Source organism: Odocoileus virginianus, unplaced genomic scaffold (assembly GCF_023699985.2).
Source record: "Odocoileus virginianus isolate 20LAN1187 ecotype Illinois unplaced genomic scaffold, Ovbor_1.2 Unplaced_Scaffold_2, whole genome shotgun sequence".
NCBI lineage: Eukaryota > Metazoa > Chordata > Mammalia > Artiodactyla > Cervidae > Odocoileus > Odocoileus virginianus.
This window is the reverse complement of record NW_027224264.1, coordinates 6,625,359-6,697,447: the sequence shown is the minus strand read 5'-3', so window position 1 is coordinate 6,697,447 and position 72,089 is coordinate 6,625,359. Positions and strand designations below refer to the sequence as shown.

General features: G+C 41.8%; 2 protein-coding genes across 3 annotated transcripts; one reads left to right on the top strand and one right to left on the bottom strand.

Annotated features, from left to right (window-relative positions):
• Window positions 1-23,534: 23,534 nt before the first annotated feature.
• On the bottom strand, window positions 23,535-24,152 carry LOC110134964 (histone H2A-Bbd type 2/3-like). The gene has a single exon (XM_020889740.2). It carries the CDS (start codon window positions 24,000-24,002, stop codon window positions 23,673-23,675), a length of 330 nt encoding a protein of 109 aa, XP_020745399.1. The 5' UTR covers window positions 24,003-24,152; the 3' UTR covers window positions 23,535-23,672.
• Window positions 24,153-47,233: 23,081 nt separating this feature from the next.
• Window positions 47,234-66,341, top strand: IGSF1 (immunoglobulin superfamily member 1). Of its 2 annotated transcripts, none has more exons than XM_020889731.2 (21): window positions 47,234-47,301; window positions 50,829-50,890; window positions 53,217-53,335; window positions 53,484-53,510; window positions 53,917-54,201; window positions 54,560-54,847; window positions 56,759-57,043; window positions 57,284-57,577; window positions 58,034-58,312; window positions 58,628-58,748; window positions 60,587-60,657; window positions 60,754-60,786; window positions 61,167-61,457; window positions 61,757-62,035; window positions 62,649-62,936; window positions 63,692-63,979; window positions 64,167-64,454; window positions 64,649-64,936; window positions 65,057-65,335; window positions 65,634-65,757; window positions 65,920-66,341. In XM_020889731.2, exons 3-21 carry the CDS (start codon window positions 53,266-53,268, stop codon window positions 66,053-66,055), a joined length of 4,014 nt encoding a protein of 1,337 aa, XP_020745390.1. In that variant the 5' UTR covers window positions 47,234-47,301; window positions 50,829-50,890; window positions 53,217-53,265; the 3' UTR covers window positions 66,056-66,341. The 2 variants fall into 2 exon arrangements, with proteins under 2 accessions (XP_020745390.1, XP_020745389.1); XM_020889730.2 differs by having other exon boundaries at window positions 60,739-60,786.
• The last annotated feature ends 5,748 nt before the right edge of the window (window positions 66,342-72,089 follow it).

The following is a 72,089-nucleotide window of genomic DNA, read 5'->3' as shown; positions in this document are numbered from 1 at the left end:
CTATTAGTCTATGAACCCATATTCCCATCAATATGCTGGCTTCCTCTGGATTTTTAAAACCATTAATTTTTAATGGCAAAGGAAAAGCAGTATGTACCAGGAATTTAAAGGCATTTCAGGAGTTAGCTTCATTGAATGGAAGGAGGGATGCTTCTAGAGTTAGGCTGCAGCAGGGTTTTCTTTTTAGTATGAATCTATTCCCTTAAAGATAGTTGCAAAGATGGTCACATTAGTCATTTCATAGCATAGGGGGCAGAGAGGAGGGTGTGTATGTGCTGAATTTAACGATTTCCCCTTTCCTTGTGGTGCACTTGTCCCTGGAGTTCCAGATAATCAGATTCAGAATCCATTTCTTCCCCCATGCTGCCATCGCTAGCCAGGGTTCTCTCCTCCCGCTTCACCTGAAATCCCTAGAGAGGGGCCACAGACCACCCTCTGAGGTTGACTAAGGACCACACGGGAGAGGGCTGGCTCTTGAAAAGGCCCTACGTGTGGCAGTCAGAGATCACTGTTGGACCAGATCTCAGATTTTATCCTTTGACGATAACAAGTGCTTGAAGGTGATGATTAACGACAGCTCAGTATCTGCACCACTGATGTGGATGCAGATGAGGAATATACAAGAGCTGACAAACTCAGAAAAGAAACGAAGAATTTGATTTAACTGTGCGGAAGTAATTCTAATTACAGGCATTTATGCAAACTGTTTACAATTTATGCCTAATTGCCACCCAGCACAATAACAATTATGCATATCATTAAATATGTGTCTGATTAGTTTTGTTGTAAATTTTGATTATAACAGCAAACCCTATATGTGTATGCTCCGTCTTCATAATTTGTTGCTCAGATTGCTCACATCTTAGGAAAAAATGAGACAGAACATTGGCTTGGGGGCCAAGAGTGGGGAGGTGGCAGAGGCAGCTGCCTGGGGTTGAATATTTACTATGGGTAGCGCACAAAGTGGGTAATCAACAAATGCATAAATCCCTGCAGCTTAACTTCACCAGAAGCCTGCAGGCAGCTCCACAATCTTTTATTCATTTATTGTTGATTCTTTGGGTTTATTCATGCCTACGTCATGTCCCAAACCTTTCCTGGTCTTCTTGGCCTCTCAGCTTACTGCCTCCTCTCACTTGCTCAGTGCTATGAATGGTCTCATCCTGGCCTTACACAGCAACACTGGTGGATGACCCTTCCATTCTGCCTCCCAAATTTCTCTCATGTTGCAATTCCATTTTCTCATGGGTCTCTGGCTTCTGTCAAAATAGGTGTGTCCTTTCATCTGTGCTCTGGCCCCTTACCCTCCCACCTCCTCAAAGACTGATTTCTGGTCCCAGCATTTCACTATGTCTTAAATTTCTTTCCTTGCTTTTGGCCATGCACATAGTAGGCATTTAGTGAAGCTTTTGAAATTTCCTTCAGACACACATGGAATACAATGGGACACACACACACACACACACACAAAACTGTCCTTGCTATTCCCCAGTTTCTACCATTTTCTCCCCTTCATCCACTTTAACCTTGTACTTTCTGTACGTCTTACTCAGCCAACTAAGTTAGAGCTTCATTGAAAGAAAGAGGTTTCTGTTATTTTTTACTCAAAAAATGCTGAAAGATACCCACTCATGGGCACTCACAGGCTGTTTCCTGTAGGGGGACGGGGATGTCCAGCACTTTCTTCCCCAGCCTGCTCTTGGATAACCTGAGTAGGATAACAGAAAGCATGTGTCTTTGGTATCAGACAGACTTGAGTTCTACTCTAGATTCTGCCACTCGGTAACTAAGAAAACTTAGACTACTGCCTTCATCTCTCTGAGGTCCAATCACTTCATCTGAAAAATAGAAATAATAGTAGTACCTACCTTACAAGATTGTTGTGAGGATAAAACGACAAGCTGATGAAAAAGGCCTGATGTAGACTAGTAATGAGTCTTCTCAAGCAGAAACTTTCTGCTTCCGTGGCTCACTCACACCAATGATTGGTACCTCCCACTTTGGTAATAATATGAATTTCAACAACCTCAAGCCTTTCTTATTATCTGTATTCATCTTTTATTCTTAGCACTAGATCAGTAGTTCTCGTTCCTATAAGACATAATACTCCCTCCTAATAACAAATATTTTGTGACTCCCCCTTCACTATCCTGAAATGAAGTTCATAGATGATATAACCTACCTATGTACATAATTTCAAAAAATCAATATAGCGACCTAACTGAAATATAAATGAGAAATCCATGGAAAGTAATTTACAACAAAATGATATTTATTTCAATATAAAAATGCAAGGGCATGACTATATCAAACAACATAATGAAATACATGATTGTACCAACTCAAAATGAATAAGTTTATATTAACGAAAAATGAAAGAGTTGGTAGTCATTATATGTACAAGAAAAGAAAACATAAAAAAACAGATATAGGAAAATAGGATAAAAACTATTGTTGAGATAAGACAAGATTCAGATAATTATAAACAATTTTTCTCAACTATGCTATTTAGTCTTTACCAGAATATTTGAAAACTGTGTAGGATACAGGATAACTCTTCTTTATATGGGATTATTCCATCTATTTCAGAACAACTAGCATCACTGGCCTCTATCCACTAAATGTCAGATCTCCCAACCATTGTGATAACCAAAATGCCTCTACAAATTCCCAAACATATTCTAATAGATGGAATCCTTTAGTTAAAAACCCATGCTCTAGAGAATGGCCAGTAAAGAAAAAGAAAAATTTGGCAATTTTTGCTTTCCAAGAATGTGGGAATCTCCATGGGTTGGAATTCCTGGTCTTTGCAAAGTTTCTGGTGACCCTCTTGGGACTCTGAGACACATTGTTGAGAAACTGATAGTGATATCAACCAGTTAACTACAGTTTTTGCTCCCTTATGTGCTTCTCTAGGCTCACTTTATCATCTTGAATACCTTTGACAAATTTAGCACTGTCTCACTGATACTGCCCATTTTTTTTGTCCTGTGAAGTAATTTTTTTTCTCAAGACAGGCCAACTAGCCTACACATAACAGTAGTTTGCTAATAACCAAATGTTGTTTAAGGGCCATAATGTCTTTGCCTGTCATCTAAGTTTCTGCCACTTTCAAGCCCCTTCACCTTCGGTCACCCAGACACTCAAACCTTTGATATCCAGATAGTTAACCTTTGATCACTCATATGGTTTCTTAATTCATCTTGACCATTTTTAGATGCTAATTTATAATTTTAATCTGTTCTTGTATTAATATGTCTAAAACTTACTCTGTTTTATTAGATTGTACTGAGCATTATTATTTCTTGATGTTCTATGGATACTGTTCAATTGAAATTGTTAATTTAATAACAATGTTTTCTACCAAAAATTTTATTATAAAAATCTTCATAGTTTTCTGAATAAAGTTGAAAATATATTTCTGTCCTAGGATCAAATGCAGGATGCCATGGTTTATTTACTTGTCATGGTTCCTTAGCTCCCTCCAATCTATAACAGTTTCTCATCTTTCCTTGTTTTTCATAACCTTGTCACTTTTGAAGACAATTGGTCAATTATTTTGTACAAGGTCTCTCAATTTGGCTTTGTCTGATGCTTTCTTGAGAATACATTGGGGTAATATGTTAAGGGGAAGAATATCACAGAGGCAGTGTCCTTCTTAGCACATCAAAGGATACAGGATACGATATATCCACAGAATTTACCAGTGGTGATGCTAACCTTGGCCACTGGTCAAAGTGATGTCTTCTGGGTTTTAGACTGTGAAGGTACTCATCGCAGTAACATAAATACTCACTCAGTTTCAATTCATAGTATTTCTAATATAAACAAGTCACTAAGTCTCACCCATATTTAAGTGGAGGATAATTAAACTCTGTCTCCTAGAGGGAGGAATACCAAATAACTTAGGAATGTTTCTTAACCACAGGAAGTTATAATATTTGAGAGAGATGCAAATATCCCATTTCTCCTTAAAGTTTTGTTCACTAATTTTGGCGTTTATCAGTGAATTTTGCCTAAAAGCATTGTGCTACTCTAAGGTGATTTTCTTTTTCCTGCATTCCTTCTATGTTTATTAATTGGAATTCTTCTGTAAGAAAGGGTTGCCCTTTCCTCCCCCACTATTCAATTATGTATTTATACCAGTATGGGCTCTCTTATTCTTTAAGTTAAAATACAATACTAATATTATTTAGTTTGTTGCTCAAATTTCAGTCACTGGGAACTCTTTCAAGTTGGGTCCTGTATCCCTTTGACATGGCCCTAAAGTGTTTTTTGGCACTACAATATACTCCAGGGTCACCTTGTATTTTCCGTGCCCCAGTCCTAGAATCATCCATTTCTTCAAAGAGACTTGGTTACTTTTATTGAAGGATGGTGTTTAGAACACTATCTATGCCTAAGTGTGCTTGTTGTTAGTGGGATATTATTGCTTCTAGTGGACAGGGCTAGGAAATCTAAGCATATACACCCATATCTATATTTTATTCTGTATCTATGTATATATGAACATAAACATGAGTTTGCACCAATATTCAACACTATGGGGTTCATTTTATTATTACTCCTCTGTGGTGGGCAGAATAATGCCACCCCCCCTCCAAAAATGGACACATTCTAATCCCTGAAGCCTGTGAATATGTTTCCTTATACAACATAGGAATATTAGATTGCATATGGAATGTAGATTTCTAATCAACTGATCTTAAAACACAAATATCATTCTGGGTTATCTGGGTGGTCCCAATGTAAACAGGAGTCCTTAAAAGTGGAAGAGAGGCCAAAGTGGGAGTTAGAAACAGATGTGACTATGCAAGAAAGACAGAGAGAGATGCAACATTGCTAGATTCGAATATTGAGGAAAGGCTCCATGAGCCAAGGAATGTGAGTGGCCTCAAGAAGCAGGAAAAGGCAAGGGAATAGACTATCCCCTATAGTCACCAGACTCCTTCATTTTAGCCTATTGAGAGTCAGGTCAGGATGCCAGTTTATCAAACAGTAATATGATGTGAAGAACCGAATCATTGGAAAAGACCCTGATGCTGGGAAATATTGAGGGCAGGAGGCGAAGGGGACGACAGAAGAGGAGATGGTTGAATGGTATTACCAACACTATGGACATGAGCTTGAGCAAGCTCTGGGAGATGGTGAAGGACAGGGAAGCCTGGCGCGCTGCAGTCCATGGGGTCGCAAAGAGTCAGACATGACTTAGCGACTGAACAACAACAACATTAAGTTTGTGGCAATTTGTTGTAGCAGTGATAAAAAAGACAAATTACTTTCAGCGCTTATTTGTAACTTCTTTCTTTGGTAGAGAAATCTGACTGTCATTATCTATAATCCACTTGCTAATTTTTTTCTGCCCTAGTATAGTTGAAATGTAGGTTCAGAGTTACAGATTCATACCCTCGTAAGAAATATATGTACCAATAAGAATACAGTGTAAATCCATGGCTAATTCATTTCAATGTATGACAAAAACCACTGCAATGATGTAAAGTAATTAGCCTCCAACTAATAAAAATAAATGGAAAAAAAAAGAATACAATGTGTACAGGTCCATTTTTTATTATCTTTAAACAGTATCTAGATAAACCAGTTTTGTAAAATAAGTCAGTTCCTTTTCTCTCAACTTCTCTTTAGTTAAGTTGTACCACATTTGTAATAAAGTTATATTCATTTGCCATAGCCTTCATTCTATCGTGGTTTCCCCAGACATGCTGGTTGATTTTCTTTAAAATCTGCATAAAATAAGACACTCTCCATGGGGTGCAGTTATATGGGTTTTAACAAATACATAATCATGCATCCACAATTATAGTACCACACAAAATTTTTCTATCACCCTGAAAATATTTCTATTACCTTGCATGGCCTCTTCGCAGTCAACTCTTCACCCTCTCCCAGCTCTAGAGACCACAGATCTCTTTTCTGTCCCTATACCTTTTCCAGACTATCATATAAATGGATTCACATACTGTGTAGCTCTTGTGGTCGTGTGGCTTTCACCTAGCAAAATGTATTTAAGATTGATCTGTGCTGTGCTGTGCTAAGTTGCTTCAACTGTGTCCGACTCTGCTGCCCTAAGGACTGTAGCCCACCAGGCTCCCCTGTCCATGGGATTCTCCAGGCAAGAAAACTGGAGTGAGTTGCCATGTCCTTCTCCAGGGGATCTTCCCGACCCAGGGATCGAATTCCTATCTCTTACCTTTCCCATTTTGGCAGGCAGATTCTTTACCACTCATGACACCTGGGAAGCCCTAAGATTCATCTATGTTGTACTTTTTGAATGCTGAGTAATATTCCATGCTACCCTAGTTTATCTATTCATTTTTTGGAAAGACATCTACATTGTTTCCAATATAGGGAAATAATAAATAAGACACTTTAAAACTTCATGTACATGTTTTTATGTGAATATGTTTTCAATTTACTTGGGTAAATATTGAAGAGAGATTATGGATCATATGGTGTGTTTATGTTTGACTTCATAAGAAACTGAAAAACTGTCCCAATAGAATGTACAACTTTTGTCCATTTCTGTTTCTTGTCCACTCATTATTGAGTTGTGGAATTTTTTTAATATAACCTGTTAGATATGTATATAACAAATACTATATAAGCACATATACACATTTATATTTACTATATATAATATTTTCTCCCAGTTCATTACTTTTTCACTCTTAAAAATTCTTTTTTTTTTTTTTTTTTTTTTTTTTATTTTTTTTTTTATTTTTTTTATTTTTTTTAATTTTTATTAGTTGGAGGCTAATTACTTTACATCATTACAGTAGTTTTTGTTATACATTGATATGAATTAGCCATGGATTTACATGTATTCCCCATCCCAGTCCCCCCTCCCACTTCCCTCTCCACCCGATCCCTCTGGGTCTTCCCAGTGCACCAGGCCCGAGCACTTGTCTCATGTACCCAACCTGAGCTGGTTATCCGTTTCACCCTAGATAATACACATGTTTCAATGCTGTTCTCCTGAAACATCCCACCCTCGCCTTCTCCCAGAGTCCACAAGTCTGTTCCATACATCTGAGTCTCTTTTTCTGTTTTGCATATAGGGTTATCGTTACCATCTTTCTAAAGTCCATATATATGTGTTAGTATACTGTAATGGTCTTTATCTTTCTGGCTTACTTCGCTCTGTATAATGGGCTCCAGTTTCATCCATCTCATTAGAAGTGATTCAAATGAATTCTTTTTAATGGCTGAGTAATATTCCATGGTGTATATGTACCACAGCTTCCTCATCCATTCGTCTGCTGATGGGCATCTGGGTTGCTTCCATGTCCTGGCTATTATAAACAGTGCTGCGATGAACATTGGGGTGCATGTGGCTCTTTCAGATCTGGTTTCCTTGGTGTGTATGCCCAGATAAACTCAAAATGGATTAAAGATCTAAATGTAAGACCAGAAACTATCAAACTCCTAGAGGAGAACATAGGCAAAACACTCTCCGACATAAATCACAGCAGGATCCTCTATGACCCACATCCCAGAATTTCAGAAATAAAAGCAAAAATAAACAAATGGGACCTAATGAAACTTAAAAGCTTTTGCACAACAAAGGAAACTATAAGCAAGGTGAAAAGACAGCCCTCAGATTGGGAGAAAATAATAGCAAATGAAGCAACAGACAAAGGATTAATCTCAAAAATATACAAGCAACTCCTCCAGCTCAACTCCAGAGAAATAAATGACCCAATCAAAAAATGGGCCAAAGAACTCAACAGACATTTCTCCAAGGAAGACATACAGATGGCTAACAAACACATGAAAAGATGCTCAACATCACTCATTATCAGAGAAATGCAAATCAAAACCACAATGAGGTACCATTATACGCCAGTCAGGATGGCTGCTATCCAAAAGTCTACAAGCAATAAATGCTGGAGAGGGTGTGGAGAAAAGGGAACCCTCTTACACTGTTGGTGGGAATGCAAATTAGTACAGCCACTATGGAAAACAGTGTGGAGATTTCTTAAAAAGCTGGAAATAGAACTGCCATATGACCCAGCAATCCCACTTCTGGGCATACACACCAAGGAAACCAGATCTTAAAAATTCTTTTGATGAGCAGCAACTTAATATTTTGATAGAATCTATATTGTCAGTTTTCTATTGTTATTGTTTTCTGTGACCTGTATAAGAAATTCTTGCCTATGTAGAGTAAGTCCTCTACACATGAACAAGTTCCATTCTGAGAGTGTGTTCATAAGTCCAATTTGTTCAAAGTCCAACAAAGTTAGCCTAGGTACCCAACTAACACAACTGACATTATAGGACTGTAATGTAATTGGTTTCTAATAATTTTTATATAAATAATATGTTACATAAAAAACAAACAGAAAGTAAAGAAATCATTTTCAGTACAATACCTTAAAAAGCACAGTAGTACAGTACAATAGCTGGTATACAGGGGCTGGCATGCACATTCATATCTTTGAAAGTTTGCAAATTGAAGCTTCATATGTAGGGGACTTGTACTTTGTAACAAAAATATTTTCTTATATTTTCTTCTCAAAGCTGTATGGTTTTACCTTAACAATTAGACCTATGATCTATCTAGAAATGACATTTGCATACGTTATGACAAGAAGTTTGTTTTTACACTTGGAATTTTTGTATGTGCTGTCACCAAATTTGAGATTTCTTTTTTATTTTGTTCCTACATGGATATCTAGCTATCCGAGCAGCATTTGTTAAAAAGCAACACAAAACAAAAGTACTTCCTTTCCCCACTGTATTGGCTGGTCATATTTGTCAAAAATCCCATGGCCATATAAGTTTGGGTCTTTTTCTGTATGCTCTGTTCTATTTGGAAGATTTATCTGTCATCCCTAAGATGGGTGTCACACTGTCTTGATTAATTCAGTTCAGTTCAGTGGCTAAGTCGTGTCCAACTCTTTGCGACCCCATGAACCACAGCACACCAGGCCTCCCTGTCCATCACCAACTCCCAGAGTTTACCCAAACCCATGTCCATTGAGTTGGTGATGCCATCCAACCATCTCATCCTCTGTCATCCCCTTCTCCTCCTGCCCTCAATCTTTCCCAGCATCAGGGTCTTTTCAAATGAGTCAGCTCTTTGCATCAGGTGGCCAAAGTATTGGAGTTTCAGCTTCAACATCAGTCCTTCCAATGAACACCCAGGACTGATCTCCTTTAGGTTGGATCTCCTTGCAGTCCAAGGGACTTTCAAGAGTCTTCTCCAACACCACAGTTCAAAAGCATCAATTCTTCAGTGCTCAGCTTTCTTTATAGTCCAACTCTCACATACATACATGACTACTGGAAAAATCATAGCTTTGACTAGATGGACCTTTGTCAGTGAAGTAATGTCTCTGCTTTTTAATATGCTGTCTAGGTTGGTCATATCTTTTCTTCCAAAGAGCAAGCATCTTTTAATTTCATGGCTGCAGTCACCATATGCAGTGATTTTGGAGCCCAAGAAAATAAAGTCTGTCACTGTTTCCATTGTTTTCCCATCTATTTGCCATGAAGTGATGGGACTGGATGCCATGATCTTTGTTTTTTGAATGTTGAGTTTTAAGTCAGCTTTTTCACTCTCCTTTTTCACTTTCAATCAAGAGGCTCTTTAGTTCCTCTTCATTTTCTGCCATAAGGGTGGTGTCATCTGCATATCTGAGGTTATTGATATTTCTCCCAGCAATCTTGATTCCAGCTTGTGCTTCATCCAGCCCGGCATTTTGCATGATGTACTCTGCATATAAATTAAATAAGCAGGGTGACAATATACAGCCTTGACATACTCCTTTCCCAATTTGGAACCAGTCCATTCCATGTCCGGTTCTAACTGTTGCTTCTTGACCTGCATACAGATTTCTCAGGAGGCAGGTAAGGTGGTCTGATATTCCCATCTCTTTAAGAATTTTCCATAGTTTGTTGTGATCCACATAGTCAAAGGCTTTAGCATAGTCAATAAAGCAGAAGTAGATGCTTTTCTGGAATTCTCTTGCTTGCCTTTTGCTTCTCTTCTTTTCTTAGCTATTTGTAAGGCCTCCTCAGACAACCATTTTGTCTATTTGCGTTTCTTTTTTCCTGGAGGTGGTTTTGATCATAGCCTTCTGTACAATGTCACAAAACTCTGTCCATAGTTCTTGATGCATTCTATCAGATCTAATCCATTGAATCTATTTATCACTTCCACTGTATAATCGTAACAGATTTGATTTAGGTCATACCTGAGTGGTCTAGTGTTTTCCCTACTTTTTTCAATTTAAATCTGAGTTTGGCAATAAGGAGTTCATGATCTGAGCCACAGTCAACTCCTGTTCTTGTTTTTGCTGACTGTTTAGAGCTTCTCCATCTTTGGCTGCAAAGAATATAATCAATCTGATTTCGGTGTTGACCATCTGGTGATGTCCATGTGTAGAGTCATCTCTTGTGTTGTTGGAAAAGGGTGTTTTCTATGACCAGTGAGTTCATTTGGCAAGTCTCTGTTAGCCTTTGCCCTGCTTCTTTGTTGTGACCTTTTAAATCTTCAGTAAGTTTCATCACCTTAATGACTATTATGTTTGATGTTAATAGAGTTGTGCCAACATTTTGTGGTTTGCATTTTCCTGTTATCTGTTTAACCATTCTATTGATTTCTACATTTCTGTATTGGCATTTTTTCATTTTATTCTTTAAAAATATTTTTTTTGATAGGGGGATAATTGCTTTACAATGCTGGGTTAGTTTTTTTTTTTCCATTTATTTTTATTAGTTGGAGGCTAATTACTTTACATCATTGCAGTGGTTTTTGTCATACATTGAAATGAATTAGCCATGGATTTACATGTATTCCTCATCCCAGTCCCCCCTCCCACCTCCCTCTCCACCCGATCCCTCTGGGTCTTCCCAGTGCACCAGGCCCGAGCACTTTTCTCATGCACCCAACCTGGGCTGGTGATCTGTTTCACCCTAGATAATATAGATGTTTCGATGCTGTTCTCTTGAAACATCCCACCCTCGCCTTCTCCCAGAGTCCACAAGTCTGTTCTATACATCTGGGTCTCTTTTTCTGTTTTGCATATAGGGTTATCGTTACCATCTTTCTAAATTCCATAAAGACCATTACAGTATACAATGCTGGGTTAGTTTTTGCTGTACAACAAGGTGAGTCAATTATACGCTTGCACAAACCCCCTCCCTCTCGGACCTCCCTCCCACCCCACCCCATCCCATCCCTCCAGGTCATCACAGAGCACCAGACTGGGCTCCCTGTGTCATATAGCAGCTTCCCACTAGCTATTTCACTCATTGTCATGTATATATGTCAGTGCTACTCAATTCATCTCACCCTCTCCTTCTCCCCTCCCTGTGTCCACAAGTCTGTTCTCTACATCTGCGTCTCTATTTCTGCCCTGCAAATAGGTTTATTGGTGTCATTTTTCTAGATTCCATGTATATATGTTAACATATGATATTTTGTTTACTCTTCTGACTTACTTCACTCTGTATGACAGACTCTAGGTCCATCCACATCTCTACAAATGACCCAATTTCATTCCTTTTTATGGCTGAGTAATATTCCACTGCATATATGTACCACATCTTCTTTATTCATTCATCTGTCTCACCAAATAGGGAATTTCAGTAAAGAGAAATTATAAAAAAAATAAGCTTTATATAAATTCTGGAGCTGAAAAATATAACTAAAATGAAAAGTTTACTAGAGAGTTCAAAATATACTTGAGCTGGTAGAAGAAAGAATTAGTGAAACTAAAAATAGATCAATTTTTTAAAAATTGAAAAAAAAAACAAAAAAAATAAATCAGTTGAAATAGGAAGGACAGGTTCTCTAAAGAAAGCAAGTTGAGAGAGGAATGATAAAATAGGTGTAGGTATAGATTAGTTCAGATTAAGGAAGATGAGGGAGTTTTTGTCAGATGGATTCTGTTCTTTTTTGATAGTAGAGATAAGGATGAATAGGTGGGGCACAGGGCAGTTTTAGAGAAGTGATTTTATATATATAATGGTAGACATATAACATTATATATGCATCAAAATCCATAGAACTGTACATCATAAAGAGTGAATCCTAATAAAAACTATGGACTTTAGTTAATAATAATATACCAACATGATTCATCAATTGTAACAAATGTATTACACAAATGCAAAATGTTAATAATAGGAGAAATTGAGTGTGAATGGCATGGAGGGAGGAGAGAGGGGAGGTATGTGGGAAGTCTCTACTTTCTGACAATTACTCTATAAACTAAAAGTTTTTTCTAAAAACTTTAGAAGACTTTAGTCTATTAGAAATAATAAAATATAAAGGAAAATATGGGTGCTGCTAATCTAAAACTTTTCCTGTTTAGGAATAATAGCAATAGAAATTTTCAAAAACTAAAAGAACTTGTCCATTTGACTATAAAAAAATGAAAGTGAATTATATTATGGTGGGAAATAAGTCTATAATTATTATTATTATTAGGATTCAAAAGCAGGAGCCATAAGGAAAAGAGTTCTAGATTTGAGTAAATATAAAATTAAGCCTATGGATATCAAAAATTGCTACAATTAATGTTAAGAGGCAAACTACAAAAACTATTTGCAATAATCCTAACAAAGAGCTAATAGTACAATGTATAAGAGCTCCTTGAAATCCATAACAAAATCATTTACTTCTTCCAATTAGACAAAATATAGTAATATAAAATTGACAGAAAGACAAGTGCTCAGGCCTGGTGCACTGGGAAGACCCAGAGGGAGCGGGTAGAGAGGGAGGTGGGAGGGGGGATCGGGATGGGGAACACATGTAACTCCATGGCTGATTCATGTCAATGTATGGCAAAACCCACCACAATATTGTAAAGTAATTAGCCTCCAACTAATAAAAATAAATGAAAAAAAAAAGATAAATAAAGTTGACAGAATAAGAAACACAAATGTCTAATAAATGTGTCAAAATGTTAAACATTACTGGAAATCAAAGTCATACAAAATTAAACATTGATGAGTAACATTTTCTTGTTAAATTGGTAACAAAGAAGGTGCAATACCCCATGTTGGTTTAACCAACATGAAATTATGAAATTATGAGCACTTTGATACACTAGTTGTGTGTATTATTGATATACCTTCGAAAGGGACTTTGATAGTAGTATTTACTTAGAGTTTTAACAAGTTTAGATCCTACAGAATATAATGCCATTAAAAAAATTTAGAAAAATACTTGAAAGATCTACAACAAAAAGGTGACAACATTCCTAAGTGGTGGTATTGTTGGTGGGTTTTTCCATTTTCTGTATTTTCTAACTTTCCTCATAATATACCTCACCTTTATAGTAAAAACAGGCAAAGAAAAATCTTAATCCACCTCTCAGTGGGCAAGTAAGGCTATCTGGTCATTTCATGAAAAGATCATGATATTGTGAACATAAAATTGCCCTAAAAAATAAAGTTCTTTAAAAAAAAACAGAAGATAAAAAAGATAATATTGTATATATAGTGTTATCTGCTTTTTCCCAAGTAAACTCTCATCAGCAATTTCCCCTGTCATAGTAAATAATTTTTAAACATCCAAAAAGACAGCTAGTGATAGGTAAAGGTCATAAAAAGATAAATTCATCTTTCTGAATTGATAATAAGGGGAGAAATAGCTATAGCTAAAGCAACATTGTTATTTTAAGAGGGTAAAAGTCATAGCATTAAATACAAGGAGATAAAGATTGTTACATGATAAGAACTAGCTTATCATCTCAACCAGTACAGAGTTCCCAAGGGAATTTTTTTTCACTGGATGTGTCTCTCTGGTGCACTATGTTGCATTTAATATGGAACTGGTGTGAAATAAGCAACTTGTCTGAAAGTAGGGATAGGAACTGTAAGATTTTATTCTCTGTTGGTAGTTTGATAGGGATTGCATTGAATCTATAGATTACTTTGGGTAGTATTTTTCACAGAACTAAAACAAATAATTTCACAATTTGTATGGAAATACAAAAAACCTCGAATAGCCAAAGTAATCCTGAGAAAGAAGAATGGAACTGGAGGAATCAATCTGCCTGACTTCAGACTCTACTACAAAGCCACAGTCATCAAGACAGTATGGTACTGGCACAAAGACAGAAATTATAGATCAATGGAACAGAATAGAAAGCCCAGAGATAAATCCACGAACCTATGGTCACCTTATCTTCGACAAAGGAGGCAAGGATATACAATGGAAAAAAGATAACCTCTTTAACAAGTGGTGCTGGGAAAACTGGTCAACCACCTGTAAAAGAATGAAACTAGAACACTTTCTAACACCATACACAAAAATAAACTCAAAATGGATTAAAGATCTAAATGTAAGACCAGAAACTATCAAACTCCTAGAGGAGAACATAGGCAAAACACTCTCTGACATAAATCACAGCAGGATCCTCTATGACCCACATCCCAGAATTTCAGAAATAAAAGCAAAAATAAACAAATGGGACCTAATGAAACTTAAAAGCTTTTGCACAACAAAGGAAACTATAAGCAAGGTGAAAAGACAGCCCTCAGATTGGGAGAAAATAATAGCAAATGAAGCAACAGACAAAGGATTAATCTCAAAAATATACAAGCAACTCCTCCAGCTCAACTCCAGAGAAATAAATGACCCAATCAAAAAATGGGCCAAAGAACTCAACAGACATTTCTCCAAGGAAGACATACAGATGGCTAACAAACACATGAAAAGATGCTCAACATCACTCATTATCAGAGAAATGCAAATCAAAACCACAATGAGGTACCATTATACGCCAGTCAGGATGGCTGCTATCCAAAAGTCTACAAGCAATAAATGCTGGAGAGGGTGTGGAGAAAAGGGAACCCTCTTACACTGTTGGTGGGAATGCAAATTAGTACAGCCACTATGGAAAACAGTGTGGAGATTTCTTAAAAAGCTGGAAATAGAACTGCCATATGACCCAGCAATCCCACTTCTGGGCATACACACCAAGGAAACCAGGTCTGAAAGAGACACGTGCACCCCAATGTTCATCGCAGCACTGTTTATAATAGCCAGGACATGGAAGCAACCCAGATGCCCATCAGCAGATGAATGGATGAGGAAGCTGTGGGACATATACACCATGGAATATTACTCAGCCATTAAAAAGAATTCATTTGAATCAGTTCTAATGAGATGGATGAAACTGGAGCCCATTATACAGAGCGAAGTAAGCCAGAAAGATAAAGACCATTACAGTATACTAACACATATATATGGACTTTAGAAAGATGGTAACGATAACCCTATATGCAAAACAGAAAAAGAGACTCAGATGTATAGAACAGACTTGTGGACTCTGGGAGAAGGCGAGGGTGGGATGTTTCAAGAGAACAGCATTGAAACATGTATATTATCTAGGGTGAAACAGATAACCAGCCCAGGTTGGGTACATGAGACAAGTGCTCAGGCCTAGTGCACTGGGAAGACCCAGAGGGATCGGGTGGAGAGGGAGGTGGGAGGGGGGACTGGGATGGGGAATACATGTAAATCCATGGCTAATTCATTTCAATGTATAACAAAAACTACTGTAATGATGTAATTAGCCTCCAACTAATAAAAAAAAAAAAAAAAAAAAAAAAAAAGGAAGATTTTATTCTCTGTATTTTCAACTTTTACAATGGAAAATGCATATACAACTACTATCTTTTGCTTGAAGCTTAGGAAAAACGTACTAAACCAGGCTTGGGCTTCATATTTATAAGGATTAAATGAATACAAAAGCGCAGCGCAATTCTTATTCAATGTCTTGGTCTGCTCAGGCTTCTGTAACAAAATACCATAAACTAGTTGGCTTAAACAACAGAAATTTATTTTCTAACAGCTCTGAAGACGAGAAATTTCAGATCAAGGTGCCAGTTTAGGAGGTTTCTGGTGCAAACTCTCTTCCTATATTGTAGACATCTGCCTTCTCACTGTATGTCCTTAAAAGGGAGAAAGAGAGAGAGACAGCGAGAGACAGAGACAAGAGAGGGAGGGAGGGGGAGAGAGAAAGAGAGAGAGACCCTTTTGTTGCCTTCTGTTATAAGGGCACTAACCCCATCATGAAGACCCTACGATCATGACATTTGGCAACTTATTTTCCAAAGGTCTCATCTCCAAATACTATCACATTGAGGTTTTGTTGGTGGGGTGGGGACACAATTCAGTTCATAGCATTCAGGAATACAAAAATCACCAGAAGACTAAAGAACTGGTTTGTCATTTGGCATTTATTCTTTGTTTGTTTTAGTATTTCTCATTTCAACCCCATTATAGGTTATGGATCACTGATGTATTGTTTTCTTCACAGGCATCCCGGAGAAAATAGCCCTGTATTTCCTGTGAGGTGTCTCCAGAGGCCTCATCTTTCTCTTATGCTTCTTTATGTTCAAAATGATCTTTGTCCAAGACATGAAATAAGTTTTCGGGTGTATAAATTCCAATTTGAGCAAGAAAAAGTTACAGGACCAAGAAGAAGAAAACCACAATGATGACTATTCTTCTGGCTCCTCTTTCCATCACTTTACTCAAACTTATCCATCATGGAACTGGAATTCCAGTAGAGCTATTTCAAATCCTAAAATAGAATGGTGTTAAAGTGCTGTACTCAATACACCAGCAAATTTGGAAAACTCAGCAGTGGCCACAAGACTGGAAAAGATCACTTTTCATTCCAATCCCGAAGAAGGCAATGCCAAAGAATGTTCAAACTACCACACAACTGCACTCATCTCACAAGCTAGCAAAGTAATGCTCAAAATTCTCCAAGCCAGGCTTTAATGAACCATGAACTTCCAAATGTTCAAGCTGGATTTAAGAAGGACAGAGGAACCAGAGATCAATTTGCCAACATCTGTTGGATCACAGGAAAAGCAAGAGAGTTCCAGAAAAGCATCTACTTCTGCTTTATTGACTATGTCAACGCTTTTGACTGTGTGGGTCACAAAAATCTGTGGAAAATTCTTAGAGATGGCAATATCAGACCACCTTACCTGCCTCCTGAGAAATCTGTATGCAGGTCAAGAAACAACAGTTAGAACTGGACATGGAACAATGAGACTGGTTCCAAATCAGGAAAGGAGTACGTCAAGGCTGTATATTGTCACCCTGCTTATTTAACTTATATGCAGAGTATATCATGCGAAATGCCAGGCTGGATGAAGCACAAGCTGGAATCAAGATTGCCAGGAGAAATATCAACCTCAGATATGCAGATGATACCACTCTAATGGCAGAAAGTGAAGAGGAACTAAAGAGCCTCTTGATGAAAGTGAAAGAAGAAAGTGAAAAAGTTGGCTTAAAACTCAACATTCAGAAAACTAAGATCATGGCATCCGGTCCCATCACTTTATGGCAAATAGATGGGGAAACAATGGAAACAGTGACAGACTTTATTTTTTTGAGCTCCAAAAATCACTGCAGATGGTGACTGCAGCCATGAAATTAAAAAATGCTTGCTCCTTGGAAGGAAAGCTATGACAAACCTAGACAGCATATTAAAAAGCAGAGACATTACTTTGCTGACAAAGTCAAAGCTATGGTTTTTCCAGTAGTCATGTATGGATGTGAAGAGTTGGACCATAAAGAAAGCTGACCACTGAAGAAATGATGTTTTTGAATTGTGATGTTGGAGAAGACTCTTGAGAGTCCCTTGGACTGCAAGGAGATCCAACCAGTCCATCCTAAAGGAAATCAGTCCTGAATATTCATTGGAAGGACTGATGCTGAAACTGAAACTCCAATACTTTGGCCACCTGATGCAAAGAACTGACTCATTGGAAAAGACCCTGATGCTGGGAAAGATTAAAGGCAGGAGGAGAAGAGGATGATAGAGGATGAGATGGTTGGATGGCATAACTGACTTGATGGACATGAGTTTGAGCAGACTCTGGGAGTTGGTGATGGACAGGGAAGCCTGGCGTGCTGCATTCCATGGGGTCACAAAGAGCTGGACACTACTGAGCTACTGAACTGAAATGATCCATCCTCAAATAGAACGTTTTGCCCTAAACTGACTGCAGCTTTAGAGCATGCAGCTTAGGAAAGAAACCAAGAAAGATGAAATCTGGATAGCCAAAGAACCTAGTCTTTATGCCATTTACAAAATCAAATTTGCCACAAAATAAAATGAAACAGGATGTGCTATTTACATAGTTTCCAGGTATAAAGACAGATGACTGTATATTTTAAAAACAGAAAATACTGAGTAATATGGATGGGGAAGTATTATTGTTAATATATTAGTTTTCAAATGTCTGATTTAGACCATGGGTTTTCAGTTTACAGTAAGACCCCAGAAAATATGTTGCTGTTCAGTCACTCAGTTGAGTCTTCACTCTTTGTGATCCCATGGACTGCAGAATGTCAGGCTTCCCTGTTCTTCAGTATCTCCCAGAATTTTCTTAAACTCATGTCCATTGAGTTAATCATGGCATTCAATCATCTCATCCTCTATCTCTTCCTTCTTCTCCTTCCCTAAATCTTTCCCAGCATCAGGGTCTTTTCCAATGAGTCAGCTCTTCACATCAGGTGGCCAAAGTATTGGAGCTTCAGCTTTCAGCATCAGTCCTTCCAATGAATATTCAGGGTTGATTTCCTTTAGGATTGACTGGTTTGATCTCCTTGCTGTCCAAGGGATTCTCAAGAGTCTTTTCCAGCACCACAGTTAAAAGCATCAATTCCTCCATGCTCAGCCTTCTTTATGGTTCAACTCTCACATCCATACATGACTACTGGAAAAACCATAGCTTTGACTATACAGGACTTTTGTTGGCAAAGTGATGTCTCTACTTTTTAATACACTGTCTAGGTTTGTCATAGCTTTTCTTCCAAGGAGCAAGTGTCTTTTAATTTCATGGCTGCAGTCACTGTCCACAGTGATTTTGGAGCCCAAGAAAATAAAATCTGTCACTGTTTCCACTTTTTCCCTTTCTATTTGCCATGAAGTGATGGGACCAGATGCCATGATCTTTGTTTTTTTAATGTTGAGTTTTAAGCCAGCCTTTTCACTCTTCTCTTTCACCTTCATCAAGAGGCTCTTTATTTCCTCTTTGCTTTCTGCCATTAAATTGGTTTCATCTGAATATCTGAAGTTATTGATATTTCTCCTGACAATCTTGATTCCAACTTGTTTCATCCAGCCTGGCATTTCACGTGATATAATGGCAATCCACTCCAGTATTCTTGCCTGGAGAATCCCATGGACAGAGGAGCCTGGCGGGCTACAGTCCATGGGGTCACAAAGAGTTGGACACAACTGAAGCGACTTAGCATACATGCACGCACTCTGCATATATGTTAAATAAGCAGGGTGACAATATACAGCCTTGACATATTCCTTTCCCAATTTGGAACCAGTCCATTGTTCCATGTCCAGTTCTAACTGTTGCTTCTTGTCCTGCATACAGGTTTCTCAGGAGGCAGGTAAGGTGGTCTGGTATTCCCATCTCTTGAAGAATTTTCCAGTTTTTTTGTGATTGACACAAAGTCTTTAGCATAGTCAATGAAGTAAAAGTAGATTTCTTTTGGAATTCCCTTGTGTGTTTTTTTTTTTAATGATCCAGTGGATGTTGGCAATTTGATCTCTGGTTCCTCTGCTTTTCTAAATCCAGCTTGTACATCTGGAAGTTCTCAGTTCACGTACTGCTGAAACCTAGCTTGAAGGATTTTGAGCATAATCTTGCTAGCATGTGAAATGAGTGCAATTGTATGGTAATTTGAACATTCTTTGGCATTGCCCTTCTTTGGGATTGGAATGAAAACTGACCTTTTCCAATCCTGTGGCCACTGCTGAGTTTTCCAGATTTTCTGGCGCAGAACTTTAACAGCATCATCCTTTAGGATTTTAAATAGTTCAGCTGGAATTCCATCACCTCCACTAGCTTTGTTTGTAGTAATGCTTCCTAAGGCCCACTTGACTTCACACTCCAGGATGTCTGGCTCTAGGTGAGTGATCACACCATCATGGTTATCTGGGTCATTAAGACCTTTTTTGTATAGTTTTGTGTATTCTTGCCATCTCTTCTTAATATCTTCTGCTTCTGTTAGGTCCATACAGTTTCTGTCCTTTATTGTGCTCATATTTGCATGAAATGTTCCCTTGGTATCTCTAATTTCCCATTCTATTGTTTTCCTCTATTTCTTTGTAGTTCTTTTAAACTATCCTCATTTTATCAGATTCTCTTTTTCTCTTCAGCTAGATGATTTCCACTACTATGCCTTCCAGCTCACAGATCTGTTCCTCTGTATCATCTACATTTTTGCTGATTCCTTCGACAGTATTTTAACATTCCAGTTATGGAACTTTTCATCTTTATTTCGTTCTGCTTTATAGTTTGTAACTCTTTGTTAAAATTCTCTCTATGTTCATCAATTATTCTCCCAAATTCATTGAGCATCTTTATGATCATTACCTTGAACTCTTTACTGGGTAGATTTTTTATGTCCAGTTTGTTTAGCTCTTTTTCTGATATTTTGTCTTGTTCTTCATATGGAGCAAATTTATCTTTTCTTCAATTTGCCAGCTTTCTATGTTTTTTTCTATGTATTAAGTAGGTCAGTTACATTTTCTGATTTTGGAGAAGTGGTCTCATGTAGGAGACACCTTACGGACCACAGCAGTGCACTACTGGTCATCAGAGCTGTGTGGTATAGAGGTGTCCCCTATGTGTACTTCATGGACCCTTCTGTTGTGGCAAGGCAGATGACTGTGGACATAACTGTAGGCTGGGCTGGCCTGGGTTTCGTTGCAGCAAGGCTGTGTTGTCTTCAGTGGCTGCTAGCCCACTGATCAGTGGACCACATCTTGGGAAGATGGGAACAGAGCATACAGGGTTCCAGTGCCTTTCAAAAGAAGCTTCACTGAAAGTACTTACATGTATGATTCCATTATTTGAAATTCTAAAACAAGTAAAACCAATATGTGGTGAAAAACATAAAAACAGTGGCTGCCCCTAGGGCATGAGGATGAGACTATTTGTGAAGAGAGCCTGAGGAACCTTTTCATATGAATCAGTCAGCCAACTCCTGAGGATATACCCTAGAGAAATGAAAATTTATGCTCATATTAAAAACTTATCCATGAATGTTCATATCTGCTTTATTCAAAATTGCCAAAAACCTGGAAACAACCAAAATGTCCTACAATAGACCAAGGGTTAAACAAACTGTGGTACATCCACACAATGGAATACTACTCAACAATAGAACATAACTGCTGATACACACAACAATCTCAATGAACCTCAAAAGCAGTATGTTTAGTGACAGCAGCCAACCTCAAAAGCTGACAGACTTAATGAATCCACTTACAAGACATATGCGAAAAGTAGGTTTTTTTGAGATGGAGAACAGAGCAGTGGTTGTCAAGGATTAGGTCTGAAGAAAGAGTTTGACAACTATTGAGAGTTTAGAGTGAAGTCGCTCAGTCGTGTCTGACTCTTTGCTACCCTGTGGACTGTAGCCCACCAGGCTCTCTGCCCATGGGATTCTCCAGGCAAGAATACTGCAGTGGGTTGCCATTTCCTTCTGGAGAAGGAGAGTTTAAAGTACTCTATAATATTGTGTTCTTTTTGTGTAGCTAAGGGGCCTGCAGGGACCTTGGGTGGACACAAATCTATCCTCAAGTACATGCCCTGGATGACAGTCAGCAGAATCATAAGAAAGAGTAACTGATATGACTTCCCCAAAGGCCCGGGTGATTTAACAATCTCTTCCACCTCCCAGCTCCTTCCTCTTATGGGTCCCTTAGATAGAACTCCCACAGAGCTTACCAAAACTTTGCTGTTTTTTTTTTTTTTTCCGATTTTGAATTGACTAGTTTGGCCTTATCCAGGGAACCCTAGAAGCACTTAACCTATGGGACCTAATAAAAGCTATAAATCCCGGATCCTGCTGCCTTCCCTCTGACTATACCCTGCTCTGACCTCCTGTGCTGCCTTCCAGGAATGCTTTGTACCTCCTCCAGGTCTTATGAGTAATAAACTTCTTCATTTCACTTTCCCTTGTGGTCTTTCTTGAATTTTGGCTCACCATCCAACTCCTCACCCAGGGCTCTATTTAACAAACATTATTTTAACAAAAAGCAAGCACTGAAACAGGGACCACAGTACCAGATCAGGGACTTTCTGAGTTGATGGAGCTGTTCCATGTCCTGAATGTGGTGGTGGATGCACACACGTATACATGTGCTAAATTCATAGAACAGGGCTCCAAAAGAGGTTGTTTCATTGCATAATGTTAGAAAATAAAATGATATAACACAGTGCCATGGACTGCATACAGAACTACCCTTACTACTTAGTAAATTCTTATTTTAGCACAACTATACTTTTATATGGGCTTCCCTGGTGATTCAGTGGTAAAGAATCCTGCCAATGCAAGAGAAGCAGGTTCAATCCCTGGGTAGGGAAGGAAATGGCAACCTGCTCCAGTATTCTTGCCTGGGAAATTTCATGGACAGAGGAGACTGGCAGGCTACAGTCCATGGGGTTGCAAAGAGATGTGACTTAGCAACTAAACAGCATGTTTTTGCATATTTTTAAAATATGTTTTATGCTGTATATTATATATCCATCATATATGTTTCCAATTCTTCTAACCATTATTCTGAAATGGTGGGCAGGTATTTTGTTCTCATTATTTAAAATGAAGAAATAAAAGGTCAGTAAAAGGCTAGCACCATATCAGGGAAGCAGCAGTAGGTATAAAGTTTCTTACTAATCAAATCCAAACTACCTAAGGCATAAAGAAATAGCATTAGTTTTAAAACGTGGGTCTCAGACATGGTTACTACTCCAACTTTCTAGGCTGAAGGTCCATTTCCACGGTGATATGCAAATGAAGTCGCAGGAGGCGGAGCCTGGCCCCGCAAATGTCTTATATGCAAATTGAGGGTGGTGGCATGGCCCGCCGTTGCTAGGTGACCTTTTTTATGCAGGTTGCCAAGCAGGGCATCTCCTGGCATCTCTAAAGAAACATGACGAAAAAGTTAACTCGACCCCACGTGACCCTGATTCTGACCTTGCATAAGTGCTGGTTGTGTCCTGCCCATCCCAATCCCCATCCCACCACAGTCTTACTGTCTAGGCCCCCGCCCCCATGGGAATTCATGTTACGCACACTGTCCACCTACCCCTGCATCCCAAGCCATGGCTTTGTCCGTCACCTTGCCGTTTTCGCCCTATTACAACACCGCCCTCACGGGCCTGAGCGTCACCACCAGGACCCCGGTCCCTCTGCGGACTTGGCCTGGCTCCCACTTGCTCAGAGCCAATGGGGGAGCCTTCCATTCCCTTGCCTCCCCCAAGAACCCACTCCACCCCCACCTCTGCTGTAGCCAGCCTCTCCCACCCAGGGCCACACCATGCACTATCACCATGAGCGACTTCTCCTTTTTGCCTGCCATCCCCGACTCCACCCACACCCACAACACTCCCCCTCAGCTCCAACCAGACCCCCGACCCCCATCCCTCCAACAAAGGGTGTCCCACCACCACCTTCCAGACCAAGTGACTGAAGCACACACAAGGATATCCTGAAACTCTTTATTGATTTGACATTACTGGGCCCAAGGCACTGGCCTGTGCAATCGGTCAGTGAGCAGGCCTGGCACCGGACAGCCGGAGGCCTGTCTGGGGGCCAGGGACTGGGCACTGGGTACCCAGGTGTAGTTGGACACCTAGTGTGGACCCGGGGCCTCCAGGGAGATGGTTGTCATCCGAAAAAGGCTGCTGAGCAGAGCATTGTTGTGGATCGCCATGTCCACCATCTTGGGGGTGATGTACCTCTGACCACTATTCTGGGCCTCGTTGCCTGCCAGCTCCAGGACCTTGGACGTCAGGTCCTGAATGATCGCTGCTAGGAAGACTGGTGCAGACGAGCTGAGGCGCTGGGCGTAGCGGCCTTTGAGCAGGAGGTGCTCCATGTGGCTCACGGAGAAGGACAGCTCAGCTCGGGCGGTGCTGGAGCGGTGACGAGATGACCTTTCACGGCCCCTTTTCTTCGGCATGCTGGCTGTTGAGCCCGCTTTCTCCGAGGCCTCGCTCTGCAGTGCGGTGGGAAGAGGTGCGGTGGGATAAGGTGCGATGAGATGAGGTGCTGTGAGATGAGATGCGGTGAGATGAACCAGTTAGTTCCAACGTCTCAAGACAACTGCTACTCTCAGATCTCTACTCCGTATCCTAGAAACCACGGGCCGGCACCTCATTGGTCAGGACGCATGCTCTGTGACACGTAGACCCAATGAGGTCATTGTTTCTCACGCTCCCCACCCAGCCCCCCAACCCCCACAGGCCTGAGCCTGCAAAGAAATGACGCTGGCAGGATCCGATCCTTCTCACCCTGCCCACTGGACCCTCTCTGTCAAAACTCTCCCTTGCCACTTCACAGAACCTTTCTACAGAAAAGGCAGCAGACCACCCAGTGGCACCGAGTATACACTGGCGGTGCTGGGCCACCATCATGACTGTATCTAGTTCCAAAATGTTGGCACCACTGCAAAGAGAAACCCCTGTACCTGGCCAGGCAATCACTCCCCACTGCACCCTCCTGCAGTTTCCCCTAACCCACCCCACCTCATAGTCCTCAGGCAACCACTCATCAGCTTCCTGTCCACAGCCCTTTGCCTATTCTGGAGACTTCCTAGAGATGGAGGCATACAATAAATATGTGGCCTTCTGTCACTGAGCATAGGGTTCATGCACATATGAATGAATCAGTAGCATGAATCAGTACTTCTTTCCTTTTCCTGGTTGAATAGTATTCCACTGTATGGCTAGACTACACATGTTTTGTATCCACTAGGCAGTGAATGGACATTTGGGTGACTTCTCCTTTGTGCATACTGGGAATAGCGCTATGATGGACATTCCTGTACAGGTTTCTCTTTTCCACTCTTTGGGATTTATGTCTATGAATAGATTTATGGGTTTATTTCCATACTGTTAATTCTATTTCACTGATCTATGTGACTATCCTTATGCTAGTACTACACAGTTTTGTTAACTGTAGCTTTGGAGTAAGTTTTGAAATCCAGAAGTAGGTGTCTGTCATGCCTCGGTACACTTTACTGAAATATATATTGTTAGTCTGTTTCCCAGCCTTCCTAAAAGGGACCTAGAGGTTTTTAGTCAGTGTGATTTTGAATTAGGAGAATACCTTTTGGTGACTATTGGACACTGACTCTGATCTCACACTAAATCCAAGATGGCCAAGTGTCACTATGGTCTATCAGTCATAGTAGGAGCTTATGGCGGTCAAGGGATCAGTGAAATTTCAGCTCAGGCTCATCTCCATTGGGGCCGGTGTGTACCCAAACCAATCCCATGCTTATCTACACAGTTCTGGAATGCTAAATTAGGATAGACATATTCAGCAACTGGCAGACTCCAACAACACATCCGTTCCCTGACCTGAAGAGTGAGGGCTATTTTGGTAGGGATGGCCAAATGGAAGCAATTAGAGTTGTCTCTATCTAGAAATATAGTAAACCAAAAGCCTTGCACATACCTGAGTGGGATTTCAGAGATTTGCAGCACCATCAAGGGCTACAAACATGCAGGAGTGACGATTTACTCCATACTCCCATTAAAGTAGCCTATTTGGCCTGTGCAGAAGACAGATGGTCTTGGAGAATGACAGTGTATTTGCATTAGCTTGACCAGGTGGTGATTTCAATTTCAGGTGCTGTACCAATGTAGTTTCATTGCTTGAGCAAATTGCTACTTGCCCCCTTCATGGATCACAGCCTTGTTGTGGTGAAGGGGCTTGCATAACTCAGTGAAGCTATGAGCCATGCTATGCAGGGCCACTGAAGACAGATGGGTCATAGTGGAGAGTTCTGACAAATTGTGGTCCATTGGAGGAAGAAAATGGCAACACACTCTAGTATTCTTGCCTCTAGAACTCCATGGGCAATAGGAAAAGGTAAAAAGATATGATGCCAGAAAATGAGCTCCCCAGGTTGGAATTTGTCCAATATGTTACTGGTGAAGAGTGGAGGGCAATTACTAATAGCTCCAGAAAGAATGAAGTGGCTGGGCTAAAGCAGAAATGACGCTCAGTTGTGGATGTGTCTGGTGGAAAGTTAAGTCTGATACTGTAAAGAACAATATTGCATAGGAACTAGGAAAGTTAGGTCCTTGAATCAAGTAAACCGGACGTGGTCAAGCAGGAGACGGCAAGAGTGAACATCCACATCTTAGGTATCAATGAACAAAGTGAATAATGGGAATGGGCCAATTTAACTCAAATGACCATTATATCTACTACTGTGGGCAAGAATCCCTTAGAAGAAATGGAATAGCCATCATAGTCAACCAAAGAGTCTGAAATGCAGTACTTGGGTGCAATCTCAAAAATGACAGAATGATCTCAGTTCGTTTCCAAGGCAAACCATTCAATATCACAGTAATCCAAGTCTATGCCCCAACCACTGATGCTGAAGAAGCTGAAGTTGACTGGTTCTATGAAGACCTACAACACCTTCTAGAACTAACACCAAAAAAAGATGTCCTTTTCATCATAGGGGATTGGAATGCAAAAGTAGGAAGTCAAGAGATACCCAGAATAACAGGCAAATTTGACCTTGAAGTACAAAATGAAGCAGGGCAAAGGCTAAGAGAGTTTTGTCAAGAGAACATACTGGTCACAGCAAACACCCTCTTCCAACAACACAAGAGATGACTCTACACACAGACATCATCAGATGATCAATACCAAAATCAGACTGATAATATTTTTTGCAGACAAAGATGCAAAAGCTCTATATAGTCAGTAAAAACAAGACCTGGAGCTGACAGGACTCAGATCAGGAATTCCTTATTGCAAAATTCAGGCATAAATTGAAGAATGTGCTGAAAACCAATAGGCCATTCAGGTATAACCTAAATCAAATCCCTTATGATTATACAGTGGAGGTGACGAATAGAATCAAGGGATTAGATCTGGTAGACAGGGTGCCTGAATAACTATGGATAGATGTTCATAACACTGTACAGTAGGCATTAATCAAAACTATCCCCCCAAAATAGAAATGCAGGAAGGCAAAGTGATTGTCTTTGGAGGTTTTACAAGGCGAAAGAGGTTTACCAACAGCTGAGAAAAGAAGAGAAGCAAAAGGCAAAGGAGAAAGGGAAAGATATACCCAACTGAATGCAGAGTTCCAGAGAATAACAAGGAGAAATAAGGAAGACTTATTAAATGAACAATGCAAATAGAGGATAGCAACAGATTGTGTGGATCACAGTAAACTGTGGAAAATTCTTAAAGAGATGGGAATACCAGACCACCTTACCTATCTCCTGAGAAACCTGTATGCAGGTCAAGAAGCAACAGTTAGAACTGGACATGAAACAATGTCCAAATTGTTCAATTTGTTCCATTGTTCCATTTGAACAATTGTTCATTGTCCAATTTGTTCCAAACTGGGAAAGAAGTATACTGTCATCCTGCTTATCTAATTTATATGCAGAGTATATCATGCAAAATGCCGGGCTGGATGAATCACAAGCTGGAATCAAGATTGCCAGGAAAAATATCAACAACCTCAGATATGCAGATGATACCACTATTAGAGTGGCAGAAAGCAAAGAGAAACTAAAGAGCCTCTTGATGAGAGTGAAGGAAGAGAGTGAAAAAGCTGGCTTAAAACTCAACATTCAAAAAACTGAGATCATGGCATCTGGTCCCATCACTTCATGGCAAATAGAAGGGGAAAATGTGGAAGCAGTGACAGATTTTGGGGCTCCAAAATCACTGCGGATGGTGACAGGAGTCATGAAATTTAAAGATGCTTGTTCTTTGGAAGAAAAGCTGTGAGAAACCTAGACAGTGTGTTGAAAAGCAGAGAAATTACTCTGCTGACAAAGGTCCATATATTCAAGACTATGGTCTTTCCAGTGGTCACATACAGTTGTGAGATCTGGACCATAAAGTCAGCAGCACACCAAAGAATTGCCTTCGAACGGTGGTACTGGAGACAACTCCTGAAAGTCCCTTGGACAGCAAGGAGATCAAACCAGTCAATCTTAAGGGAAATCAACCCTGAATACTCATTGGAAGGACTGATGCTGAAGCTGAAAGCTCCAGTATTTTGGTCATCTGATGTGAACAGCTGACTCATTGGAAAAGTCCCTGATGCTGGGAAAGATTGAGGGCAGAAGGAGAAGAGGGCATCAGAGGATGAGATGGCTGGATGGCATCACCGATGCAATGGACATGAACTTGGGCAAACTTTGGGAGATGGTGAGGGACAGGGAGGCCTGGTGTGCTGCAGTCCATGGGGTTGCAAAGAGTCAGACATGACTGGGAAGAGGGAACAACAACAGTGGTAATTCTATGTTTCTCTTATTGAGTAACCACCCACTTCACTGATTTCCACAGTGGTCTTCCATTTTTGCAATCCCAACAGTGTATGAGGGTCCCAATTTCTCCACATCTTCACCAACACTTGTTATTTTTGTTTGTTTTGCTTGTAATAACCATCTGAGTGGGTGTGAAGTGGTATCTCATGGTGATTTTTATTTGCATTTCTCTAATGTCTAAAGATGTTGAGCATCTTTTCTTGTGCTTCTTAGACATTTGCACATCTGATTTGGAGGAATGTCTATTCAAGTCCTTTGGCTGTTGTTTAATTAGGTTGCTTGTCTTTTTGTTGTTGACTGGTAAGTGTTCTTTATGCATTCTGGAAAATAGACCCTTATCAGATATATGATTTGCAAATGTTTCTCCCATCCTGTGGGTTGTTCTTTCAATTTCTTTTATCTTTAAGTCAGACAGAAAGGAGAAATATCTATGACATCTCTTATATGTGGAATCTAAAAAGAAATGATACAAATGAACTTACAAAACAGAAAGAGACTCACAGACTTAGAAAATGAACTTATGGTTGCCAGGGGGAAGGGATAGTTAGGGACTTTGGGAACATCATGTACACACTGCTATATTTAAAATGGATAACCAACAAGGACCTACTATATAGCACAGGGAACTCTGCTCAATGTTATGTGGCAGCCTGGATGGGAGGGGAGTTTGGGGGAGAATGGATACATGTATATATATGGCTGAGTCCCTTCTGTGTCTCACCTGAAACTATCACAACATTGTTAATTGGCTATACTCCAATATAAAATAAAAAGTTTAAAGTTTGAGTAAAAAAAAGTTCTTAAAGATTTTTCTATTTTTCATATCCTCTCCTGATTTTCCCTCCTTTTTTCCCGTTTTTCTGTATCTACATTGTCAGAATATATAGAGACATTACATACTACACACTATCTACTTTATAACCATAATTTAGCCTTGATTCTTAATCATAATTTTTTCTTTCTTTTGAATTGGAGAATAATTGCTTTACAATGTTGTGTTGGTGTCTGCCATACATCAACATGAATCAGCCATAGGTACACATATGTCCCCTCCTTCTTGAACTTCCTTCCTCCTCCCAATCCATCCCACCCTCTAGGTTGTCACAGAGCACCAGATTTGAGCTCCCTGTGTCATACAGCAAATTTCCACTGGCTATCTATTTTACATATGGTAATGTATATGTTTCCATGCTACTCTCTCAATTCATCCCACCCTCTCTTTCCCCCGCCACGTCCACATGTCTGTTCTCTATGCGTCTTCATTTGTTGTTCAGTCGCTCAGTCGTGTCTGACTCTTTGGGACCCCATGGACTGCAGCACGCCAGGCTTCCCTGTCCTTCACCATTCCCCGAAGTTTTTTCAAAGTTAAGTCCATAGAGTTGGTAATGCCATTCAACCATCTCATCCTCTATCATCCCCTTCTCCTCCTGCCTTCAATCTTTCCCAGCATCAGGGTCTTTTCCAATGAGTCGGCTCTTTGCATCAGGTGGCCAAAGTATTGGAGCTTCAGCTTCAGCATCAGTCCTTTCAGTGAATATTCAGGGTTGATTTCCTTTAGGATTGACTGGTTTGATCTCCTTGCAGTCCAAGGGACTCTCAAGAGTCTTCTCCAGCACCACAGTTCAAAGGCATCAGTTCTTCAGCACTCAGCCTTTTTATTGTCCAGCTCTCACATCCATACATGACTACCGGAAAACCATAGGTTTGACTAGACAGACCTTTGTTGCCAAAGTAATGTCTCTGCATTTTAATACACTGTCTAGTTTTGCCATAGCTTTTCTTCCAAGGAGCAAGCATCTTTTAATTTCATGGCTGCAGTCACCATCCACAGTGATTTTGGAGCCCAAGAAAATAAAGTCTGTCACTGTTTTCATTTTTCCCCATCTATTTGCCATGAAGTGATGGGACCGGATGCCATGATCTTAGTTTTTTGAATGAAAACACGGGGATCCTCTGTCACCGTGGCAGGCCACTGCCGACTCATGCTTCCGCAGGAGGCCCTCAAACACTCAAGGGCAGGTCTGGCTCAGTCTCTTGTGGGTGTCACTGCTCGTTTCCCTGGGTCCTGGTGCGTCTCCATTGCTGCCCTGCAAATAGGCTCATCAGTACCATCTTTCTAGATTCCATGTGTGCTGAGTAGCTTCACTCATGTCCAACTCCTGCGGCCCCATGGACTGTGACCCACGAGGCTCCTCTGTTCATGGGATTTCCCAGGCAAGATTCCTGGAGTGGGTTGCCTTTCCTTCTCCGTATATCCTTATTAACCACAGATTTAAAAGATGGTGTCAGTTTGGGTTATATTTATAGGAATAGAATATCCAAAATGAGGGATATGATAATCTTACTGTTCTCTGTCCTTTCACAATGATGCCTGGAATTCTTTACTAAGTTTTGGGTACCAGAATTCAAGAAGACATAAATAAACCAGCACACACTTAGCTAAGCAACTAGGATGGGTGGGGAAGGCAAACCTATATCATATAGAGTGTTTGAAGAAACTGATCAGAGTGGCTTAGAGAACAGAAAACTGAAAGGGCTATAATCTCCACTCTTTGACATGTGAGTGAACAATACATTAATTAACCACTTTACTTTTTGGAGACATAATTAGTTTGATTATATAAGGAAGAACATTCAAATAGAGTTCTCTGAAGATGGAATTGGTATATGCTATTTCTTTTGAGAAACTATCCTTGACCACTCTGTTCCTAAATTTCGGTTTTTTCCTTTCCCCTGTAGTACTAATACCTTGTATTTCCCACTACCATACATAACCTTTTCCATACTGCATTGTAATGGCCAGCTCTGTGAAGACAGAGACTTTAGCAGCCTTATAATGTGTCTAATTATTAAAGCTGGGCACACAGGAGGCACTCAATAAATGGGTGGACAAATGAGGGTAAGGCATACCAGAACATAGAGGTAAATATGGAAAAGCAAAGGCAAATAGATTGAAATAAGCATGGTACTTATATGCCAGGAGATGAAGCAGGGAAGGCAAGTTGTATGAAGTGCGAAGAACTGCCTGATAGTAGTCAAGAGTATATATAAATATAAACAAATAAGTAAATATATATATATGTAAAATCAACCTTCCCAGGTGGCACAATCATAAAGAATCCACTCGCAGTGCAGGAGACACAGGAGACAAGGGTTCAATCCCTGGGTGGGGAAGATCCCCTGGAGAAGGAAATGGCAACCCACTCCAGTATTCTTGTCTGAGAAATCCCATGGACAGAGGAGTCTGGAGGGCTTCAGTCTTTGGGGTTGAGCGGCTGAGCATGCATACATACTCTAAGTTGCTAAGGCAGGGTGGAATCAGATTACAAAAGATCTTGAATGCCAGAGTGAAGAACTTCAACTTAATGAATAAGGCACTAAGAAATCATGTGAACAAACACCTTTAAATCTCTGCTTTAGACCCATAAATATCTGTTTTCTACATACTGATCCTCATGAAGATTAAGGACCACTTATTATTTGATTTTAGGTGAATTTTTTTTTGTTTTTACCAGCAATTTTTTAGGTATAATTTAGAATTCACCAATTGTAAGCAGACAGTTCTATGAGTTGTGACAAGTGAACATAGACATGCAAACACCACTACAATCAAAATAAATAGCATTTCTTTCACCCCCAAAAGGTCCCTCATTCTGCTTTGCAGAAATCTTATACTTCCGATCCTCGTCCCTGGCAACCACTGATTTATTCTACTTTACTATAGTTTGCCTTTTCTAGAATTCCATATAAATGGAATCATACAATATACAGCCTTTTATGTATGGCTTCTTTCACTTAGCATAATATGTCTTCAAGATTCATCTATGTTAGCTAGAAATATCAACAACCTCAGATATGCAGATGATACCACCCTTATGGCAGAAAGTGAAGAGGAACTAAAGAGCCTCTTGATGAAGGTGAAAGAGGAGAGTGAAAAAGCTGGCTTAAAACTCAACATTCAAAAAATGAAGATCATGGCATCTGGTCCCATCACTTTATGGCAAATAGATGGGGAAAAATGGAAACAGTGACAGATTTTATTTTCTTGGGCTCCAAAATCACTGTGGATGGTGACTGCAGCCATGAAATTAAAAGACGTTTGCTCCTTGGAAGAAAAGCTATGACAAACCTAGACAGTGTATTAAAAAGCAGAGACATCACTTTGCCGACAAAGGTCTGTATAGTCAAAGCTATGGTTTTTCCAGTAGTCATGTACAGATGTGAGAGTTGGACCATAAAGAAGGCTGAGCACCAAAAAATTGATGCTTTGATGCTGGAGAAGACTCTTGAGAGTCCCTTGGACAGCAAGGAGATCAAACTAGTCAATCCTAAAGGAAATCAACCCTGAATATTCACTGGAAGGACTGATGCTGAAGCTCCAATACTTTGGCCACCTGATGAACAGCCAACTCATTGAAATGAGTTGAAATAGACCCTGATGCTAGGAAAGATTGAGGTCAGGAGGAAAGGGGGATGACAGGGGATGAGTTGGTTGGATGGCATCACCAACTCAATGGACATGAGTTTGAGCAAACTCTGGGAGACAGTGAAGGACAGGGAAGCCTGGCATGCTACAGTCCATGGGGTCACAAAGAGTCAGACACAACTTAGTGACTGAACAACAACAACAAATATTTGCTACATCTATCAATAGTCTGTACCCTTTTCTTGCTGAGTAGTATTCTGTAATTCATAGGCAGTGTAATTTATTTATCCATTCACCAGATGATGGGCATTTGGAATGTTTATAGTTTGAGGCTACTATAAATAAGTTTGCTGTGACCATTCAAGTAGCAATGGTGATGTGCTTGTCGAGCCCTTCAACTCAGACCAAAGGCGTCTAGCAAGAGTTGAATAGCCCTAGAAGTGACGATTGGACTAAGAATCCATCAGGACTTACATTTATCTCTCCCTCCACTTGATCTAATTCATCCATTTAAGGGTATACATTCATATCAGGGTATTGTCATTGGTGACTCCAAGTTGAAACTCATTGATTTCTCACTTCTCTTCTGAAGACTTTTGTGCATACAGATATATTGTAGCCATTCAAATATTTGCATCTTCTCTCTCTCCCTCCTGTTTTCTCTATTTCCCCTCTATTTCTGTGCCTCTTTGCCCTTTTATTTCTCTTTTCTCATTTTCCTCCTCTTTCTGTCTTTTCTATCCTTCCCTTTCCTTATTATCTTCTACCTTTTGTTTCCCTTCCATTTCCTCTCTCCTTCCCTGTCATCTTCTAACATAGCAATTTATACTTGCAAAATGTTTAAACCAAGGAAGTAGCCAATTTGCATGAGCTGTTACACACCATAAGCATTTTGTGCACTGTCAATTCATTTTATTTACTTGTTTTAACTATGAGGATACGAAGCACTCAGTCCCATTCCTATTACGTGAGATCACATCAGTCAATTACGCCTAATTTCCTATAGTGATTCTGAGAATTTCAGCTGGATAGAGCTTTTATGTTTTGCTTTAAAGTACGCAGTTGTTGATTCCTATGCCACATACCAACACCAGCCCTTCCTGCCCCCCATTAAAACTCCTATGTTTTGACAAATTGGAGTCATTAGTATTTCAGCCCTCTGAAATAGGTTTAATCATTCAGGCGGTGATGTTCTACGTTCAAACTTTTGTATTAACAAACTCTCTCTTTCTTCTTCTTGTTAAATAAGAACCTGATATTTAAGCATCCTAGATTAGTGTTACAAGAGCACTTTCAGCCCACCCATGAGGATCTGTGCTCAGATTCTCATGTCCAATGCCAGAAAGCATTAAGGAGAATAAAGAAGTTCATTTTATAGCTTTATTAGAATTGCTCCTTTTATACCTAGGCCTTTTTTTGTCTACAAGACTTTGGCTTAAGAATCTGTGCTGGTTAACTCAGATTCTCTTTCCTTTCCCAGGGTCATGAAGGCTTTTCTAAAAATGAAATGTGGAGGAGGTGGGGCTTACTGTGGTCCAGTCCTGCTAGCTATGAGTGGGAAAGCACAAGAGTAAGGGGGAAGTGAAAAGGGGTTGCAGAGAAGTGCAGTGTCTAGGATATGCAGGGAAATTATACACATGTCATAGAACCAAATTGGAGCATCATCCACTTGGGATACAGCTTTAGGGAGGACGTATAAGTGAATGAAAGTGGAAGGAAGAGACAAGGGACAAAAGAGAGGGGGAAAGAGTGGGAGGAGGAGATGATGTCGAAGGAGGATTCAAAGACAACTACCTTCTGTTCCTCCTCATTTCTAGGCTAAGGTAGGCCAGGCCTACTCAGCATTCCCTCTTCTGCATGGTTTTCAGACTTCAGCATCTTCCTCTCGCCCTTTTAGATGCATTTTAGTTTGTGGCTGCTATCCAAATGTTGTTCCCATCCTGCTATTTTCACTGAACATTTCAAGTACAGGTCTGCCAAGCACAGAGCTGGGCTGTGCTATCACTCCCTTGTTTCTGACTCTATCTTTCTATTAATGCAGATGAAGATGAATTTAGTTTTTGGTGCAACCACAACACACAACTGAATAATATTGAGTTTACAGTCCCTGAAAACTCCTAGATTTTTTTTATGTGTGTTGCTACTTAGCCACATCTCATCCTTTGCTTGTACATCTGGGGGGTTTTAGACTCAAATGCAGAATTGCACATTCACATTTGTGAATATTTAAAAATTATTTTTGAAGCATGTACTATTAAGCTTATTTCAGAGTTATTTTGAAAATAACTCTCATCAATTCTGCAGTCAAGTAAATGTCCTATTTTGTTTTGTTTTCATTCTGGCAATTAATTTTCAGAATGAAGGCACAGGTAATTAGACATTCTAGGGCATTTAAATTTTCAAAATTCATCTTTTAAATGTAAATGTTCTCAAATTTAACCTGTTGACAAATAGCAGGTTTAAATTCTTCATTTTGCTGTCTGTTTCAGCAAGGTGGAAAAAAAGTGGTATATGCCTAGTCTGTCCCCAGCCTCCTAAAGTGGTGCAATGCTGCAAAAACAAGCACAGTCCCTCGTTGCTGGGCAATGGACAGCGTCACAAATCAAACTCCCTTCATTTTTGCATCTACTTGTCTAGCTTAATGTTGAGACAGTCACAAACAAGGTATTTGTTATATAAATGTGATTGTTAACATATTTCAGGAATATTTTAGATCTTACTTCGTGTTTATGTGTACTTAATGTGTTTTTAACCTTGGAAGAGATACACACTATTTAGAGCCAAAATTTAAATTACATTAAAAGAACTCAATATAACCTTATTACCTTGTGATAAACATGACTTTTAGAAAAGCCTTTCTGTTTATATTCTCCATTTGAATGACTTCCAGCAGATGACATTAAGTTATAAGGTGATGGATTTATAAAATCATAGAATGTTCTTCTCATTTGAAAGGAAATTCAGGTTGTTGTTACTTTTTTTTTTTTGCTAATCTCCTAGGGAACACAAATTCAAAGAAAACTCTCTCAGTCTGGGATGCCTTATTAATATATTTCCATTTCTGCTCAGTTCATGTCTAGTTCTTTAGTGTATCTGCTAACAATACTATTCAAGAACATCTTTCAAAAGTATCACAAGCTGTTATGACCATTATCAGTTATAATAGCTACATTATATATGGCATGTCAACATTCGGCCCAAAGATACCATTGCCTCTGAACAGATTATTTTTCCTGCAATTAGGTGCTGTATACTAAGCTAGCTAAAAAAATAAGAATTGGCCCCATGTACCAAGGCTCTATTTAGCAGAACTGTCTTGAAGGAAAATGAACAAAATGAACAAAATGGATCTATGAGCACTTTGTAGGAAAGGAGCAATACATAGATAGATATTATAATAAAAATAATAACACTCATCAGATCCGACCTAAGGGAAACTGAACAGCAAAAGTAAAGGCAATTTCACAACCCTTATATAACCATCTTCTTCTTTGTTGTTGTTGTTGTTTTCTTTGGTTTCCATGGTGAACTGTATTTGCATGAAAGGCTTACTACTAGGATTAACTGCCCCCGTTAGTCCAACTTCACCTCACTCTCCAAAAGCACCTTACCAATTTTCCATTTAACCAAATATCCAGAAAAACTCAACTAAACTGCTAATTAGTTCAGAAAAAATGGTCAAAATAAACACTGACTTGACTATCTCAAGACAATTTGGAAGAAGTTGAACAGAAGTTGGCCTTTGAAATGATACTGTAGGTAATATGGCCAACTGTGCAAACTAGAAATGAGTTTTTTCTGGTACAGTTAGCAACTTTAAGAAGAATAAGTTGGCAGTGCCAAAACAAGGAAACTTGACAGAAATAAGTGCTGTTAGAAGAGTGGAAATCTGATGCTTCTCGTGATTATTTTTCTTTATTATATTTAAAATTGTAATATTTCATATTTATGAATCATAAACTAAATATATGAACTATAGATGATGCACACTATATATATCTAGTATACAGTAATTGTGCATTATTTATAGTTCATATATGTGTGTGTATATATATATTTTCTCTGGCTTTTTTGCTTTACCTAGTTGAACATGTGTTTTTCCCCTAATTTTAATATAAATTTAGACTAAGATAAATGTTGCAAGGATAGTAAAAAAATTTCAGCTCCAAAATTCTCAGATTCCCTAAATTTTGACTATATTTGTTTCCTCTCTCTCTCTTTCTCTGAACAATTTAAGAGTAAGTTGAAAAAAATTTTTTTTGTAAGTTGAAAATTTAATATCCACATCACTCATGAGTGCACTTCCCTGATAGCTCAGTTGGTAATGAATCCACCTGCAATGCAGGAGACCCCGGTTCAATTCCTGGGTCAGGAAGATACACTAGAGACAGGAAAGGTTACCCACTCCAGTATTCTTGGACTTCTCTTGTGAAGAATCCCCCTGCGATGCAAGATCCCCTGGAGAAGGGAAAGGCCACCCACTCCAGTATTCTGTCCATGGGGTGGCAAAGAGTTAGACATGACTGAGCAACTTTCACTTTTCACTCTTAAATATTTAAGTGTGTATTTCTTAACAACAAGGAGTACTGCTTATTTTTTAAATATACCCTAAAATATTACTCAACCTTTTAAAAGTTCCTTTTGTAATCACAAATTTTTTTCATAGTAGAAAATACAAGGATGAAGAAAAAAGAACATCACCAATAATTCTCCACAACATAAAGAAATGACCAGCATGAACATTTTGTCTGGTCTTTGAGGTGTTGTCTATGTAACTTTTATGGTCTATCACTGATGCTGTGTTCAGTTGCTTCAGTCATGTCCAACTCTTTGTGACCCTATAGACTAGCCCGCCAGGCTCCTCTGTCCATGGGATTTCCCAGGCAAGAATACTGGACTGGGTTGCTATTTCCTTCCCCAGGGGATCTTCCCAACCTAGGGATAGAACCCAGGTTCTATCTATCTATGTCTCCTGCATTGGCAGGTGGATTCTTTACCCACTGAGTCATATCACTCATATTATAAGTTAAAAAATCATAATATTTCTTAAATGCTTTATCAAAGTTATTCTTAAAAATCCAGTACATTGACCCTCATCTTTTTCAGAGAAACAATACTGACATTTCTCCTGAAAATTCCAAGGCAGTTTTGCCTCTCTTTCTCCCCCAAACAGTTTGCAGATTCATTGGTTCTTATCTTCACAATATCTCTCTTCTTTCCTCTTTCAGTTTTCATTCACCTATTTATTCAAAATTTCTAACTACTTTCTATGCAAATTTGGGACCTAGATTCAAACTGTAGCTCCCCCTCTGACTAACTTGTGTGATCTTAAACAGGTTGCTTAGCCGCTCTGGGCCTCACTTTTCTTGTGTGTAAAACAGGGATACTAATACTGATACACAGTAGTCCCCTCTTATCTGTGGTTTTGATTTCTTCCACTTCCATTACCCAAGGTCAACTGTGGTCCGAAAATATTAAATGGAAAATTCCAGAGATAAACAATTCATAAGTTTTAAATTACATACCATTCTGAAGTAGTGTGGTGACTCTCAGGCTGTCCAAACCCGTCCCATCCAGGATCCCCAAGCATCGACATCGTCTGCTCCTGACAACCAACCATTGACATCATCACAGCCAGATGATCCATGATCTCCTGAAGCAGATGATCCTCCTTCTGAGAAACATCACACAGCCTCCATCATTCACCTCACTCCATCTCATCAAGTAGGCATTTTATCACAACAAGGTATTTTTGAGAGAGAGAGAGAGAGAGAGCACACTCACACAACTTTTATTACAGTTGTTGTTGTTTAGTCACTAAATTGTGTCTGACTCTTTGCAACTCCATGGACTATAGCCCACCAGGCTCCTCTGTCCATGGGATTTCCCAGGCAAGAATATCAGAGTGGGTTGCCATTTCTTTCTCCAGGGGATCTTCCTGACCCAGGGATTGAACCTGTGTCTCCTGCATTGGCAGGTGGATTCTTTATCACTGAGCCACCAGGGAAGCCCTTTATTACAGTATACTGTTATAATTATTTATTTTATTAGTAGTTATTATTAATCTCTTACTATGTCTAATGTACAAATTAAACTTTATCATAGATATGTATGTATAGGAAAAAAACATAGTATATATAGGATTTGGTACTCTTAGTGGTTTCAGGCATCCACCAGGGATCTTGGAAGGTACACAAGTCAGCATTCCACAAATGTTGTTGTTGTTGCTGCTGCTATTGTCCCTATAGCTGCCACAGAAGTGTTGTCAAGGTAAATGTGACAATGTATAGAAAATGCTTAACATGGTGCCCCACAAATAGTAAGCAAGTGATAAACAGTAACTATTATTAGCACTATGTCTGTGTTAAGCAGAAGAGGTCCACAGATGAGTAAATCACCCTCTCTATTCTTGCAGAACTAACCATCCAGCATTTACAGCCATCAGATTTATCCAACCGTATTTCAGAGTTCAGTTCAAATGTGGCCTCATCCACAAGGCTTTCACTGATCCCTTCAGCTAGAAAGAATATTAAAAATATTTCCTTTTACTAAAATCTTCATGACCTTTTTTCCTGCACTTTTCTTATCAAATTTTAGCACATTCTTCTTTTATTTTTACTTGTTTACACATCATTGTTCTATTTCTAAACTTTTAGTTACTAGAAGGGCAGTGAATGTGTTTTATTAATCTTTTAGCTGCCAGAGTATATGCAAAGGGCCTTGCATTCTTTTGCCCTTCCCTCTATCTTTCACTCATCTTATTCCACTAAATATGTGACTGTTCCTTGTTCATAGTGGACATTCAATAAAGGTTGGTTAAGTAAATAAGCAGTGGGGTTAACCATTTGAAATTCAAGAAAGTGCATGTTATTTTCAAAAAGTATAAAATTTAAACTACTTCTTGAGGTCATAAGCACAGACCTCCACTTCTTTTTGAGTTTGTGCTAAGTTCCACTTGGTAACTTTTTGGCGCCATCTTACAGCTATTTCAAGTGGGATTCTTTCATGGTGTACATATTTTTAAAATATTGTCATGCTGTGCCCAGGATAGTCACAGAACTTCCACAGAGCAAGTGCTCCTTGTTGAAGTACAAAGTTATTAATAATGACAAGTCATTTGGATACTTTAATTAGTGTCTAGCACTATTTCCATTAGTTAATATATATTTTTAACATCATAATGCCCAATGACAATTGTACTGTTAATTTCCCTGGCACTGCAATTTCCCCAGTGGATTATGCCATCCTAAGTTCCCGGAGATCTTGTTAAAAATATTAAGAAAATATCATCTGTAGATAAAGGTCACAGAGTTAATAAAAAATATTTTTAATGCCAGCTGGCCAAACCTTTTCCTCTACTTCTTTTTAAACATGTATAAGGCTTTTGATGATCTTTCTCCTACAATCCTACCCTTCCTCTTCCTTTTGCTCACTTGGTTCTGAAGAAAGGGGTTCAGGGAAAGATTAGACAGGGCCATACAAAAAATCTCTTTAGTTATCCACCCGCTAACCAACCCTAGCCACTAACATCCACAAATTCCATTGTCACAGCTTGCAGAAAAGTCAGTTCTGTATCTTTAGTAACTTAAAGTTGTGAAAATTGCTTCTTCTATTGAAGCATTACATATACTTAGTAAAAATATTCACTGATTAATATGTGGAAATTTTTCTGTTTTGTTCCCTCATGTATCCTTAAAACTAGAAAGCAAAGTATGTGTGCAATACACCATTTGCCTAAGATCTCACGTACCTAAACACTATGAGCTCTAAAGACTATTTTTTAAGTTGCTTTGAAAGAAGAGGTATGAAACAGCTGTTCTAATTTTTAGTGGGTGAATCTGATCAAGTGTTTTACTAGTTTCCAATAGCAATTTTCAGTATTTCTGAGAATTGACATGAAAATCAGATGAAATCACCTTTTGCATTCGAATTTGCTGCACTTAATTTTTGCTTTTTTCTCCCTACACAACATGTCCTTCTCTAAACTGTCCTCCTCCAAACCCATTCAAAGTTATCTACTTGGACACATTAAAGTCTGAGATAGACACTGATTTTTAAATTACCAGATCTCTGAAAGTGCCAATATTTTCATATATGGGTATTTAATATGCGTAACTGTAATTGTAAACTACCCTGTCTCTGATTTTTTGTTTTGTTTTGTTTTCTTTTGAAACAGAAACCTGAACTACTAGGAGACTGAATTAGAGGGACAGGTGGACGGTCAGCTCAAAAAGTGGCCTCTGAGCCTTGTCCCTGAGGATCCGTGCCCAGGATAGCATAACTAACGTCAGGAAGCATTAGAAGCTAGAGAAGGTCATTTTCTGCTTGGTTAGAGGCCCTCCCCTTGGACCTAGAACATGACCTGGCCTTTCAATTTAGCACAAGGAAGAAATTTTACTAAAATTTACACATGGCCTTTAATGATCTGGCTCCTGTCCATGTCCCTAGCTTCATTTCCAGACATTTTCCACACACCTTGTGCTGCCATACTTTGCACTTCTTTGCCCTTCTATTCCCAGAAAAGGAAATCATATGGTGGACTGTCAGGGACACATCGGGTGTGTGAAGCAGATGTTTTGAAGTAGGAAGCCTCATAAGGCATTACCATGCCTGATGATGGGAATGCGTCAGTCCGGAGGGCTCGGATGAAGAACTTCCTAGGTGCTGCCAAGCAGAATTAACTGTTTTCTCCTCTACAGTCCCATAATGTTTTGTCTGACGTCTGTCTTTCAAAACTTACCATGCTCTGCATTATATATACTTAGCCGTGAATATGGTTATATCTCCCATTAGGTCATAATCTTGAAGGCAGAGTTTATTTTCTCATCTCTCTCATCCCTTTCTACACGACTTTGGATATAATCAAGCTGCATCCACATTTTTTAAATGTTCAAAAAGAAAAATGATGCTATGGGATCTGAGAAAATATCCATTTGAGTCCTATTCAAGTTTTCCCTTCCCCATCACTGTCCTGTCTCTACCGCTGCCATCATCACCAAGCTAAATCCCAGATACCACTGTAAAGAGATATTTTTTTAAAAAAAAAGCGTGATTAGGCTGAGGGTAACAAAGAGTTCTATATTCAGATTTAACTCACAGTTATTGAATACTCATTTGACTGATGAGGAGATGGAGACTCAAATAACTTTCAGTAGCTTGCCAAATGTCACACAATTACACAGCTAATAAGTGGCTCTGCCAGGCCTGAAATTCAAGCCCCCTGACACAAAGTCAAAATTTCTTTCCACAAACACTGAAACATTTAGATGAACTTCTTTCACTCTTTACTTTATAATTCTAATGCACCTAGTTGTTTAATCAGAAACATATTCTGTGTACCCTCAGTCAGGAAGAAGCTAAACATTTTGAACACATGAGGCTCATTTTAATGTACATTTTTATTTCCATGTTTGTGTTTTTGTGCCTTTATATAATGTTTTTAGTGTCTGTATATTTATGTATTCAGGTATTTAGTGTACTGATGTCTTTATGTGTGTGCTTATTTTTTATTTATGCATTTATCTATTTCCTCATCTTAACTGTAGGGCTATGAAACTCTTTCTCTCAGTGCTATTAGAGGAGAGCACATCAGTTAATTATACCTTAATATTCTTTAGTTTTCTGAGCATATCATAAATTAAGATAGGTATTGGATTTTGATTAAAGGATCCCAGCTCTTGAGCTTCTGGGGAACAGGAGAGAGCAGCTGTGTACAGAACCAAATTGCTGAACTTCGGAAACCCCTTGAAGACAACAGAAGCTTTAGCTACAAAAGCAGGGAAAAAAGAGAGCAAACACTCCTCGAGCTTAAAAGAGAATGAAGAAAATGATGAAGACAAGCTTAGGAGCAAGCAAGAAGCACTGTTATGGTGCAGAGGAACCAGGGACCTCAGAGGGTTTAAGAGATATAGCTGGCCTGGAGAAGCAGCAGGCAGAACCCAAAGAAAGGGCCAATGTGAGGGAGATGTTGTTTTCCACCTTGAAGGTGATTCAGGACCATGTGGACATTTAAAAAAGTACACAGGAAAAGCTCATCAAAGATCACAGGACTGAAAGAAACCCTGAGAGAGGAAAATTATAGAATAAATACCATGAAAGAGAGAATCAGTACAAATGAAGAGCAAATTGAGCTTCGGTCTCAAAAGAAAAAAATTTAAGCAAACAACCCCTCACATTAGAAGACAAGGTGATGGATTTTGAAAACACATCAGGGATGTATAATATTTGTGTGCTTGGCATCTCTGAAGGTGAGGAAAATGAGAGTAACCTTGAAACTGTTAACCAAATTATTGAAAATAATTTTTCCAGAGCTAAACATAGATCTCAACTTACACACAGAATAAACAGGTCCCAACTCAAATATGCCTCTCAAACTAAAAGTCCAAGTCACAAAATTGTACAGTTCTTGAATTTGAAAGGAAAAGAAATATTCTTGCAAGCTGCTCAAAAAAGAGAACTGATTTTCAACAAAGATAGGTCTAACACCTAACTATGCCTTAGTTACAGTGCAAGAAAGACAGAGTTGGAACCAAGATCTACTACCAGCTGAAGTCCTTGGGCCTGAAGCCTCCAGCGAACCATCCATATCTTTTGTATTCAAAGATGAGAGAAAAATCTCTGACAATCAAGATGACTTCAAGGCATTTTGTCAGCAATATTCCAAAACTCCTGGCTTTACTGCAGACAGCTGCAGCCCAGGGAGAGGGTGCTTCTGGAGATAAGTGACTAAACTGATTTACAAAGCTGTTTCTTAAAAAAAATGCAGATCTTAGTTTTATGATTAATTGCATTTTTGCCAAGGGAATTAGGGAAAATGATGTACAAATGCAATATTGACATTTGTTACTAAGAGTGTATATGTACATCTATGTCTGTATATATCTATATTCTGCATGAGAAAGAGAAAAGAAAAAGTAAAAAAGAAATGAAAGGGAGACAGGAGGGATACATGGGAGAGAGGCTATGAACACAGCAAGATAATTAGTGGTGAGTGGGATAGGGAGATATTGGAATATGATAGCTAAAATAAGAAAAAATAATTTTGTTGTGAATGTGAAAGTAATAACCTACATAAAATTAACAGACTTGTTCAGAGAAGAAAATTTTCCCCCACCCTCTGTCAAGGGTACTTGGATCTTTCAGAAAATTTGACCATATTTCAGATCACGAAACAAATAAAACTCAGAGAGATGCATGTACATTGAAATGACTGCCTATAAACTGACATTTTAAGAAACAGATTGTAAACAGTGGGTGATGTTGAAGTGATGTGTTTTTAAACTGCTAATTTGTATTGCTCTTGCAGTTTAGATGTCTCCATTTAACTTTAATTATATAATTAGTTAATCATACAATAAAGGGAGCTAAAAGAACCCATTTGTTGACTTCTTTACTTTCCTTTGGACAACTGATTAAAAGTTCCCGACTGACATTACCTCCCTTTTTCTCCTCAAACTCCAACCCACCCCCCACCTCAAATCCCTACAATTTAGATACACTGGAGGCAAGTCAGACTCCGAAGCAGAAAAACAAACTTTCCTGGCGCTGGCACTTTAAAGCATCCTGCCTGTGTCAGACCTAAACTGCTCATTGAAGCCACTCTGCCTGCCCACCAAGGCAGTGGGACTGAGCCCACCTCCTTCCTTCTGGGGCCATCAACTTCATCCAGGATATGAAAAGCAGACAATGAGACACTTTGCAGCCCACTCTCAGAGGTTCCCTTCATTTTATAAGTCTATACCAGAACCCTCACCCCCATGTATGCAGATGCACACAACATACAAGCACATACATAGGTTTTCTTCTCATTGTTTCTTATATAAACAAAAGGCATCTTGTGATGCTAGGAGAATTATTATATGGGGACAGTGGGGCAATAGTTTACCTTTCTGGTAAATGGTATATAGGTCAAACAGAACCTTGTGGTCCTGCTAGATGAGAACACCACAAAACATCTTTTTTTTTCTCTCCACCCATTAACCTTAAGTTATATTCACCTAGGCAATCACACTGTTGATTTGCTTTATGACAGGCATTTAGAAGCCTGATCATGCAGGTCTCCATGCCTTATGGCTCACCATGAATCTTTTGATTAAATAAGTTTCAGTTCTGGTTCATCACTTGCATCTGATTTATTCTAGGAATCTTCCTTCACAGTCCTGAAAATACCCTCAGTTATAGCTTCAGGGAGTGACTTAATGCCCCAAACTGTGCCCTTAGTGATTGAAATCCTGGACAAAGGATATGTTGAAACTCAAGCTCCGTGAGTGGGCCCCAGCTTCTCTTTTTACCTCTCAGAGAAGGTATTTCCCACCTCCAAAGTTCTGCCCCTACACCCCAGGTCTTGCTGTTGGAATCTAATTGGTCCAGTTGGGCTTTCTCACTGTTCCAGAGCACCACTGGCTTAGTACTACCTCCCTTCCTTATTTGCCTACTCCATGTACCCATTCTACCAGCTTAGACTTACTGGGAAGTGGTGTGTGTTAGTCGCTCAGTCGTATCCGACTCTTTGCAACCCCATGGACTAGCCTGCCAGGCTCCTCTGTCCATGAAATTCTCCAGGCAAGAATATTGGAATGGGTTGCCATTTCCCTTCTCCAGGGGATCTTCCTGACCTAGGGATTGAACCCGGTCTCCTGCATTGCAGGAGGATGCTTGACCGTCTGAGCTACTATTGGGAAGTGGGAAGGGTGCTAAAACATATTGGCACCTCTTGAATGCACCAAATACTCTAGAAATGTGACCCACCCCCAAGGTGGCTTTCCACAGCAGTAAAGTAGGGGGGACAAGGAATTCTTTATAATGAGCATAATTCTCGAGAGTATGAAAATCACCAAGATTTTTGGTAGTTCCTGTTTACCACTGAGAATCACTGTCCTAAAATTTAAAACTGGAAGCAGTTTGCTAGTGGATGTTTAGCAAACAGCTTTCTGATGGGGAAAAAAGCCCTGATTTGTAGCAGTTGCCTGTTCGTTGGTGTAAATTCTCTGGCCATGGCCAATTTTAAGCCATGATATTACTAAACCCTGGGTTAAGATGAGATGCACACATTCAACTGTAGCTGGTGCCAGCACATCACTGGGAGGAGGCCAGTGCTCCTTTGCCCTGGGCTTCCCCTGGTTGGACTACCATAACACAAATTTAGCTTAAAAAATCTCATTTAATTCAGTTCAGTTCAGTCGCTCAGTCGTGTCCGACTCTTTCCCACCCCATGAACCGCAGCACGCCGGACCTCCCTGTCCATCACCAACTCCCGGAGTCTATCCAAACCCATGTCCATTGAGTCGGTAATGCCATCCAACCATCTCATCCTCTGTCATCCCTTTGTCCTCCTGTCCTCAATCTTTCCCAGCATCAGGGTCTTCTCAAATGAGTCAGCTCTCCGCATCAGGTGGCCAACAAGCTTCAGCCTAAGGACTTGCAGAGAGCAGGAAAATATTCTCACTGCTTTCTTTACTACATTATTAACAGAGCATTTGATTGGTGCTTTTCTGTTTCACTTCCCTGGTGGCTCAGACGGTAAAGAATCTGCCTGCAATGCAAGAGACCTGGGCTGGGAAGTTCCCCTGGAGAGGGAAATGGCTGTCCACTTCAATATTGTTACCTGGAGAATTCCATGGACAGACTGTAACTGGTGGGCTACAGTCTATGGGGCTGCAAAGAGTCGGACACGATGGAGTGACTTTCACTTCAAGTACATTCACATCTGTTTTTTAAATTAAAAGTTTTTTACTGAAGTATGTAGTTGATTTAAAATGTGTTAGTTTCAGGTGTATGGCACAGTGATTAAATGAGATATATATATTTACATATATGAAAGATTCTTTCATGAATATATTACAACATATTGAGTATAGTTCCCTGTGCTATACAGTAGGTCCTTGCTGTTTACCTATTTTATATATAGTAGTGTGTATATATTAACTCCCAAACTCCTAATTTACCCCTCCCCCACACCTTTCCTCTTTGGGAACCGTAAGTTTGTTTTCTATGTCTGTGGGTCTCTGTTTTGTAAATAAGTACCTTTGTATCTTTTTCTAATTCCATATATAAGCAATATCACATATTTGTTTTTCTCTGTCTGACTTATTTTACTTGACATGATTGCTACAAATTCATGTTGCTACAAATGGCATCATTGTGAAATGTGAAACCCAAACGACTCCATTTTAGGATAGCACCGCCATTTTGAGTAAAACCCCCTCCCGAGGAGAGAAAGAAACTCAACGAGCCAATCAGGGGAGGACAGGAAAGTCCCTCCCCCCTTACTCTAACCCACCAATCAGTAGCTAACAAGACATCCTTAGTTGAAGAATTAACCAATCCCCTTAAGCTTCCCTTCCCGCTTCCCCTGCTATACAGTATAAAAAAGATTCGCCGCTTTCACTCGGGGCTCCTTCGCCGTTGTGTGAAGAGAGTCCCTGCTCGAGCTTGTAATAAAGTTCCTCACTGTAAAGTTCCTCACTGCATTTGCATCGATCCGCGGCTCCTGTGGTGTTTGGTGGGATTCCGCGATCCGGGTACAACATTGTTTCATTCTCTTTTATGGTTGAGTAACATTCCATTGTGTATATATACCATATCTTCTTTATCCATTCATCTGTTGATGGACATTTAGGTTGCTTCCATGTCTTGGCTATTATAAATAGTGCTTCAATGAACATTGGGGTGCATGTATCTTTTTTTAATTAAAATTTCCTGCAGATATGAGCCCAGAAGTGGGATTGCAGGATTATATGTCAACTTTATTTTAAATTAAAAAAATTTTTTTTTACCTTTATCATTCCAAGCTTCCAAAGCAGAGGTAGCATTGTAGTGTTTAAGAAAATTTTGCAATATATACAAATATTGAATCATGTTGTATACCTGAAACTAATATAATGTTGTTTATCAATTATGTGTGCATGCATGTATGCTAAGTCGTGTCAGTCATGTCTGACTCTTTGTGATCTTATGGACTGTAGCCTGACAGGCTCCACTGTCCATGGATTCTCCAGGCAAGAATACTGGAGTGGGTTGCCATGCCAGGGGATCTTTATGACCCAGGTGTCAAACCTGCATCTCTTGGGTCTCCTGCATTAACAGGTGGGGTCTTTGCCACTAGCGCCACCTGGAAAACCCTTATCAATTATACCTCATTTTTATAAAAGAATGAAGGAACTGAGAAGTTGTTCAGTTACTTTGCATAAAAGAATTTTGAATTATTTTCTAAATAAAATCCCTTTTAACAGATATATTAAAATCAATAAAGTAAGCAATTTTTAAAAATGGAGAAAGAAATGGCAGTCTACTCCAGTATCCTTGCCTGGAGAATCCCCATGGATGGAGGAGCCTGGCAGGCTGCAGTCTATGGGGTCACAAAAGAGTGGGACATGACTGAGTGACTCAACAACAACAACAACAACGAAAAACATGGAACCATGCAATTGTATATACAGATTACCTGGATGTGAATTCTAGCTCTTCCAGTTGCTGGCTGTGTTGGCCTTGGGCAATTTGTTAATGGATCTGTGTTTCAGCTTCTTCATCTGTAAAATGGGACTGATAGCACTAACTAATCCCTAGTGTTGAGATTGAGATAAAATGAGTTCATATTTATAAGACACTTGTACCTGATACATTCACAGTGATTTCTTTCTCTTTTGGGGGATGTGCTGGGTCATTGTTACTGCGTGGGCTTTTCTCTAGTTGCGTCGAGGAGGGGCTCCTCTCCTGTCGCAGTGAACATGCTCCTCTTGTGGCACATGGGCTCTAGAGCGCGCAGGCTTCAGTAGTTGCGGTTCCCAGGCTCCAGAGCACAGGCTCATTGTGGTGCAGGAGCTCAGTAGCTCCATGGCATGTGGGATTTGCCCAGATCAAGGATGGAACCTGTGTCTCCTGTATCTCAGCATTGGCAGGCTGATTCTTTACCACTGAGCGACCAGGGGAACCCTATCATAGTGATTTCTAGACAAATCTTTCAAAAATAGACATGAATATTTCCACCCTGACAGATAACGAAATGAAAAATGAAATGTTAGTCACTCAGTCATGTCCGACTCTTTGTGATCCCATGGACTGCAGCTCACCAGGCTCCTCTGTCCATGGAATTCTCCAGACAAGAACACTGAAGTGGGTGGCCTCCTTCTCTATTCCCACCGCCCTGGTTTAGCCACACAGTAGGTGGCTCAGTGGTAAAGAATCTGCTTGCCAATGCAGGAGATGCAGGTTCAATCCCTGGGTTGGGAAGATCCCCTGGAGAAGGAAATGGCAACCCACTCCAGTATTCTTGCCTGGGAAATCCCATGGACAGAGGAGCCTGGTGGGCTACAGTTCATGGGGGTTGCAAAAGAGTTGGACACGACTTAGCGACTAAACAACAACAGTAAATGGCTTGCTGTTCTCCATGCCTTACTTGCTGGACGTTCCTGTTGCAACCCTCTGATTCCCATGGCACCTCCTTCCTTGACTGTCTTCTACTTGTTCTCTATCACTGTTTACCCTCAGCCTACAAACTCCTTAAGGGCAGAAATTGCTATTCTTTCTGTATTGTCAGCATCTGGAACAATGCCTGGCACAAAGAAAATACTCAACAAAAATGTGTTGAATTAATGGATGGTTGACTGCTGTGTCCTAGTCAGTATGTAGCAGTTTACGGGGGGGCGGGGGCTCCATTCAGTCCTACCCAAAAGTCTGTGTGATATTAAGTACAATTATTATCCCTATTTTACAAATAAGAAAATGAAGGCCTAGAGAGGTTAGATAACTTGTCCCCAAAATACCTATTTATATTGATATGGCTATTCTATTCTTTTTTTTTCCGGCTATTCTATTCTAATCAATACTTAATAATGGTATGTAGGAACAGAGGATGGCCAGAAGCCACAACTGATATCCCCTGAAGATATGACATTCAGTTTTCCTATTAAAACAGATGTTGCTTTATTTTTATGTAGTTGGTTCTCAAATTACAGTATTTTTTCTTTAGGTAAGTTTTAATCTTCTATGAATGTAAAACTTGTACAAAGAAAACCGTGTCATTTTCTTACAACAATCCATTGATCTCTGAAATCTCTACTTTAATCCCAGCATATAGTATATGTCAGGAGCTTTGGTTAGCGCCTTATTCACACATCATCATTTGAAAAGGTTGTTGATGATCAATTAAATTTATGAATTGTCTGCATCACTGAAATCCTCTTTCTCTGGGGCATTCATGGACAGCTGTACAGATTAATAGTAGTATTATTAGTGGTAGTAGACGGGGCAAGAGCAGCACCTACACTGTAGCAGGCCTACTGTGCTGCAAGCTTTACCTGCACTCTCCCACCCAAGCCCTGTGAAGTAACTGCTTTTGTTTGATTTTGCAGATGGGGAAACTGAGACTCAGAAAGTGTAACACATTTTCTTGAGGTCACTCAGCTCTTGAATAGCAGAACCAGACTGAAACCCAAATTTGTATTAATATGTTTCGCCTGGGCTTTTATCCCGTGCTGGACTTCGAAGGCTGTCCAAGTCACTCAATCCTCTCTGAGATTGTTTCCTCCTCTGTAAAATTGAGGGAAGTAGCAAGCACATCTTTTAGGGGCTGCTATGAAGATTAGAAATAATAGATGCCCAAGGCCGCAGAGGCACATAGTAGGCACTTAAGCCTTGGTGGCGGTGTTTACGCTTCAGTGGGGGTGTGAAAGGAAGATCTGAGATCCCTTTAAAGGCATTGGGGAGCTGGAGAGAAGGGATCGACAGCTTTGCCCGACTTCAGAGCTGGCCTTCTCCTCTCCTGAATACAATGACCCAATGAAACTCAGCGATTAGCGAGGGGGTAGGGGCCTGAATCGGGCTCCGGCAACCTCTGCAGGGAATGGAGAGAGAGGCGGGAGCTGGGGAGGGGCGTGGAAATCCCGGCCGCCGGAGGACTGCAGGTGTTAGAGAGTTGGTCTAGGTGGACTCCCAGAGCCGGGCGGAGGGAGGGGAGGAGGTCGGAGCGGCTGGGAGGGCGGGGGAGAGAGGGAGGCGGGGCCCCGAGACTGAGAGGCTGTCCTTAGACCGCTCTTCTCTCGCCGGGCAGTTTGCAGCATCAGGAGGAGCTCACTGGAGAATCTCCAACAGCGGAGCGGGCCTTCAACTACCGTAAGTACCTGCAAATGCGCGCACAGTCCAGTGGCTGAAGATTAAATACTGCCCATCAGATCCTAAACAAAACCCCGAAATAATTTCCCTGAAGTAATTAATTGCTGTAAACTTAAGGCTCCCAAGTCTTTCCTCCCCTCACCCCCTCAGCGCTCCTTTTCGCCTTCCCTCCCCGGCTCCCAGCCATGCCTCGCTGAGAATCTCTGGGCACTCAGATATCTTCCCTTTTCCTTCGCAGTCTTCCCTCAAAACCTCTAGCGGAACACGTACCCGGCATCCCGCCGAGCCCAAACCCTTTGATTCCTGGAACCCTCAAAGCCTTGCAGGGGGCGAGCCATTAGACATTTCGGGTCTTTCACCCTCAAAAGCACTGCGGCGCTGCCTAAGGGTGTGTGAAGTGCTTGGGGTGGAGTAGAAGGGGAGGGAGAAAAGGCTAGACTGCCGAAGATGGGGGTGGGGGAGTGTTGGGGTGAGGGGGTAGTGTGAAAGGTCAAAAATGGGCGTGGCCAATTAACCCGAAGCCCTCAACTCCTTCCCTCGTTCCCTGGACAGAAGATTCCTTTTGGCTGGATATAAACGGTAGAGTTTCCTCAGGAGGTGGAGGAGGGGTCAGCCACGCTGAGAAGCCCAGCTTCCCTTATTCCCCTCAAGCCCCCAGGAAGTGAAACCCTGGTTTAGGGGTCCACCTGGCAGGACTGGAATCTCAGTTGGCCTTCCTGGGTGGAATCCCAGTTAAAGCTTTCCCTTGGCAGTAAAACCTGAAGTCCCCCCCCCCCCCCCCCCCCCAGTAAACTGGCCCAAAGCCTCAGGGGAACAAAGCAACAGGGTGTCACCAAGACTGGGCCCGGGCCTGGGAGTCTGTGGGAGCTAAGATGGAAATAGCATCTTTAGGGTCCTATGCCAGGTTAATGTCCCCTTTGGGAAGAAAAATAGCCAGTTTTAAAGAAATATTCACTATGTGCCTAGCACTGTTCCAGTATTATCTCAGATTCAACACAACAAGGCTAGCTAGATATTAGATAAGAAAAGTTCAAAAAAGGTAATTTGAGCATCCTTCGATGCAAAGTAAGAAATGCAAAGGGAAACTGTTCTTCCTTGGATCTCTGACTGTCCACCTGCTCCCTACAGCCCAGATGTTTGAATCTTCCCCCTTTTTCCTGCTCCTTCATCCCTCCTAGTCCTGGAGCAAATTAGAAGCTTTGATATCAGGATCAGTTTGGGGAAGCAAAAGCACCCGTTTCTGCTCTGGGAGCTGCCTTTATCCCACTCTTTTGAAATAGAATTAAACAGCTAGGGTCAGACACAACCTCAGACCCTAAGTAGAGAGGTGATAGAAGAGAGTCATCCTGAGTTTGTGTGATGAGCATACATCTTTCTTTGGCCAAAGGATACTCTGGGCCCAGGGTGGGTAGGGTAGGAGAGACAGAAAAGCATAAGGGGTCTACTTATGGACATGTAGAGCCTGTGGTCAATAGTGATTTTCAAGAAAATAAGAAAGCCTCCCTGAACTCAAATATTTTTGCCACATTCCCTGAAATTCTTTTTTTTTTCCTTAGGGGCAGTGAACAAAAATGTTTATAAGTTTCGGGGCGCCAATGAATCATTTACATTTTATATAAATTAGTTCAAGTAATTTGATTCTCCAATACCTACTTGAAATGGAGGTTTTGAGCTTTGGACAGGAGATACGAAATAATAATGAAAATAATACTAAATCTGAAGCATTCTACAGAAGGGAAAGCCTGGATGGGATGAGACAGTAGAAGTGAGGGAGGGTGAGAAAGGGGGCGAGGGCTACCTCTGAAAGTTTAATTTCTGGTTTTAGAGCATAGGCATTGGAGTTCAACATGGATCTGAATTTTGGCTCTGATATTTAATATCTTTTGACTTTGGGCAAATTATATCTCTTGCATAAGCCTCAGTTTCCTAGCCAGCAAAATGGGGATGTAGGACTCTTCCTTTGTTAGGTTGTTGGAGGACTCTGACAAAAAATATACATATGAGTAAAGAATCCGGAAAAGTTGACTCTACACCTCCCATCCCCCTCATGCCTTAGGGTTTCTGCTGGCCTGGATTAGGTACACTCTGGGCCTCTCATACCCTGGGGACAAACACATTTCAATAAATCTGATATGGTAGATATACCAGCAAAGACCTTGAGTGGAAGAAGGGGGAAGTGGGGAAAGGGGACAAAGAGAACAAGTAGCTGGTAACCTTGCATGCCTGTGGGGGAGTGGAAGGTAGGTGTTCAGGTGCAATTTAGTGATCCAAACTAAACTTTCAGGAGAAGGAGCAGTCCCCTGAGTAAAAATGCTTCTGCTTTTAGATCTCACCGCCTTCTGAGGGGCAAAGCCCTTTAAGACTCAGGAGGCTCCATGACCCTCGGCAGGCCAGGGGAAGGGGCCACCATGCTGCGGACGTTCACTCTCTTACTCTTTTGTGCTGGTGAGTACAAGGAAGGCATGGCGGGGCAAGTGACCCTGTCATAGGCACCCCTGTGAGTGGGCCCCTTGGGGAGGGAATGGAGAATACTGAGGTTTGAGGGTGATTGGGACAACAAGGGACTCTCCTTTACCATAATCTCTCTTTTCAGGACTGAGTCTGGGTGTGACACCAATGGGTAAGTGAGTCCTGCCACATCAACTACCTTCCTTCCTGAAGGCTGCAAGACATTGCCCCTCCATGGCCCCGGACATAACTGCCTTGAGATGCCAAGGGCAGTTTCCAGACTCAGCTTGTTAGGAATCAGGACCGGTCACTTCATGACTTGGTTTCCCACAAAATAGTAAAGACTTTGTCTTTTGCACTTTGTTCTCCAACTCACTTGAATTCCTTAAAACAATGTCCTACGGTCCCTATCCCACCCTCCCCCCCCCCCATAAAAGCACACAACCCTGTCCCAAAGGAAAGACAAAAGGAGGAATGGGGAGGGTTGGGGCTAATTTAAAGGGGACATTGCAGGGGGCATGTTATGGGAGGGAGAGGATTGGAACCGCTGACATCTTTGTTTTCTTTGGAAATGACAGCAGTGATGCCATCTCAACCGGAGCTATGGATAGAGTCCAACTACCCCCAGGCCCCTTGGGAGAACATCACACTCTGGTGCAAAAGCCCCTCTCAGATTTCAAGCAAGTTCTTGTTGCTGAAGGATAAGACACAGATGACCTGGATCCGCCCTTCCCGAAAGACCTTCCAAGTTTCATTCCCCATCGGTGCCCTTACTCAGGCAAATACAGGTCTTTACAGGTGCTGCTACTGGAAGGAGACAGGCTGGTCAGAGCCCAGTAAAGTTTTAGAGTTGGAGGCACCAGGTAAGAAGACAGAGAGAGATAATCAAGAATAAACTCCAACTCCTAGGACTCAAACTTGCCTTCCCAGAGCAGGGTTTGTTTAATTCATTCATTTGCCTCAAGCGCTTGCATGTATAATACAGATATTCCACAGTTGATAAATAAGTGTGTCATCTCTATAGGTAATGCAGAGTGAGGCTGCAGACTCTGGAATGGATCTAGAGGGCAAGCTCCTCAACCTAGGGGATACTCTAGATGGGGAAAGAGGGGTGACAAATAAGGATCACACCAGGAAGACTCGTTTAAGTAGAGCTCTCTGCACTCCCTGAGCTGCACTACCCTTGCTCTACCTGAATTCTAGTTCATTCTCTCCTTCTAGGCCAGCTGCCCAAGCCCATCTTCTGGATCCAGACTGAGACCTCCCCTCTTCCTGGATGTAATGTTAACATACTCTGCCATGGCTGGCTGCAGGATTTGGTATTCATGCTGTTCAAAGAGGGATATGCGGAACCCGTGGATTACCAAGTCCCAACTGGGAGAGTGGCCATATTCTCCATTGCCAACATGACACCTGAGAGTGAAGGGGTTTACATCTGCCGCACTCATATCCAGATGCTCCCTACCCTGTGGTCAGAGCCCAGCAACCCCCTGAAGCTGATTGTGGCAGGTGGGTGTGGCTATGGCTGCTGGGGTCTGATGATCATTGTCCCCGGGATCATGGTTGGATGAGCCAGGGTTTCTGATATGACTTTCCTTGCCCAGTTCTCTGCAAGGCCCATGAGCTAGAGTCATTTGATATTTTACTGAGATGCAAATGAGAATCACACATGCTAGGAGGCAGCTGTCTGGGAGCCAATCACTTGGCTAGTGAGTGAGTCCAGCCAAATGTCCAGCAGCTTCAGCTCATCACAGCTTTGTTGTTCTCTATTTGTTGAAAATCATGTGTTCATTCATTCATTCAGCTAATGTTTATTGAGCACTTAATATGTGCCAGGCACTGCCACTGCAGTCATGGAAACTGATTTTTTTTATTTAAATGTATTTTTATTCTATTTGTGATTTTTATTTTTAAGTGTGGAAAACAGAGTGAATTGCTTGTGCTGGCAATAAAAAGAAACAAAAAATGACAAGGAAAGTGATAGTTCATATTTCAGAAATGGTTTTATAAATGAATTTAGTCTTGTATATACAGATCCAGTAAGGCAGTACCAAGCTTTAAACACAGTAGAAGGTTCTTTCAAACGCCTAATGTTAGACACACACCCCACCCCCAACTCCTCCACCCCATAGCCCAGATGCTTCTAGACAGAATTGGCCACACTTGCTTTAGTTCCTTCATCAAGTTAAATAGGCTTGGGGAAAGCTGTGGTGCTACAGAAAATACCCTGGACTTAGAAGTTTTAATCCTAGTTTCTAGTTCCACCTCTGACACCACCTCCCTGTGTGATATTGAGCAAGTTACTTCAACTCTGTGTTTCGGTTTCCCCCACTCTAAAATGGGATAACAGTATCTACCTGATCCACTGTATGATGCCTCTCTCTGCCTCAGTTTTCTCATTTGCAAAATTGGTATAATCGTAATACCTACCTCACAGGGTTGTTGTGAGGATTTGCCTAACATAATATGTGTACAGTGCCTGGCATATAAGTTCTCAATAAATGGTAGATACTAATTTTATTAGTATAGCTTTTTATTGAGGATCAAAGAACAAAAGCCTGTCTGTTTGAACTGCGTGTTATGGATGCTTGTTGTACGAATGTCCTTCTGGTATAGATGCCACTAACACACACTTCTGCAGTTACCTGTTCGCAGGTGTCCCCCACTAGGCCCTGAGCACTTAGCGAACAGGGACTGTGTCTGTCTCCTTTACCTGTATACCCCTAGACCTCCATGATGCCTGAGGTGTCCTAAATGTTTAATGAACCTATGATAGAGCTGATCCTTCCAATGATGGGTGGGTGGGCCTACCTGGGATTGGGGTGGGTAAGAAGGAGTGCTTTGGGAGTGAGGTTTACCTTCTGTTTTGTAGTTTAATCTCTTTGGAGAAACAATACATGAAAATGAGGGTGTGGCCCCATTAACAAATGTTTCTTTGGTTTGCAGACTTACTGGCCAATCCCGACTTACTGGCCTCTTTCAGTCTCCTCTGGGAAGTAGGGTTTTCTGTGAACTGAATGTGTTCAAAAGCCATCCTTAATACTGCAGTAACATTCATGCTTTATGAAGAAGGAATCAAAGTAATTTTCAGAAGTTTGGTTTCTTGGGTGATTGGAAGAACTACATTTGGCATTTCAGAGGCCTAAAGATACAGGGAATTACAATGTAGACACTCCACTGAGACATACCCCTATACATAGTTAGAGCTCAGTGCAGTGATAGAGTCTGGTGAGAGGGAAGTAGTGGAAGTGAACTTCCCCTTGGTTACCTTCTAGAAGAGGCAGAGATTCAGGGAAGAGTGAGAGAGCAGAAGGTAAACTTCAGCTACCACTTGCTTTCTAAAGAAAGTAGGAAAATAAAACCAGAATGTGATGAGGAAGAATCACCCTACTTCTAACTCAGGGTCTCTTCGCTTTTTAGGACTCTATCCCAAACCAACTCTGACAGCCTACCCTGGGCCCATCATGGCACCGGGAGAAAGCCTTAATTTCAGGTGCCAAGGGCCAATCTATGGAATGACCTTTGCATTAATAAGGCTTGAAGACTTGGAGAAGTCCTTTTACCTCAAGAGGCCAATAAAAAATGAGGCATATTTCTTCTTCCGGGCATTGAAAATCCACGATGCTGGCCATTACCTCTGTTTTTACTATGATGGATCATACAGGGGTTCACTCCTCAGTGATATCCTGAAAATCTGGGTAACTGGTAAGAGAGGGGGGTACTTTGGGACCTATGTTGGGGGTAAGGGTGTTCGGCTCTCTTTGGGCCCACTGGAAAGCTTCATCATGCAGTCAGGGTTAATGGTGGGGGAAGGAGCAGAATTTGTATAACTGGGCTTAGGGTGGGATTTGCCAAGGGTGGACTGGAGGAAAAGGAAAAGAATCTTAACTAGTGGGAGGGGTAAGTCAGACTTATTAGCCTTTGATATTTTGGGTCTCATCCTAGACACTTTCCCCAAGACCTGGCTACTTGCTCAGCCCAGTCCTGTGGTCCAAATGGGTCAGAATGTGAGTCTGTGGTGTCGAGGGCCAGTGGATGGAGTGGGGCTTGCACTCTATAAGAAAGGAGAAGACAAACCACTTCAACTCTTGGATACCACCAGTATCTATGATGACACGTCATTCTTCCTCAACAATGTGACCTCTAGTGATGCTGGCATCTATAGCTGCCACTATCTCCTCTCCTGGAAGACCTCCATCAGAATGACATCACACAACACTGTGGAGCTTGTGGTTGTAGGCAAGTGCTAACAACTATTCTTTATTTTGATCTTCATTCCAGTGTTATTAGAAGGAGCTAGTGTCCCTGTACCCTTTTGGATTTACGAGCCAAAGAAAACCAGACTAGGAGGGTGGTTTTCTCCAAAACTTTAGGGAACTTCTCTCCCAGTATTGTTACTCAAACCTTACCTCTAGGCATGGACAAGCCCCGATGGGACTCCTCGAAAACTTAGTTTCCTTAAGACCCAGGGAAACCTACAGGTATTGTTAAGTTTCTGATTGAAGGTAGGAGCCTAGACGTCTTTAGAGGATCAAGTAATGGGCCAAGGAATTCTGATGCACAAATTTTGAAGCCACTGATCTAGTAGAGCGGAAAAAAAGAGAAGCCCAAATAAGGAGATGAGAAACATTTGTTGAGAGGAGGCAATGAGTTCAAAGTCACTTGTTCTAACTCTGGTCTCTGGATTGGTTGCAGATAAGCCCCCCAAACCCTCCCTGTCAGCCTGGCCCAGCACCGTGTTCAAGCTAGGAAAAGCCATCACCCTTCAGTGCCGAGTACCTCATCCAGTTCTTGAATTTTGTCTGGAATGGGAAGAAAGAGCAACATCCCAAAAATTCTCAGTGGATGGAGACTTCATCATCAGTAATGTTGAAGGGAAAGGCGCAGGGACCTACAGTTGCAGCTATCGCATAGAGGCACACCCTAACATCTGGTCACATCGCAGTGAGCCTCTGAAGCTGATGGGGCCAGCAGGTGAGAGGAAAACTTCATAGAGGTTCCCGCACCATGACTTTGGCCATGATACCCCTGGGATCCCAGAGCAATGCCCAGCAGGATATGGAAAGGGTAGTCGGGGGCTGGTTTGGGCATCTTTCTCCTGGGGTAGTCTCACAATCACTCAAAGGCAGTGAGCACGATACTTTCAGGGGTCCCTTTCTTCATGTAAAAGGTCACTTTTGCTTCAACTTCCCTTTACCTGCAGTAACCAGATTCCCCTTTCCCCCATGAATGTGTTTATCTGTCCCTGTCCCCATCAAGGTCCCTGTTTCTGGTCTTCTCTGGTCACAGGCTTTCTCACCTGGAATCACGTTCTGAATGAAACCATCAGGTTGTTTCTAGTCATTCAGCTTGTGGCCTTGCTGTTCGTAGTGCTGTGGATAAGGTGGAAGTGTCGGAGACTCAGAATCAGGTAACTGTCTTATCCCAATGCCCTGCTCCTAAATCTAGCTGAGTTTAGGCTCCCCAGAGGTTCAGGAATGGGGTGTGCTCCAGTTGAGACAAGCCCCATGGGCACACCCTTTGTATCCTCCACCTTCAGGGATGAAGATACAAGGCTTTCTCATTCTAGCCATTTCTCTTTCATTTCATGGAGGGGTCAGCTCCCCTACCAGAGGGTAGAGAAATGTGTATTTCTCAGAGGCTTGAAGAAGTCCTCAGAACCTCATTCACTGATCCCCCCGAGGAGGGTACCCAAATCTCCCTCCCAAGCCGCCTTGCCTCTCACAGATGATTGATGTCTTCCACATTAACTTCATCTGAACTTTTTTTGTAAGAAGCGACACTGTCCTGTCTCTCAGGATGTTATCCAACTCCCATCCCAACTATTCATTCTTACCTCAGCTCTCAAGGGCCAGCAAGCCATGTAGTGCATCCTTGCTGCTATGGAAGCCAGTGTCTCTGCCACTCGGCCCCCAACCACTGTCCAGAGCCTTCTGAGAATAGAGCCTTAGCCTGGGTGGGCAACTGATGAGAGAATGGATTGGGTCAGAGAATCAGACTGCTTCCCCTGATCCATAAAGTGTCAAGTCAAACAGGTTCTCCTGCTGTTTACTTTTATAATTTTGTGTCTCCTGGGTCATCCCCTTCTCTCCCTTATCCCTATATCCTTGTGCTCAGGCTATTCTGCCCAAAAATGAGAAATGACAGCTCCTAGCTTGGTGGGGGCTTCTGCTCCTGAATGCCACTTTCCCCCACTCTCTGATCCTGGCTGTACCCCTCCCCCACCATGAGCAGAGGCCTTTGTGTGCCTGGGAGTATTCAATACACAATGGATGATGACTATGATTGTGTGTGTCTGTGTTCTCCTCTGAGATCTGAGGGACAGAGTGCTTGGGTAATGGGAAGGGAGCCACCTAAACCTTCTGCAAAACCACTACCCCTTTTGAGCTTTCCCAACATTTCAGTGGGGGTCTGGTTCACAGAATCTGTTCTGAGTTCCACATACACTGTGGTAGCCTTCAAGCCAGGCATTAGAAAAAAATGTAGCTTCAAGTGCCCCCCACCCCAGCCCAGGACCACTGCATCAAAGAATGAGTTCAGAAACCAGATATCGGAGAAGACAGTTTGAAAAGCATGTTGTCCTGACCAGGAAGGAAGGTCAGTGTTTTCTAAGTCAAAATTGTCAGGTAGATTTTGGCTTAATATAAGCTAAATCTATAGGATCTGAATCTACAGGACCTGAAGCTGCTGCACATTTCTAGTCATGATCGGGGTGGGGGTAGGGAGATCCCACTGTTGCTGCCTAGGTAACCCTTCCACAACAAAGGCGGGTGAGGCAGGTCGGTTGGAGGACCAATAGTGCCATAATAAACACTGCTTCCAAACTTAAACTTGATGACTGAGAAACACCCAAGATTTCTCCCTCTGGCCCCACACCCATCACCCAGAGCTTCCGATCACACTGAGCTCCAGGGGTTCTGAGAGCTGGAGTTACAAAGGTATTTTCACATCTGACATCTCAATTCCAGCAACGGCCTAATCAGGGGCCTTGGGGAGCTGACATTTGATATTGTCTGGGGAGGGGGGAGGGGCGGGGGCCCGTGGGTCATGAAAGAGCAAGAGGTCTGTAGGTGGTGAGGCCCTCAAAGAGAAAAGTCATCAATGTCAGAAAAGATGATATCCCATTATTCTGGCCATATCCAATCCCTATTGGGTGGTAAGTAAGCCAATGACATAAATTGCCGCCCCTTCTCTCCGCCCTCCCCCTAATCCCAGCAACTCCTCTCATCTCTTTTCTGGTCTTGCTAGAGAAGCCTGGTTGCTGGGAACAGCTCAAGGGGTCACCATGCTGTTCATACTCACAGCTCTTCTCTGCTCTGGTGAGTACAAGGGGGTGGGGAAGGGGCCTGGGCAGAAGGCCGGGGTGAAGTCCCGTGGGGGAGGGGGCAAAGCCCTGGCAGCAATTTCTTTTGCAGGACTGTGCACTGGGGTATTGACAGAAGAGACTGGTGAGTTTTTCCTGCTCCAGACTGGGACATTCCTCCCTGGAGATCCGAAATAACTACAGTGTCAGTGTCAGTGGCCAGGGAGTGACTGGTTGGGAGGGAAGGGCAGCCAGGAAGGGGCACTTTGCTGAAGCTGCTGGCAAAATTCAGCCTCCAACTCCGCTTTTCTGCCTGCAAAATTTCCCCCAAGCTTTTGCATTTTTCTGAGGCTCAGCTGAGACATCAGCGTCTTCTTTCCCCAGCACCTGCAGAAGGGAGGAAAGAGTTTGGATTGGGGTTGAAAGGGGAGGTGGGCAGTGTGATCTGGGGAGGGGGATTCAAGGGCAAGGAAAGGGGGAGGGGCAGGGGAGGGAGGATGGCTTCATTAACTCTGCTGTTCCTAGAAATAATCATGCCAACCCCTAAGCCTGAGCTGTGGGCAGAGACCAACTTCCCTCTGGCCCCGTGGAAGAACTTAACCCTCTGGTGCAGAAGCCCTTCTGGTTCAACTAAGGAGTTTGTGTTGCTGAAAGACGGCACCGGGTGGATCGCAACTCGCCCGGCCTCAGAGCAGGTCCGGGCTGCCTTCCCCCTTGGAGCCCTGACCCAGGCTCACACCGGGAGTTACCACTGCCATTCCTGGGAGGAGATGGCTGTGTCTGAGCCCAGTGAGGCACTTGAGCTGGTGGGGACAGGTAAGAAGAGGCCGCGGGTCCTCTCGGCATGATCCCTGGTGCCCCGGGACCCCAGCACTGCTCCGAGGCATGGGGAAATGCTCAGAGATCCAGAGCCCAAGGGACTTCTGCTGCCTGTGGGAGAGGAGGGGACTGAGATGGGGGAGGGGGTGGGGAAGAGAGTTGAGAGGAGACTGACAGGATGAGCCAAAGGCCCGGCCCGGATGGATCTCTGTTTTGCTGACCGAGTGACTCCGCTCGTGTCCCGTCTGGGCACCTCCTAACTTCGGACTCCTTGTCTTCCCTGTTTTGTTTTCCAGATATCCTCCCCAAGCCTGTCATTTCTGCTTCCCCCCCAATTCGGGGTCAGGAACTGCAAATCCGCTGCAAAGGATGGCTGGCAGGCATGGGGTTTGCTCTGTACAAGGAGGGAATGCAGGACCCCGTCCAGCGACTTGATGCCGTTGGGAGAGAAGGCTTCTTTACAATCCGGAGAATGGAGGATAAAGACGAAGGCAATTATAGCTGCCGAACTCACACTGAAAAGCGCCCCTTCAAGTGGTCCGAGCCTAGTGAGCCCCTGGAGCTTGTCATAAAAGGTAGAGCTGAAAGGGGTGTGTGAGGGAGGAGGGGGGAAGCAAAGCTCCAGGTCAGACGCTCCTTTCCCCACAGCGAACTTTGCTGTTGGTCCTAGGAGCCTGTGTCCAATCTTAGAGCCAGGCAGGCGTGGCGCTGGGAGTGCCAGGGCCTCTGGCTGCACGATATTAATAGCCATAATCGTTATTAATAGCTGGGGTTTGTGGAGGGTGATTTAATTTTTCTAATTATTTTCATATCAATTATCTCATTTAGCTATAGAGCAAATAGTCAAAGGAGGTGGATCAGGTACCATTTCCCCTTCTTGTCCCAATGGGCAAACTGAGGCTCAGGGAATCAGCAGAGCCCCAGTGACTACCCAGTCTTTTAGCTAGCTTCCATTGCTCAGTCTGCTGACAGTGAGGAGTAGGCTTGAGGAGGTGAGGGGTGGGGTGAGGGGGGTCCCTGTGAAAATTCTATCTGCAAAGTGGTTTTGCCTGGATTTTTAAATGCACCTTTTTCTGAATGAAATACTACAGGAAGCCAAGCTGCTTTCTGGAACCAATATTTGCTATATCATCTAGCTTGCTTTCTATTGATTTGGTTTTGGTTATGTTTGGTTTTTTTGCCTTCTAGAAATGTACCCCAAGCCCTTCTTTGAGACATGGACCAGTCCTGTGGTCACTCCTGGTTCCCGGGTGACTTTCAATTGCTCCACCCCCCACCAGCACATGAGCTTTATTCTTTACAAAGATGGAAGTGAAGTAGCATCCAGTGACAGGTCTTGGGCAAGTCTGGGAGCCAGTGCAGCGCACTTTCTGATCATTTCGGTGGGCATTGGTGATGGAGGGAATTACAGCTGCCGCTATTACGACTTTGCAATCTGGTCGGAGCCCAGTGACCTCGTGGAACTCGTGGTGACAGGTCAGGACTGGGGAAATGCAGGCAGAGGTGGTACTGTCCCTGGGACAATGGGCAGGAGGGATGTCAGTGAGAGAGGAAGAGGTGCCCTTTCTAAAAGTCACCAAGAATGTGCTCAGGACAGTACCTGGATGTGGTAAACAGTCCATATAAGGCAGATGCTTATATTATCATCACTATATGGGAAGTTGAAAAGAAGGAGGAAAATAATCCACTTCTGGGGAAAGAAATGAGGCAGATGGGGATGTTTCACATGTTGCCTTATTTCTGAAGTCTTTTTGCAGCTTGGCCTTGAGCTTTAGGCCCAAGGTCCACTTTTTCTTTAGCTGGGCTACCAGATATTGGTGGGCTGGATGGCCCTCAGAGAAAGGGCAAAGACCCTGAAGTGTCAACTGCATATTATGCAGCCATTACAAATGATAGTTTTCAAAGGCTGTTTAACATCATAGGAAAATGTTTACAATATAAAGTGAAAAATACTAAACTACACCACTGTGTATACAGTAAGCCCAATGATACACTTATAGCTAAAATGACATGGGCATGTACAAAAATAAATGGGAAGTAATACAGAAACATGTACAAAAAATGGCCATCTTTGAGTGATAGAATTTTACTGTCTTCATTAGTTTTTTTCCTATATTTTCTAGTTTTCTACAATAAGCATATATCATTTCTTATAATAACACTAAAAAAACAAAACAATGCTCAGTATGTTTGAGGCAGGATTTTCTCATGTGTGTTCTCTTTAATTTCAGAATTCTACCCCAAACCCACTCTCCTGGCACAGCCAGGTCCCGTGGTTCTTCCTGGGAAGAATGTGACCCTGCGTTGCCAAGGGGCTTTCCAGGGCATGAGGTTTGCCCTCCTGCAGGAGGGAATCCCGGGTCCCTTACAGTTCCGGAGTGCCTCGGGGAACTCGGCTGACTTCCTCCTCCATACTGTTGGACCAGAGGACTCTGGGAACTACAGCTGTGTCTACTATGAGACCACTATGTCAAACAGGGGATCATATCTCAGCAAGCCTCTTATGATCTGGGTGACTGGTAAGGACAGACAAGACATGGGACTGGGACAGAAGCAGCTGGAGTAGGGGTAAGGGAGGGTAATCCCCCTTGGAAGGCTAGGCTAGGACATGGAGGGGAACGGTTGTGTCTGGAAGGAGAAAGATAAAGGGTGAATTCAGTGATCAGTTTGCATACTCACCACTTTCCATCTTTGGTCTCTTCCTAGACACATTCCCCAAGCCACGGTTGTTTGCTGAGCCCAGTTCTGTGGTTCCCGTGGGGCAGAATGTTACTCTCTGGTGCCAAGGGCCAGTACATGGAGTAGGGTACATTCTCCACAAAGAAGTAGAAGCCACTTCAGTGCAGCTCTGGGGATCCACCAGTAATGATGGGGCCTTCCCCATCACCAACGTATCTGGTGCTAGCATAGGTCGTTACAGCTGCTGCTACCACCCTGACTGGACCAGCCTCATCAAGATACAGCCTAGCAACACCCTGGAACTCATAGTCACAGGTAAGGGGAAGATGCTCTGGAGTGGGCAGGGGAGTATAGAAAAGAGGGAATTGGGCTGGCAGATGGTTCACGGGAAATGGTTTTCCAAGAACTCAAGGAGAGGCAGGCAGTAACTCTTCTCTTTATTGAGACTTCAGGGGTGATGCCCTGGTCAGTGGCCACCTCTCTATGAACCAAGAGTTCATTTCTTCTAGGTTTGCTCCCCAAACCCAGCCTATTAGCCCAACCTGGTCCCATGGTGGCCCCTGGAGAAAACATGACTCTTCAATGTCAGGGGGAACTGGCAGACTCAACATTTGTCCTGTTGAAGAAGGGTATTCAAGAGCCTTTAAAGCAACAGAGGCCAAGCGGGTACAGGGCTGACTTCTGGATGCCAGCAATGAGCAGTGAAGATTCTGGGATGTACAGCTGTGTGTATTATTTGGATTCTGCTCCCCTTGCAGCTTCTAGTCACAGTGACTCCCTGGAGATCTGGGTGACTGGTAAGGTCTTGGGGATTTCAGTAAGACTCTAGCTTTTGTAGTTTTTTTAGTAGTTATCCCTAAGTTGGTAAAGGGCTGGGTTCGAGGCCATTTCTAACTCTGTATCTTGGTTGGTTGCAGACAAGCCCCCTAAACCCTCCTTATCAGCCTCGCCCAGCACTGTGTTCAGGCTCGGGAAGGACATCACCCTTCAGTGCAGAGGGCCCCTGCCAGGCGTGGAATTTGTCCTGGAACATGATGGAGAAGAAGCACCTCAACAGTTCTCAGAGGATGGAGACTTTGTCATCAATAATGTAGAAGGAAAGGGCATTGGAAACTATAGCTGCAGCTACCGTCTGCAGGCCTACCCCGACATCTGGTCAGAGCCTAGTGATACTCTGGAGCTGGTGGGGGCAGCAGGTGAGATGATAATCCCTCCATGATTTTGGCCTGACACACCTGGGACCCCGGAGACAGTCTCCATGGAGGCAGGTCACACATGGAAGGGGAGGGGTTTAGAGTCAGAGACCTCAAGTGTGGTCATTTTTCTCCTAGGGATGGTAAGGAGGTGGAACCTCAGATTCACTCAAAGATAGTGACAAGGATACTTTCCCAAGTGAACCCCAGTGGAGGCCAGATGAAGGGGCAGCAAGAGAGCAAGGGGAACACATGTGCACTAAACTCTCTGGCATTGGTTTCTGCTCTTTTATCATCACAGGGCCTGCTGCTCAGGAGTGCACTGTCGGGAACATTGCCCGAAGTACCCTGATCGTGGTGGTGGTTGTAGCTTTGGGGGTGGTGCTAGCCATAGAGTGGAAGAAGTGGCCTCGACTCCGAACCAGGTAATTGCCTCATGTCAGCCTCCTGCTATGAACCCAGGGCTTCTGTGAAAACAATGATCCAAATGCTCCTCTAGCATCTGAGCCCCATAACTCAGCCTTTTTTCAAGTTGATGGCTCTGTATTCTCTCTTAGTCCTGTTTTTTTTTTTCTTTCTCTACACAGGGGCTCAGAGACAGATGGAAGAGACCAGACCATAGCCCTGGAAGAGTGTAATCAAGAAGGAGATCTGGGCACCAACACCAACTCTCCCTCATCAGTCTCTCAGGGCACTTCAGTAGAGCAGCCAGTCCCAATATAATCATCTCCTACTTTACAAGAGCTTTCCTCTCCTCTTTTTTTATCTTCAGAGACCTTCAAATCTGACTGGTTCCCCCCCGGAGTCCACACCACCTACTGTTCCTTGGCCACTAATCACCCGAGATGGGTCAAGGGGATTTTAGGAACTGAGAGCTCTACCAGGGTGAGAGGTTTCCTGAAGAGAGATTTCCCACTCCTGTAATTCCTCACTGTACTGATTTACTGGTGCATGAAAACCTATTAAAAATGTATTCTTCTGAATAAAAAGAGTATTCACTATTTAACTGCAAAAACTATGGCAGAGGTTTTCCATTGGTTTGTTATTTAAGATCTAGCAAAAAATGGTGTATTGGAGCTGACCCCCATGGCACAGTAAGAGAGCAGGGGGCTGCTAGCACAGAGAAATGAGCTCAAGGATAGGGTCAGGGAGGAGGGAATGCTCCAACATGTCCAATTTGGTTTCAGACATGGTTACTGAACAGAATGTCCTGTCGTCCCTTCATTCTCCATTTCATTACTGAATGAATGAATGGCAATATTCTCTCCAAGTTGAGCCTGAGGAGGGCAAACACTTCAGTTACCTACTTTCACTGTGGAACTTCTAGGTCTGTAGTACATCTGCTTTCAAACATTAGGATTAATCCACTGCAGAACTTGGAAATTGGGGAAGTGTGCTTTGTGAGCCTTTCCCACCAATCACAGGTGTACATTAACTCACTCTCAAATGTAAATGATTGATAAAAATGGAATACTTTGCCCCTCCCTAAAGAAAGCCCTGTGTTTTTCTGGTGGGGGGAATCTCAGAGAGTGAGTAAGCAGCTGTGGTGGTTGGTTTCAGGCAGGGGACCTCCCAGTGTCCTGTCCCAGTGTTCCTTCCCAGGACTCCAAGTGGAGGCTAGGTCACACTCTGAGCCCCTGATCTTTCTCCTTGCATCAGCATGCAACTTGCCACCCTGGTGAGAATCTAGTACACATTAGGAGGCTTGGATTGGGGAAAGGGGCTTCCCTATTTCCTTAAACCTGCTCAAGACCTCAGAAGGATTGATCTGTGGGTCCTAGAGGAGGTCGTAATCCCTTCAAATCTGACCCTAAAGTTCCTTACCCCCAACACTGTTTAATTTTAAGCTATCACTATTTAATAGAGCAATGTCCAGGGGTGCTGCACACAGTTATTTAACCCTGCTTAGTATAAAATTTAGAAAGTGACTCCCATATTCTTACATCAGGAAGCTTATTTACCCAGTAACTTAATGAAAAAAAAATGCATCACATTTCCCTAATCCTTACAGAATGAAATACTCTGAGTACTATAGACTAATTTGTATTAAGCTGTTTGGAATGTCGAAGTACAAAGTCTCATTCTGATTTCCATTTGATGAGATTCTATTAGTCACTTATACTAATTTCATATAGTGTTTATAAAAATTGCATTTCAAAAGTGTTTTTGCATATGAATTTAGCAAAAACCAATTGTTGCTTTTTGCCCAACACCACTCACTGCCTTCAAACTTTCCATCCCTAACCTTCAATCAAGCTGTACATTTTGAACAGTGGAGGGAGGCCTGTTTTTGGTCCTTGCTTTTCTGATAGAATTCCTTTGATCAGGTCTGATTTTGTTTTCTAACCATTGGATATTGTCGTGTATTGTCAAGGCTAGCAGTGGGGCTGTGCAAGTTAGCAAGTGATCACTTGATTGCTTTAGCTCTTCACCAAGGGAAAGAGAGATGGAAAGAAAAGAGAAGAGGGCCAAGGACTGAAATTTATAGAAGCCTCTGAATTAGAAAAGTAGGACAAAGATGAAGCAAAAATGACAGAAAAAGACTCTTGTGAAATCTTGTGAACTGGGGTCTCCTGTATCAAACAGATATCCATGCAATCAGAAAATTTTGATCAACCTTTCAGTGAAAAACAAATATAAACATGTGACACTGGACTTTTAGTTGGTTTTCTAAAAGTATTCACATATACCATTCTTTCACTGAGAGAATCAAGTTTTATATGATTTAGAAGGGGAAAAAAATAGTTGTCAATTAACTGAAATACTTAAAGAGTGGCTTTGGGTTTTAACTTCCCTACTTACTGTCAGAGCTATTTCAATGAATTAAATATCTATTTATAATGCAGAAGTCGTAGCAAACTATCTCAATGAATTAAATATCTATTTATAATGCAAACGTAGCTTGTTGCTGACAATGCTCCACATGGTATGTTTTTTTTCAACCTGGTTGCCATGGGAATCAGTCCCTTTACCCCTGGCTGGCCTCTAATCAGCACAGCATCAGGTAATCTCTGGGAAATGGAATCTCAATTAGAATGGAATGGACCTCTGAGAGAAGAATTTGCCTCTGGGACTCCAGAAACAAAGGCCAAAAATTCTCCTTTCAGTTCTGAAAAGAAAATGTAAATCACCCTCCATCTGTGGGCCACTTCTTTGGCCTCAGCATCTTAGAGTTACAAAGATTGTCAAGGTGGTGTGGTCCAATCCCCAACCCAGTACACAATCTCCTTTATAGCAAAGCTGACAGGTAGGTACACAGCCTCTTTCTGTATACCTCCAGTGATGCGGAGCTCACCACTCCATGAGACAATCTGAGAATTTCAAATTGCTTGATTGATCTCCTATCTGTGTATACTCCCTTCATACTCATTGGCTCTAGTTCTGACCCAGGTTGCAACCTAGATGAAATCTACTTCTTACACATAGTAGTCTTACAAAGTTTGGAAGATATGAGTTGTCTTCCTTGAGTCCAGAATATCTCACTCATGTTGTTTCCAGGGTTTGGCCAACATTCAATTGCAAATGTATCTCTGTGTAGTTAACTCTTAATTATCTGGGTTTTGGAGAGGGCAGAGTTCATGCCTACCCAACTCCTGCTGGATTCAACCAGAACAGCTCTTTTATATATTTATTATATATTATTATTGATTGATTTTATATATCTGTTAATTACATAGAATATTAAACAATGATAAAAGATGTGATGAAAAACAAGGTAGAGAAAGGAGATACAGAAGTGTGTGTTTTATGGGGGAAATTGTTTCAGTTTATAAAGAGTGACTAAGAATACCTCACTGAGAAGGTTAACATTTGACTTACAATTACAGAATATGAAAGAGTAAGCCATACAGTTATCTAGGCAAAGTGGGTTCTGGTCAGAGAGAAGAGGAAGTACAAGAGCCCTGAGACAAGAGAATGCCTGGCTGGTTTGAGAAGCTGACTAGACTACAGTGTCTGGAGCCATGTAAGCAAGGGGGAAAGTAGGAGATGCAGTCAAAGAGGTAATGGAAACCAAGACAAGCAAGACTTTTGCAGATCTTTGTAAGGACTTGGCCCTGCACTCCGTATGAACTAGGAAGCCACTGGAGTGACATGGCTAGACTTATAGAGACCTGGGTTCAATCCCTGGGTTGGGAAGTTCCATTGGAGAAGGGAAAGGCTACCCGCGCCAGTGTTCTGGCCTGGAGAATTCCATGGACTGTATAGTCCACGGGGTCACAAAGGGTCGGACATGACTGAGCTACTTTCACTTTCATCCTGTCTTCAGGTTTCCCAGGTGGTTCAGTGGGTAAAGAATCCACCTCCAATGCAGGAGACACAGGCAGACAAGGCTTCAGTCCCTAGGTTGGGAAGATTCCTTGAAGGAGGGCATGGCAACCCAGTCCAGTATTCTTTCCTGGAGAATCCCATGGACAGAGGAGCCTGGCGGCCTATAGCCCATGGGGTTGCAAAGAATCAGACATGTCTGAAGCAACTGAGCATGCATGCATGCCTCCTGTCTTCTGTGTAGAGAATAGACTGGGGGGCCAGGGTGGAAACAGAGATATCTACAAGGAGGTTACTCCAATAATGAGGCAAGAGATGGTAGGCTAGGTCAGCCCAGTAGCAGAGTGGTGACAAAAAAATGGTTGGACTATTGATATAAGCTAAGGAAACAGCCAATGGGATTTGCTGACAAATTGAATGTGGCGTGTGTTCTGTAAACATTCTCATCAGGAAAAAAAAAAAAACTGTTTCAAATATTGCCTTACTGCTTCCTTCCTGGGGTTATTTTAATCTCATCCTTAAGAAAGGGTTTTCTAATGCTCCCCAATCCAGGTCACCACTTCTCGCTGTTTGTCAGTGAGCTTGTCACCGTCCATCCAGAAATGTAAGCAAAATGAAGTCCTACATGTCTAATGTGATCTGACCAGCACAGGGTACAGAGGACAGTGAAATGATCATTTTCTGGGATCTCACCTCACCATTTCTTTTAATGCCATCTAAAATTTCACTAGTTCTCAGGCAGCCAGATTACACTGTAGCCTCAGAGGAAATTTGTGGTCAACCAAAACCCACAGCTCTTTTTCACACAAGCTCTTGCCAATTCAATCCTTTCTTGTCCTTCTCCTGTACAAGGGATGTGTTACTTTGCAATTGTCTTAAACTCAGATTTAAGATTTGACATTTATTCCCATTAGGTTTCATCCTATAGTCCCCAGCTTATGGGAGTCATGTATGACCACTTAGTGAGCCGCATTATATATAGCACACATATAGGTACTACCTCATTCATTCCTAACAACAGTCTTGTGTGACCCTGTGCTATTATCATCCTCATTTTTATTTATTTATTTATTTATTTATTGATCTTTTCATTGGTTTATTGATATCATTCTCATTTTACACAGGAGGAAACAGAGGCTCAGAGAGGTTAGGGAGCATGCCCAGGGCCATTCAGCTCATAGCCAAGGTCAGAGCTGAAATTAGAATCCCATTTTACCTGACTGCAAAGTCAGATTTTCTCATACTAAAGTTTGATTAGCACAGTACCTGGAACAGAGTAAGCATACAATAAATATTTGCTGAATTGTCCACCTTGGCACCGTTCTTTTTAAATTTATTTTGTTGAACAGACACTCATATTCACTTAGGCTGTGTAACAAAGCTTTACGTTTATTAAGCATATTAATCTTTACAATAGACCTGTGAGGTAGGTTCTATCATTAGTCACATTTCTTACAAAGAAAGAAGCAGAGCCATAGAAATTAAGCAACCTCCATAGGTGACATAGCCAGCAAGTGTCAGAGACAAGATTGGGACCCAGGCAGTCTGACTCCAGAGTTTGTGTTCATAACCACTAAGCTATGTTGTCTCATCTATTCTGAGATCCTGACCTTGACTCTCAAGGGAAGGAGGTGCCTCAGTCTAACTCACTGTCCCCTGCCCAGTGCTAAACCTGCAGCCCTCCTAGTGAAATCTACTTCAGCCTCCCCCTTCTCTTCCATTGCCTTTCCATACCAATGGAAGCTGGCCTCTAGGCTTATTAACCAGGAAGACTTGTTCATGCCCTCAAACTTAGTCTTGATCTCTACCCTTCCCTCCCAGGACTCCACACTCTTCTGTTCTGCTATGGACCAACATTTCAACTTCCACCACTCAAGGAGGCAGCCAGTGTGATGAGGTGGTAGGTCAGTGGAGTCTCGGAGAAGAAAGATGTTCCCTTGGCCCACTCCCTAGCCCCTCAAATAGGTCCTAGGCCAGACCATTATATCAGACTGTATGTTAAATTAACCCCATAAGACCCTGGCTAGAGTCATATTTTAAACTGGGTGTGGTGAAAGTGTTAGTCACTCAGTTGTGTTTGACTCTTTGCGACCCTATGGACTGTAGCCTGCCAGGCTTCTCTGTCCATGGAATCCTCCAGGCAAGAATGCTGGAGTGAGTAGCCATTCCCTTCTCCAGAGGATCTTCTTGACCCAGGAATTGAACCCGGGTCTCCACATTTCAGGCAGATTCTTTACCATCTGAGCCACCAGGTTGTGGTATGGGTGTGCAGAGAAATCAAACCATTCACATGAGTTATTAGCCTATAAAGGACGATTTTTGTAAAGAAATCCCTTCTCATCTCAGAAAGCCATCTTTTGTACTATATGCTAAAGACTCAAAGGTGATCTATTATAAATGACATCATAGGCTAGTAGAATGTACAGGGGCTGGAATTATTTTTGAGCTTGAGGCAAATCCCATAAAGGGTGGCAAATCATAAGAAATTTCA

Excerpts from the sequence above, each read along its gene's own strand:
- LOC110134964 (XM_020889740.2), bottom strand. The coding sequence starts at position 24,002 with ATGCCGAAGAAAAGGGGCCGTGAAAGGTCATCTCGTCACCGCTCCAGC.
- IGSF1 (XM_020889730.2), top strand. The coding sequence starts at position 53,266 with ATGACCCTCGGCAGGCCAGGGGAAGGGGCCACCATGCTGCGGACGTTC. Across the intron at positions 57,578-58,033 it reads TGTGGAGCTTGTGGTTGTAG|ATAAGCCCCCCAAACCCTCC; the intron begins GCAAGTGCTAAC and ends GATTGGTTGCAG. Across the intron at positions 65,758-65,919 it reads TGGCCTCGACTCCGAACCAG|GGGCTCAGAGACAGATGGAA; the intron begins GTAATTGCCTCA and ends TTCTCTACACAG.